This window comes from Spermophilus citellus (assembly GCF_964194105.1).
Source record: "Spermophilus citellus genome assembly, chromosome: 17".
Classification (NCBI taxonomy): Eukaryota; Metazoa; Chordata; class Mammalia; order Rodentia; family Sciuridae; genus Spermophilus; species Spermophilus citellus.
In genome coordinates, this window is record NC_138199.1 from 54,614,739 (window position 1) to 54,685,450 (window position 70,712).

Consider the following 70,712-nt stretch of genomic DNA (forward strand, 5'->3'; position numbering starts at 1 on the left):
ACACACACACACAAAAAAGCACTGGTGTCTTTGTGGAGGATTATAGTAGAATCAAAAGGGAAATAAGGACACAGAGATAGGGTCTGAGTTGCTTGGGCTATCCTCAAACACCAACTGCCCAGCAAAGCAGGTTTTATTCCTATTTTTCTTTTCAAGGGGTGGACTAAATCCAGGGTGGTTGTGTACACCTGCAATCCCAGGGGCTCAAGAGACTGAGGCAGGAGGATCTCAAGTTCAAAGCCAGTCTGAGCAATTTAGGAAGACCCTGTCTCAAAATAAAATTAAAATGGGCTGAGGAATGTGGCTAAGTGGTTGAGGGCCCTTGGATTCAATCCCTGATTGCCATGCCACCCACCGCCCCCCCCCCAAAAAAAAAGTGAACTAAAAATTTAAAACCAAATAGTACTGAATTAGTACAATTTGAAGGAATACAGATAGAAGAATATGGATGACATGAGACAGCAGCATGCTTTCATTGTTACTATATAGTTTATTTAAACCAAACTATAATAATAAAGAGACAGATGGCAGCTACCCAGAATCTCTGGATTATAGATGCAAAGTAACTGGGACAAGTCCTTGGACCCACACTTCAGTAACAGACAGACAAGTCAGCTGCATAAATACAGAGAACATAAGACATAAGACACAAGACATTCACAGCTTTTTGCTTGGCGTTTCCATTTTAAACATATGTAGGTTACAACTTTATATTTTAAATTACTACTCCACACATTTTTGACAATGGCAAAGGATGCAATGGTCCCACACACACCCCTCTCCCCATGTAAGCAGACCTTGATCTGCAATACAGAACATTTCTGTGGGGTGCTAAATAAATCCTTAATCCATAGAAAAAGATTCTTAAAAATCAAATTAATATAATGTTCTTCATGTTATGAGGAGGAGGAAAGGGAAGAAGAAAAACAAGACATCAGGAGATACTTTAAATGTATAATATCTTGAAGTCTCATCCCCTTCCTCCAAGCAGGGGAAAATGTTTAACTGATAGAAAAAAGAAAGTGACATCATGACATCCTACAAGGAGGAAGAATACTATTCTGATGCTTCCATATAATAAATACAGCAGGTAGCAGAGCAAAATGACACAAGTATTGGCTTGGTTTTTTTTTATTTCTATGCTTATAAAAAAAATATTAAGCTTCTTTGTGTGGACTGAAAAGGCATTAACCATGGCTGTTGGTCTTTGGTGCCTGCATACCAGTGGCGGCTTACAATTCAGACCCATCCTATAGCAGGCTCCACTGCCAGCTGTCTGCATGCTATTTCCCAAGGAGTTCTTGTCTTCACTTTACAGTGCTAGGACTCCTGGCTTGGTTACATGCTCATGTGTTCTGGAAGAACGTATGAAATATCGTCCCACGGATGGCGATACAGCCCCTGTTTCAGTCTCTTCTGATCAAGATAGTGTCCTGAAATGGAAAAAATACATCTTTATGTTCATAGAGTCTGGAAGCCTAGTGAGGGGCAGAGGATAAGGGGGGGTAAAAAGTCTTCCTGACACACAAAAAAAGGCAGGCATAAAGAAATGGGGAAGTAAATTTGGATTCCACAGGTAAAACCAGCCACTTGGCAAAAGGGGAACTGTTATTTAATGCCATTTTCCTAGGCTAGCAATCAGAGTCCTTCCCAAGAATAAAGGAACAAGGGTAAAAATAAGGGGAATATTAAAGAAAGAAAGGATTAAGAATGACAATTAAGAAAAGTGTGACATCTCTGTTATAGATATTTACTACACAGGTAAGTGGTGCAGCTTAACTATGGGGGCTTAAAGGGAAAAAATTGCCTAAAACAACAGTAAACTCACCAATGAAGCCCATACTTCTTCCCAGCACAAAGATGCCATTGAGGGCTCCAATGTCAATATATTCATCAGCTTCCTCCCTGCAACACACAATCAACTTGTAGTTTTAAAATGGCTCACATGACTGTCCTCCTCCAGGCACCCAGTAACTACTACTGCCTGGGGATAAGCAGCTCTTTGGTTTGAAAATGAAGAAGTGCTCTGGGTGGTAGGGTTAGAGACAACATTTGTTTTCTTTTTATACCTCTTTATATTTATACTTTCTAAATTCTCTATCGTGAGCATACATTACTCATAATTGTGTATCAGGGGTTCACCTGATGCTCTGACTGTATCCCTTGTGGCTTTGAAACTTACATTTTTTTTTCTTTTTTCCCAACCTGCTTCTCCCTGATCTCCTCCTCCCTTTCTTCTTCCTGATCTTATCTTCTCTGCTCTTCTTTTCCCTAATCTTCTCCTCCCTCATCTTCTCTTCTCTGATCACATTCTTCCTGATCTCTCCTCCCCAATCTCATTTTCTCTGAATCACCTCTTTTAAAAAACCCGTGTTCCTGCTGATGGGCAGAATCACAGCTTTTGGGTCAGGAGTCCCCTGTGTTTCTCCTTTGCTAGCAAAGAAATAAACTGCCTTTTTCCTTTTTCTCAAAACCATGTCCTTGTTATTGGACTGGCATTGGGGACAAGAACCGAGCTGTCGGCAATGGTTGGGAAGAAGGAACAAAAATCAAAGCTGGAGAAGAAAATGGCTGCAGTGCTCACCGAGTAAAGGACCCACAGTTCCTAAGCATGTCTACAAACGCAACTCCGATGAAACCATCTACATTCAGGATAAGATTTGGTTTCTGGGAAGGCAAAAAATTCAAAGCATTTAACATCATTTCTCATTTTTTTCTTTTTAATTTTGCACTTTTACTACTATTACTATGAGTTTTAAAATCACTTACAAACTCTCCATGTGCTGTAGACTGTGTCAGTTCAATTCCTAGTGTACAGTAAAGGAATCTACGCCTAGTACACACTTCTGTTGGTTCAATTTAGTTATGCAACAAAAATAAAAATTTCCAGGGAACCAGATTTCATACAACCAAACTGCTTTCCATTTCCCCTAAGAAACTCACCCAGAAACACAAGTAGCGAATTTTCCCTTTATTACCTTTGAGGTGGTAATCTTCTCCACTTCCAGTGCATAATCGAGCAGCGGGGTGGCAGGGAAGTGTTGTTTGACGTAATCTTTGAGGATCTGCACTCTCATGTCAGGGTTATTTATCTAAAAATGGACCCAAAGTTATAGAGGAATCCACTCCAATACTGCTGTCAAGGGAAATGTTCATAATTGGGTTACAAATGGTCAGAGCCACACATCTTATTCTGGAAATGATTCTAGAACCTCATCCATGTGCACTATTCCACATAGCAGGGATTATGACACTGCCGTGGTGCTGAAGGTTTTTGAAGTCCACTCATGTATCAAAATAAACATCTGTAAGTTCTTCTACATTATATGCCTTGGAGACATTCAAAAAGTTAGCCATGCAGTGTTAAGCAGGTGCTCCAACTGAAGACCAAGGTTCTAGCCACTAGGGCCTAGTCAAGCTAACAAGGTTTTACACTCAGGAAGTACATGCTAAGAGTCAGGTGGCAAAGTATCCCCACAATCTGAGGAAAAACTCTAGACCTTTGATGAATGGAGTTAACCATCTCTTCAAAGACCCACACCTAGCCAGGCATGGTGGCGCATACCTGTAATCCCAGCAGTTCAGGAGGCTAAGGCAGGAGGACTGCAAGTTCAAAACCAGCCTCAACAACTCAAAAAATAAAAAGGGGCTATGGATGTGGCTCAGTGGTCAAATGCCACTGGGTTCAGTCCCTGGTACCAAAATCAAAACAAAACAAAAAAACCCACATCTGTCAGTGGGGAAGTGAAATGATTTAGACACACAGCAAATCCCAATACCAGTGGCATCCTCCTTCAGCAAACCCACAGACTTCAGAAAGGATGGAGTCCAAGGCCTGAGTGCTGCAAAGCAGGTATAGCATGATCTTAGACAGAGGGCCTGAGCTGTAGATTAGAAAGGGGTGACCTGTTCAGAACCTGAGCAAAGATCTGCAGGGCCTGGATGGAATGGTCCTTAGAGCTAACGACCACCCCTGGCAGGTTCTAATATAGTCATCAAGCAACCTCTGGATGTCTAAACTGAGGACTAAAAAGCAATCAGATGCCTAGACCGGGGTGTCCTGGGTCACACACCTGACCCTCTTGTTTAATGTGATTCACACTTCTCACCTAGATAAATGAACTGTCCAACTAAATGAGGTTTCTGGAGTTACAGGGCCAAGGACTTAATAAGAAGCTGCCCCTATTTATAAGGCCCTAAGCAGCTGCCAATTATGTCTTCTTTCTCTTTTTTTGTACATGTGACATGTTACAGGGACATTCAACCCTGATTGAGACAATATTAACTTTTAAATATTTATTGTCTTTCTCCACTTGTCTCTGCCAATTGTGCTTCCCGAAGTAATAATAATTATTTGTACTGAGGATTCATCCCAGAGGCACTCTATCACCGAGCTACTTCCCTAGCTCTTTTTATTTTTTTGAGACCGGATCTTGCAAAGTTGCTGAGGCTGGTCTGAACTGAACTTGTGAGTCTCCTGAGCTGCTGGGATTATAGGCACCATGTCTGGCTTGTGTTGATATTTATGAGTTTCCTACCCCAGTGATATTAGGTGCACCCATCCAAAACATGACGGAAAGCAGAGCAATTTCCAAGTGGAAGTGTTAGAGCCTTCCCACTGATCTGCCATTACCACTTTCCTTCTGAAATGAGACCCAAGAAGGGGTGCTCTGCAGCACAGATGACAGAGAACAGAGCGGCTCCTAACCTGGAGCACATGTAATGTGAACAAAAAATAAACCTTTGTCCTTGTAGGCCACTGAGATGTGTGGAGTTGTTTGCCACTGAGGCAAGAGGCATTATCAAGCATAAGGCCACCAACAGGTTTCTTTAACCACAGCCCCCACCTCTCTCTTTTTTTTTTTTTTTGGTACTGAGGATTGAACCCAGGGGTGCTTCACCACTAAGATTAGCTGCCTTACACTTGGCATCTGCCAACATATCCATAGCTTTTAGCTTTTGCAAGTTAGGAGCATGGGTGTTTTCACTAAACCAATCACCTCCTGTTACCTCCCACCCTATAGTTCCACCCCCTATTAAGTAGATAGATAACTTACAGATTTCACTCGATGGCCAATACCCATAATCAGTTTTCCTTCCTTCTTCATCTTGTTCACAAACTCCATGGGGATAATGCCACTGTCAAAGGCCTTACTGAACATCTTGGCTGCTGCATCCAAGGCACCCCCAAACCGATCCCCCTATAGTAGAAACAAGCACATCCTGCCCTGAGCTTTAAGTTATCTTCAACTTCACAAACCAATCCAGGATGCCTGAACAGCCCCAGTCTAGGGTCTTACACTCAATGGCTCCTTCTAGGACCCTGTTGCAGTCTAGCAGCCAGATGTCAAAGCCCAATGTCCTTCCTATTCACCTCCCAGAATGACAGTACTTACAATGGTGAGCAGCCCCGAAGTTAGGCTGGAGACAAGGTCCTTCCCAGCCCGGGCACAGATGATGGTGTTGTGGGCCCCAGAGACAGCTGGCCCATGATCAGCTGTCACCATCAGACACATTTCAATGAACTGGCAAGAGTACTTGGGCAACCTAGAGGATATATACAGATGCATGGAGAGGAGAGATGGAATAAAGGCCAGTAGCCACAAGGCCACACTCCCATTCTCCCATCTCCCCAGACAAATGGCTCAAATTCGAGAAGGGTAATTCCCTTGCAATCAAGTCTCATGCCAACTCCAAGGCATAACCTCTGGACTTCTCTGTTTTCAAATGCTACTTTTAAGACAGAGTTAGCAATGAGGGTTTAAAATCTATTTCTTCAGCCATTTTTAGCATGTCTCTAAATAAAATACAAAATAGGGCTGGGGATGTGGCTCAGTGGTTGAGTGCCCGAGTTCAATTTCTTTATATCAAAGAAAAAAAAGAAGATGATTAACCCTAGACACACTACTCAAGCTGTCCCAGCCCCACTCTTTTGATAGGGGAAGGTCACTAACTCACCTTCTCTGGAACCAGAGGAGGCCAAGAACCCCACCAATGCCCATCTCTTCCTTGAAGACCTCAGTGATGGGCATGCCTGCATAAATGAGCTCCTGTCCTCGCTCGTCACAGATGCTGGTCATAAATGAGGCAGGTTTGCGGATCAAACCCAGCTCCTGAGCAGAAATAAGGAAGAGGAAGATAGGGCTATGGTGACCACCATAGATTTCAGTAGCTCCACCATCTGTGCTCTCAGAACTGAAGTGTCCCAGGAATGATTTGGCCACTCTGGTGGCCAAGCAACAATTCCCAAAGTTCCCAAGGACTAAGTGCAAAAGCCCTCTGATTAGACCACAGGCAGTATAGAAAACAGGGCACCACACCTGGTACCCACTTGACACTGGCACAAGTTCCAACCTTTACTGAGCATTTGCTGGGCCAGGCGATGCACTAAGCGGTTTACATCCACTGGTTCATTTTAACTTCACAAAGCAGAATCATTCCTTCTATTACAGCAGAGGAAACCAGGCTGAGGCTCAGTAACCAGCCAAGCTCACTTGGCTAAGAAACTGAAGCAGGAACCTCAAAGGAGATCTTTAAAACACTTCAGATATAGCTGCAAACACCCCACCAAGAATGTATTGACACACAGAGCTGTAGAAATGGTGGAATGCCCTCTCAACCTGTTCTTTACTAAGATGAAAGGGACTGAACTCCTGAATTCTCCATTTCCAGAGTTGGGGCATCACAACAGAATTGTCAACCAATTGTATCCAACTTCATTTCTTCACATTTCTTTAATTATCCCCTATGACATTTGATTTATTTATTTAAATTTATTTATTGGTGCTGGAGATTGAACCCAGGGTACTCTACCACTCAGATACATTCCCAGTCCTTTTTATTTTAAGATAGGGTCTGGGTATGTTGCCCAGGCTGGCCTCGACCTCCCCATCCTCTTCCTCTGCCTCCTGAGTCACTAGGATTACCAGAGTGTGTCACCACACCTAGCGAACAATTTAATAAACCTGAAACTATTCAACTGCCTAAAGAAAGGCTTTATCAATTTCCACTCACATCAATAATGGATGAATGCAAGAGTTTTCTCACACCTGTATAAACATAATTTATCAAATAATTTAATCTTTGCAGACCTTTTATGGAAAATTGGTATCAGTTTTATTTTGGTTCCTTTCATAAAGTGAAGTGGTACATTTTTTTTTTTTTCATGTTGAAAAGACATTTCCTACCTATGTTTACCCCCCTCTACCTTTTTAAAAATATATACATATATGGGGCTGGGATTGTGGTTCAGCGGTAGAGTGCTCATCTAGCACGTGCGAGGCCCTGGGTTCGATCCTCAGCACTACATAAAAACAAACAAATAAAATAAAGGTATTGTGTCCAACTACTTCTAAAAAATAAATATTAAAATATATATACACACATATATATTCATACATTTTATCTATTTTTATGTGGTGTTGAGGATCGAACCCAGAACCTCGCATGTGCTTGGCGAGCACTCTACCACTGAGCCACAAGCCCAGCACCCCCAATATATATATATTTTTAGTTGTCAATGGACCATTATTTTATTTATTTATTTTATATATATAGTGCTGAGAATCAAACCCAGTGCCTCACATGGGTTAGGCAAGCACTCTACCACTGAGCCACAACCCCAGCCTGTGCACATAGTAAGCAAGCACTCTATCATGAGCTACATTCCAAGCCCTTTCTATTTTATTTTGGGACAGGGTCTCATTAAGTTTGCCAGGCTGGCCATGAACTTGTGATCCTTCTGCCTTAGCCTCCCAAGTAGTTGGGAATACAGGTATGCTCCAGTGGTCACAGGATCTTTTTTTTTTTCTTTTGGTACTTGAGATTGAACCCAGGGGGAATTAACCACTAGCCACATCCCCAGGTCTTTTTTATTATTTTATTTAGAGATAGGGTCTTGCTAAGTTGCTAAGGCTGGCTTTGAACTTGCAACCTTCCTATCTCAGCTTCCAGGGACACTGGGATTATAGGCGTGTGCCACTATACCTGGTGGTCATTGGGTCTTTTAACATTTACTCCTAAGAGTCCTTGTATATCAAGAATATTGGCCAGGCACAGTGGCACACACCTGTAATCCCATAAGCTTGGGAGGCTAAGGCCTTACCTGACTTAGCAAGACTCTATCTCAAAATAAAAAAAGGGCTGAGGATATGGTTCAGTGGTTGAGTATCCCTGGGTTTAATCCCTGGTACCCCCGCCCCAAAAAAAGAATATTGGCTCTTCATCTATGCCCCATAGACAATTAGGCAGAGTGATCTATCAACTCCATCCCTAAAATCCCTTAACAAATGCAAAACATTTCTAAAGGACATTATTGCCCCAGCACCCTCTGTTTCCTCATCAAGTGACAAATGTGGGAAATACAGGTTATCCAGGTCCTGTGGGACCTGTATTTGTTTTACTCATCTCACAAGCTCCAGCAACAGGCAGTGGGCAGAGTCCAAGATTTAATCACCGAGGTTTCTTCTAAGTGAGAGGTAACATCATTGCTTTTTAACTAGTTGAGAGGGCCTTGAAAGGCCAAATCAATTTAAAACCTACCCCACTGGTCCCCCAAGTTTCCCCTACCCTCACTGCTAGGGATCCCAGGCACCTACCCTGGCCCAGGAGTAGTCCATGGGCACTGTCGGGGGTGGCACCTCTTGGGCAGGAACGATGACTCCTTTGGCCACAAGATCTTCATATACAGACCTACAAGGGAGAAAGAAGCAGGGAGCAACATTCATTCCTGCAGATTTTATAGATTAATAAATCTGGGCTCCTCTAACACCACAGGCCACCTCAGTTGTCAGTGGTTCATGTCACAGGTTGGATTATGAGAATAAGTGAAGAAAAGTGCTGGCCAGGACTGTCCTCACTCCTCCGCCCCATATCTCCTCAGGATGGGGCTTAATAGAAAGCTGGATCTGGGTCCAACAAAGGGCAGGGGGGAGCAGAGTCAAATTTAGGAGGTAGAAGAAGAGACAATGGGATTTCCAACAACTTTTTTGGTGGTACCAGGGACTTAACTCAGGAGCACTAAACCATTGAACTACATATCCCCACTTTTTTTTTTTTTTAAGAGAGAGAGAGAGAATTTTTAATATTAATTAATTTATTTTTTTTTTAGTTCTCGGCGGACACAACATCTTTGTTGGTATGTGGTGCTGAGGATCGAACCCCGGCCGCACACATGCCAGGTGAGCGCGCTACCGCTTGAGCCACATCCCCAGCCCCCACTTTTTAAAATTTATATTTTTTACTTTGAAACAGTAAGTTGCCAAAGATGGCCTTGAACTTATAATCCTCCTGCCTCTATTCTTGAGCCCAACAATTTAGTAATCAGAGGAGATACATTTCCATGCTTATCTCTCATTTATAGCTACCAACTTCTGGTCAAGGCTGTGGGCTCAGAAACTGGACCTGCTGCTCTAAATCAAAACAACAAAAGCCAAGAACAATGATCTTGCACTGTCCACACAGTTGTGCTAAATGCCTGAGAGGGACCAGAAATAATCAGATGCCCCAACATTATAGAAGAGCCTGTTGTCCTCAGGAGGGGCTTGGAAAGGGTGGGAGAGGCCAGAATCTTCCTGAAGATCCACTTACTGGATGATTTCTCCAAGTTCATCAAAGCTTCGGGGCACAAACACGCCTGCCTCCTTCAAAGCCTGGTTCTTGGCGACTGCTGTTTCAGAAGCCTGGTTGGCACAAGCTCCGGCATGGCCAAACTGGACCTGAAGGCAAAGGACAACAGCTTCACTTGGCTTCTTAATCCCCCAAGGGAGAAAAAAAGGGTACCAGGAAACATCAGCGCTGATCACAGCTGGCCTGTGCTAAATGGTTTCTACAAATCACTCCATTTGAGCTTTAAGAATGCTCACTAAGCATGCAGGATGGATGACTCCCATGTTATAGAGGAGGAAATGAGGCACAGCTCAGGAGCTTACTTGAGATCACATGGCTAACATACACTGAAGCCAGGGTACAAAGCCCAGGCCAATTCCAGAATAACCTTCTTCATTCTAAGCCACATCCAGCTTCCTCTGGGGCAGTCAGTGGTCACGGGTATGGGAAACATGGCTTAGTTTTGAGCAATATGTGAGAAGTAAGATTAAAAATTGGCAATCTTGGCCTAGCTGAGCTCATAAACACACTCTCATTGTCTCATTCTACTTTTATAAAACATGTACCAACATTTTTCTTAAAAACCTCGGAAGATATCATGCAAAAATATAAATTTCCAGCCTCTTTAAAAAGTCACATTTTCGGGCTGGGGATGTGGCTCAAGCGGTAGCGCGCTCGCCTGCCATGCGTGCGGCCCAGGTTCGAACCTCAGCACCACATACAAAGATGTTGTGTTCGCCCGCCGAGAACTAAAATAAATAAATATTAAAAAAAAAAAAAAAAAGTCACATTTTCCATCAGTAGCCCTGTATCTCCACATAGTAACAACCACCTGGATCCAATCGGCAACTGCCCCCTTGTGTTAGAGTGAGCACTGAGGTAAGATCAAATCCAGGGGAACACAGAAGAAAGCGAGAGAGAAGAAAGGCCCATCAAAAGTCACATGGTAGGGCTGGGGATGTGGCTCAAGCGGTAGCGCGCTCATCTGGCATGCGTGCGGCCCGGGTTCGATCCTCAGCACCACATACAAACAAAGATGTTGTGTCCGCCGAGAACTAAAAAATAAATATTAAAAAAAATTCTCTCTCTCTCTCTCTCTTTAAAAAAAAAAAAAAAAAGTCACATGGTAACTGTCTTTAATCAAATGATGAGGAAAATAAACTATCCTAAACATCTGGTACAAAACCCTGACTCAGGGTGGGGTACAGTGGGCAATCTTAACATTTAACCTGTACAAAACATCATTTGCTACCAGTCGAGCACTTTCTTTTCCTTTGTTTTTTTTTTTTTTCTTTTTTTGATGGCACTGAGGATTGATCCCAGAGGTCCTCTACCACTGAGCTATATGCCCAATCCTTTTAATTTTTTGAGATAAGGTCTCATTAAGTTGCCTAGACTGATTTGGAACTTTTGATGCCTCAGCCTTCTTGGAATTATAAGGTGGGCACCACTGTATTGGTCCCATCCTACCCCTTCTTGTAATTTGATTCACCTCATTCCTTTCATGCCTGCCCAGTTTTCCTTTATGGGGCTGTAACATGATAACACAGCCCGATGAGCATTTAGGTTCTTTCCATCTTTTGCCATTACCACATGGCAGTGGGCATCCTTAGACTTGGAAATATTTTGCATGCATGCCCACAGGGCAAATGTGCAGAAATGAAATTAATCCTTTGAAGGAGATGTGCATTCTAAAATTGCATACAAACTGTCAGTTGGAGGTAGGCAGGAATCTGATGGGAAAAGGTCAGCTTTCTAGGGAGAAAGAATAGTGTGACCAAGGAAGCTAGTAGGAAACACTTCAAGTTTACAACTTGTCATTGCTGTAGGAAGCCTTGAAGGCCAACTTTCCTCTCTCTATATATACAGCACTAAGGTAAGGCTTTATGCCCACAGGCTATTCCACAACACTGATGAACTAATTGCTGACAAGTTCTTATGTGATGAACCATTTCAAGATACAGAACTTGTCTAAGCTGCATCATAGGGGCTGCTCAAGTGTGGCTCCAGCAGAAAACAAACAGTTCAGCTCAGCAGAGAGCAAAAGCTCAGACAATGTTTGTATTTAACACCTATTATATATATGCTGCCAGGCACTTTCACATGCATTATGTCATTTTAGCACAGCAAGCACAAGCCCCTTTTCCTATCCAGCCTCTCCAACATGGTGTCCCTACCAGGCCCCTCCCCAGCTGAATCTGTGTCCTCTTCCTCCTCAGCCTCTTGCACTGGCCCTAAATGCCATTCACGCATCACCTTCTCATCTAAGCCTCAACTCCTGCAGACAGCAAGTAGAGACTCGAGAGTTCTGTGTGGACCTTAATCTGCTGACAAGAATGTCTCTTCCAAGTGGACATAAGCTCCCGGAGAGCAGGGCTTGTCTGGGCTTTGTAGCACCCAAGCAAGTAAGGCACATCTACTGATGGAGCTAGCTGCTTAATGCAATGACCACACAGCTCCCCTCAAACCCTCCCTCTTGCCCCCACTCTACACCCATTTGTGACCTGGAACAGGGAACCACCATACCTCAGAGGAGAACATGGTGGCACATGTCCCAATGCACCAACAGACCACCGGCTTGGTGAGGCGGCCCTCCTTGATGCCCCGGCAGATCTTATATTCCTCAGTGCCTCCTATCTGCCAAGGAATAGAAAATTAGAAAAGTCCACAAGTTAGTGGAGCTCGTCCTGAATCATTCCAGGACCAGCACTACAATAGGAAAAATTGCTCCAAATCATGCAGGGGACAAAAGTCACTTGTGTCCTAAGATATACAACTTAGCTACAAAAATGGGAGTATGTAAGCCTTGGCCAAATGACAGAAAGTTTAGACTGGGGAGAGTCAGCCTGAAAGAAGGGAGGAATTCCAAAGAGCATGTTTTTTCAGAAACATCACGGAGGAGCCAATAGTGACAACCTCTGGCTGTGTCTCCGGAGTATGACTGACAAGAAACTGTGACCTTTGGTACACACAACCAAAATGCTTGGATTTTTAACTAAAAAATGCTTGACTCTTAAAAAACTTGAGATTATGCATTATTTCTACAATCATAAAAAAATTGGAGGGAGCAACTGGGGGTTATACCTCAGTCAGTGAGCATTTGCGTAGTATATGCAAGGCTCTGGGTTTGATCCCCAGCACAGAATGTTTTTTAAAAGGGGGGTGGGGTGGAGTGGGAAGTAATTTAAAATCCTAACTCACCTCTCCAAGAACCACAATCATTTTGACTCCTGGAGTGTCCTGGTAACGTAACACGTGATCCATGAATGTTGAGCCGGGGTACCTGTTGACAGCAGGGAGGACAGAGAGGATCAGAAGGTGGTCTGGAAAGGTCTAAGCAGATATGTGAAGCACTCCTGTATATACTGGAGACACTGATTTTTTTCAAGGGTGTGGATGTCCAATGAAGTTTAGAGAAGCCCCAGGAATAATGGAGGTGGGTAAAAGTGGCAAGGTAGCAAAGATCACAGACAAGAGAACTAGAGAAAGTAGTGGAGTTATTTAGTTTGCAGAGGAAGAGACGGGGCACAGAATAAGCCTATAAAAAAGGTTCATTCAGCAGTATGAGATGAGAAGCATATGTGTGGTGGTTTTCAACTACATCCACAAATTTGTAGGAAAAAGTAGAACCAGATACCTTTGTTTGGAACATGGGTCAGATTTACATCCTCATGAAAAAAGATGGCAGGGTATTCCATGACACAGAATTCCAAGACTAGGTTATAAGAGTGTCTTGGGGGGCGGGGGCTGAGGTTGTATGTAGCACATGCCTCTCATGCATCAGGCACTGAGTTCTATCTTCAGCGCCACATAAAAATAAATAAATAAAGATACTGTGTCCATCTACAACCAAAAAAATTATTTAAAAAAAAATTTAATGGGGCTGAGGATGTGGCTCAAGCGGTAGCGTGCTCGCCTGGCATGCATGCGGCCCAGGTTCGATCCTCAGCACCACGTACAAACAAATATGTTGTGTCCGCTGAAAACTAAAAAATAAAATTAAAATTCTCTCTCTCTCTCTCTTTAAAAAAAAAAAAAATTTAAGGGCTGGGGATGTGGCTCAAGTGGTAGCGTGCTCATCTGGCATGCGTGCGGCCCGGGTTCGATCCTCAGCACCACATACAAACAACGATGTTGTGTCCGCCGATAAGTAAACAATAAATATTTTTTAAAAAATTCTCTCTCTCTCTCCCTCTATCACTCTCTCTTTAAAAAAAAAAAAATTAAAAAGAGCATCTTGGGGGCTGGAGTTGTGGCTCAGTGGCCAAGCACCTGTCTCACACATGTGAGGCACTGGGTTCAATCCTCGGCACATTAAAAAAAAAAAAAAAGAAAAAGAAAGGTATTGTGTCCATCTACAAAAAAAAAAAAAAAAAAAAAAAAGTGTGTCTGGCACTCTCTCTTAATTTGCTCAAGAGAAATCACTCACTGAGAGGTGAGTGCCAGTCCTTAGATAGCTGCCAGGTCCTCAGGACACTCACGAAGCCCAAAGAATAGCCAATCAGCCAGTTGTGTGAAAGAGCCATCTCTAACCACAGGCAAGCATTCATCCAGCAGCCTGCAGCCCTGCTGACAACTGCAACTTCATGAACTGGCCTACTGAGCTTCTTCTGAATGCTGAACCACAGAAACCTCAAGAATAAGTATTTATCATTGCTTGAAGCCATTTTGCTTGGGAGCAATTTTTTTTTAACATAGCAATAGATAATTAATCTATTTAATTCATGTGAAGCCATGTTCTAGGATGGCAGATTGTTGCTGAAGTTTCTAGCCCCCCTCCTTTTTTTACAGTACTGAGGATTGAACCCACAGCCTCACACATGCGAGGCCAGTGTTTCACCACAGAGCTACAGCCCCTGCAGTTCTATATACTTTTTCTATTTTCTAATGTCAGAAGAGTTTGCAAGAGAAGTAAAGCTAAGTATTAGACTTCTCTGTAGCTCTGTGTGCTTTCCACACCTTCAAGAGCATTATATGTCCAAGGGGACAGTACAACAAGCAGCATTTTCTAGACTTCTATGATGTGAAACTTTTGGTCAGGGAGTACCCAAGGACTAGCATTCCCTTCTGACCACCCCCCTAAAATCTGCAGCAAAAGTCCTTCCTATGGGTATCCTGTCTGACACGAAGAGCCAGGGAGATGGACAAGGTGAAGCACTCTCCCAACAGCTTTTGGTTTTTTCAGCCAGACAGCAGCAGTGATAGGAATAGCAACAAAAATAAACACCAATGGTTAGTATTATGGACTAGTGTCAGGCATTACTCCGCATTACTCTACTGATGATCTATTGATCACCATTCCCACTAACAACAACAATGAGGATACTCCCATTTAATTCAATTAACATTTTCTGAGCACGTACTAAGTATCAGGCCATGTGTTAGCTACTTTAAGTACCTCACTTAGCCCTCTGAGCAACCCCACGAGATGGGAGCATTTATTTGACCCATTTTGATAGGTAAGGATGGTGGCAGTCTAGGGAGATCAAGTGACCTGCCTAGGACACCTGCTGAGAAACAGGAAACTGGGATTTGAACTCCTCAGGTCTTTGATTTCAGAACTGGTTCTCCTAATCCCTGCACTCTGCTGCCTCCCTCTGGCTGCATTTTAGAACCAAAAGAAGGAAAAAAAGGAATTACATCAAAAGCCCTGAAACACCTTTAAAAACCCATTTCCCTATATTTTCTAATTTTGTAATTCAGTCAGCACTGAGGCATGAGTAGAAAAATCTCTTTTTTGGACTTAAGCAACATCCCTCAATGGCCAAGTCTCACTGTGGGAGGCCCCTCCCTGGCCTCCAGCTCATTACCTGTCCCCACCAATGGCCACACCCTCGTAGACGCCATCTGTGGTCCGGGAGATGATGTTGTTGAGCTCGTTGGACATGCCTCCAGAGCGTGAGACATAGGCCACGCTGCCAGGGCGGTACAGTTTGGAGGCCAAGATGTTGTCCAGCATCCCGCCTGTATTCCCAATCTTAAAGCACCCTGGCTTAATGCCCCCAACCTGCAGGGACAGAAAGGGGATCAGGGAGGAAGGTTCCTTTTTGACCACAGGGTGCAGGGGGATCCGTAATCCCCCATATTACCTGCTTAGCCCCCCTGGCCAGACTGGGGAGAAAATGGCCGAAAGAATTAACATCTGCTTATGGAGTTTCCTACTTAGGAAGAATCTCTTTTTTTTTCTTGAGACACTATACAGAAAAAAAGCTTTTCTGGTTAAAAAGAGTCACTGCCCTTACTCCAGAGGGCCATGCACCCAGCAGAGCTGGGCCTCGCCATACACCATCATGTCCTGCCTCTGAGATAAAGATCCCTTGTTTAGTTCAACTCCTAGCTTCAAATTTTAAAGCAACAACTAAGGAAAACCAAATATTCACAAAGCACAATTTTTTCTTATGTGAAGACCTTTAGGTCAAAAGTAAGGCTTCCAAGTGGCCTTTTCTTCTGTTTACAGTTAAAGGAATAATCAAAGACTATGCTATGGTTATAAATAAACACTAACCGTCCCCCGCCTCCCCAAAGTTTTCCATCCGCCCCTTAGAACTATAAAGTTGATGGCCTGTGGAGTTTTACTTTAAAAACTAACTGAATATGAATTAACTCCACAAGTACTCCCCAATCTTCCCAGTCTAGGAGAGGGACAGTTTAAAGGCTTTCCAGAGGGTACACTCACAGTGGCAGGTCCGATAATGGTCACTCCCTTCTGGTCTGCCTTCTTGATCAGCTTCCTCGTGAGGGCCTCAGGGATGCCTTCTGCTATGATGGCGATGGTCCGGATCTAAAGGATAAGAGCAGGGCCTTCCTATGAACTCTTCACCCCAGACAGGCAGCAAGGCAGCATAGTTCAAGGGCTCATCGCATGACAAATCAATGCATCTCCTTCCCACAGGTGTCTTTGCCTACCCTGATTGCTCTAACCCACTCCCCAAAGGAGGCATTGGGTAGACAGTGTCACAAATATTTAGTAAATGAGCAGAAGCAAATGTTTCCAAGACCCTACTACATTCTCTCATCTCAACTCTCAGATCCCTACCATTTCTTGTGCCTACCCAGAAAACAGCTGTCTCTGGCTTTTGCCTGGTACCTGCTCAGTCTTCACCATGTCACTGCAAGGGCAAGGCCTATGAGTGAAAGAAGCTGCTTCCACACACAGCCCAGAGAGTGGGCTGAAGAAGCAACCCAGAAGGGGTTGGATCCGAGAATAATCTCTGGCTCTGGACCAGAGGCCAGAAGACTTCTTGTAAAGGGTCAAGATCTTAGTTTAGCTGGGCATGGTAGCACACATCTGTAATCCCAGCGGCTCAGGAGGCAGAGGCAGAGGATCTTGAGTTCAAAGCCGGCAACTTAGTGAGGCCCTAAGAAATCAGTGAGACCCTGTCTCTAAATAAAATTCAAAAAAGGGCTGGGGATATGGCTCAATGGTTACGAATCCCTGGATTCACTCACCAGTACCAAAAGAATATCATAGTTTAGCCGGATGTGGTGGCACATGCCTATAATCCCAGCAGCTTTTTTTTTTTGGAGACAGTTTGTTGTTAATTTGCAGAGACTGGCCTCCAACTTTCGATCCTTCTGCCTCAGCCTACTGAATCAGGATTATAGGCATGTGCCATCATGCCTGGTGCTGGCTGTTTTTTTCTTTCCCACTTTTTTTATTGGTGCATTTTAGTTTGGCTGTGTTTTGACAAAACTTTATTTACAAGAACAGGTGATGAGCTAAGTTTTGCCTCAGGCAATAGTTTGCCCAAGTCTGTTCTAATCTTAAAAAAGCAGTTCATTTTCTTTTCATGTCATCTGATTATCAAAATAATTTGTTTTCTAATCATAAATTAGAATAAGCCAATCTGGGATCAGATAAAAAAGAATCAATACCCTAATCTATAAAGAGCTTTTACAAACAGTAGACAACCATCCAAAAGAAAAAAAGGGGAAGGAGGGCAAGTCACAGAAAACAAATGACCAAACAGGATTCTCTCAACAGTTTGGCTCTGGGTCCTACATTAATTCTAAAAGAAGAAAAACAGATTCAAAGTCTGTATTTTAAAATTCAAGGTTGCAGAATAAAACATCATGAATTCAGTGATGATTATGTTTAAATATTAAGTTTATTCTTGCTATCAAACCACAAAACAAAATAATGATGATCATTGAGTTTTCCTCCAAAAAAAAAAAAAGAAAAAAAAGAAAAGAAATGACCAATTTTTAAAATACTCCTCTTAGTTAATAATCAAAAACATGCAGCTGGGGGGGCTGGGGTTGTGGCTCAGTGGTAGAGTGCTTGCCTAGCACTGTATCCACCTAAAACTAAAAACATGCAGCTGGGTGCAGTGACATATAACTGTAATCCAGCTACTCAGCAGGCTAAAGCAGGAGAATGGCAAGTTTGAGGCCAGCCTCTATAACATCTTGAAACCCTGCCTTAAAATTAAAAATTAAAAGGAGGGGGATGAGAATGTAGCTCTGGTACTGGTTTCAATCCCTAGCATTGCAAAAATAAAGAAAGGAAGGAAGGAAAGATGGGCTGGGGGTGTAGCTCAGTGGTAAAGTGCCTGTGTAGGTTATCTGAGGGCCTGTGTTCCTGGTGGTGGTGAAGCATAGGCAAATTATGGCGTTAGGAATACAACTCAGTAGTAGAGAACTTGCTTAGCCCTAGCATACACTGGTTTTGATCCCTAGTGCCAAAAAAAAAAAAAAAAAAAACAGAGTGTGTGTGGAAAAAAATGCTAATTAAATAGAATACCTATTAATTTTGACAAATGTTTAATGTTGACAAGAGGAAGGGGACAAGGTGTACTACCAATAGGAGTTGACACCACTATATCTTTCCCAGATGTCAGGATGGATCAGAGGCTTCCAATCTGTACATTCTGATGTAGAAATTTATGTTAGGAGACTAATTAAGGATATATTAAATGTTAACCCAAGATGTTCATCACAAGACTTGGAAAGGCAAAAACAATGCTACCAACATGTTATCTACTGATGTGGAAAGAGTAACTGAAGAATGATTATACACTAGCTAGGTGCAATATTACTCCATTTGTTCAAAATCCAAAAAAGTTGTAGAAAAGGTGTAAATAATGTTAGCAGCCACGTTTCTAGGATGTGATAATTTAAAAGTACTTAAATTTCTTTCTATGATGAATATGTAATACTTTTACATTAAGCCAGTATTTCCGATCCCATTTTTTTCAGCCAGTTTTGGATAGCACAGAGAAGATCTGGTGGAAGATTTAAGGCTGGAACTGGCCCTTTGTAAGTCTACATAAGCAGCCCCTATCTGGCCTAACCTGATTTCTGAAAACACCCAAAACTGGTTTCTCCCAACTCCCAACCCTTTGTCTACGTCCATAACTGTGGACACCATTCCAGAGTCATCCCGCTTCCCTACTCCAAGGCCTCCTCCCTGCATCCCCCAGAGCCCCGCTATCTACCTGTGCATAATTCATGGTCTCCATGGTGCTGTCGTAAGCAGAGCGGAGAGAGGCAAAGTTGATCAGCACATCTACCTCTGGGTGCTTCTTCATGGCATCGGCCATGTTCTTGAAGACAGGGATCAGGATCTCCTTGTGTCCCCAGTAAAACTTCTGCTTGTGGTCCCCACTGTGAGACAGCAAAAGAAGGGTTAGGACACCCTCAACCAGTCAGTACTGGTGAGGGGAAAACTAAGGGGGGAACTTCACCTAGAAAGAGAACAGGCATGGTCTCAAAGATTCTCCATCTAAAGGGGAAAGATCCCCCAGATACTAACTGCCTCAGTCTCTGGGAGGTACAAGCCCTTCCCCCACAAAGGCCAGAAGCTAGTTGACCACCCCAGGCTTGTCTCAAAGGGAGAGAGGAGGCATCCTACTGGTTAACCGTCTCTATGCTGTCTGCCTGGGCATGACTCACGTGAAGGGGTAGACCATGGCGGCCACCGAGGGCTCATCCCGGGAGCACACGTAGTCAAAGTCCAGCATGCCTTGCACGGCCCGGGTCTGCATGCCCCACACGATGGCCTTGGTGTGGCGGCTGAAGAGGGTGGCACTCTTTCCTGGTGGGCAAAGACACAGCGAGTGCACCCAGAATACACTGCCAGGAGACCTCCAAGGGCATGGGCTGACTGCGAGACCCATCTGTGCCCCAAGTCCAGGATGGTGGCCCATCAAAATAGCAAAGAATGTTAGGATGATGGCATTCTGACAGCTTTTAGGGGAGGAGGTGCCTCAATTTTCTGGAAGGAGGCAGCAGAGAGAGCAAAAACAGCTAAGACCTGCCTAGCTGATAAACAGCACCTCAATGAACAGAAAAAAGACTCCCCATGTAGAGAACGGGCCCTATCAGTGAAGCCACCCAGAATTCCTCCAGGCCAAATTTCATAGGAAAAGTGATCAGTGTGCATCCCTGTGGTTTTAATAAATTAATGTCTCGGGGGCTGGGGATGTGGCTCAAGCGGTAGCGCGCTCGCCTGGCATGCGTGCGGCCCGGGTTCGATCCTCAGCACCACATACAAACAAGGATGTTGTGTCTGCCGAAAACTAAAAAAATAAATAAATAAAATTTTTTTTTTAAAAAAAAAGTCTCTATAAAAAATGTTCAGCTCTCCCCATTTTGATAGCCCCAGGACTTAAACAACTCCCCAACAATGCTTATCACGCTGGAATTCTGGACACAAAAATAACTGTGATCAGGGTTTGAATTCTCAAAAATTCTGGGTCAGTGTAGGTCCAATGAAGAAGCGTGCGGCAGCTAGGACAGAAGACAGGGCAGCTATATCTGAGCTCTGACTGGGCTCTGGCACAAGGCAGGAGAGCAAGCTGCAGCACAGGCCCGCTGATCTCCTCTCCTACTCCTCCCAGCCTTCTCCCTTCTCTCAATGTTCTTTAACAATACTCTGGATATAACAGGCTCTCTGGTGAGCAGAAAATGATGAGGGGCAGAAGAGAACAAATGGAGCTGGTGGAAGTAAATCCTCAGGGCTGGCAGGTAGCTCTCCCTTCAACTCCCTACGAGTTAGGAAAGCAGTCCTAGGGGAGGTTCTGAGATCTCCAAGGAGAACAATGCATCTACTGAGTGGCATCCAGTACTAATTAACCTAAAGTACTCGTGCAGGCATGGCTAACCGAGTTCAAGGACTGATTAAATCCCTGTGTAGGCCAGCAGTAAGCTTCTCAGGACAGAAAGCTTTGCAGATTTCTAGGACTGACACCTGGAACTATGGATCAGATGAGACATGGGATCTCAGACAATAGAAGATGCTAACCCCATTCTTACAATTTCTAACCCCAAGCAACTAAAGCCCAGAAAAGCCAAATGAAAGTAGTCCAAGATCATCTAGCATTAGAACCAGAAATATGAAATGACTTAAGAAGCAACTCAATGTGCAAGGAGGAAGACTATGAGACACTGGGGCCTGTGCCATTCCAAGGGGGTGAGCATGTGCCACATACACACATCTGCACCCGTCTGTCTTCAGAGAGACAAAAGCCACATCTCCACAAACCCACACACACCTCCAGCACAAAAGGGCAGAGCTCAAGTGCTTGCCTCCACAAGCCCAGGGAAACAAAGGGGCCATCATGAGCCACCAGCAGCAGGGAGGCCCCAGAATACTGGTGGGAGAGAGAGGGTACGTGTGTCCCCTCAACCCAGGCTCCTCCTCTGGCCCTGCTGAGGGACGGCTCACTCCATTCAGCCTGACCTGTTCTCTTCCCTGACCACCCACCTCTGTCCACTTCTCCCCATAGCTGTTACAGCGAGCAAAGGAACAAAGCCCCCCACTCAGAGGCCTCCTTCCTTTGAGTAGCAAGCTGAGGACTTAAGTCTGTCCCTGTCCCTTGCCTAATTAAGCCTTCCCGTCCCTCAAGCAAGAGGTCCAAGTCACCTCAGAAGACTCTCCTGTCCCACAGCTGCGCATGTCAAAAAGTTATATGGCAGCCCTAAAGCTCAGATCTGATTAATCTAGTCCACGATCAACAGGCAAGGGCATGCACGTGCAGGAAACGTGCACTGTATTAAACTGAGACACCAAAGCCCAGATCCCTTCCAGTGACCTCATCTACAGATACACGGGTTCCTCTCTCTCTCTGCCTATCCTGTTCTTCTATCAAACCTGTTCTGGTATTAGCGCCCTGGAATGAAGTTCACAGTGTGGAAGCTGAGGCAGGCCAAGTGAGAAGACGAGGACATCATGAAATCCAGATGAGCATCAGGGGTGATTCGCGGCTCCCTGCACACGCCAGCAGAGCCAGCAGACACTGACACCTACTGCTCTCTGCCACTCCCCTTACAGCTGAATGGCTCCCTCCTTCCCAGGGGACCCTCCCTCCTGACACCCTTGCACTCTCCAGAGCTGTGGGCATGGCTCTCACTTCACCTCCCTCCCAGGCAAGCAGCCAGAGACAGCCAGCCACAGTGAGGAGAGCTCTGGGTGCAGGCGAGTACTGACCAGAGGTGGAAGGGACAAAGAGCAAAGACTAAGACTTCAGGGCAGGCTACACTGAGGCAGGGACAGAAAATATACCAGACAACACTGTGACCCACCAGGAGAGGAAGAAACAAAGCACACGGAAAAACCATAACCCACTAACAAAGCCACACGCAGAATTGGAACAGGGTGAGGGCATCCTACCTTGCAGGGATCTTGGACTTGGGACTGAATCTGTCAAAGAAAATGACCAAGGCAACTGAGTGACCTGCTGACGGCTGGAGGCTTTGGCAGGACAGTGGGAACAGGGAAGGGCCCCATGGACAAGCCTTTCTGCGTTGATGCCCTGTTTATTTTTGCAATGGACAGGAGAAAAGCCAACAGAATGGGCAAAAACACTGGCCAGCGGAAATGGGAGCAGGAAAGGGCAAAGGACTGAGGGGTGTGGAAGGGGGGTAGGGGGATGAAGGTTAGGTGGGAGTGCTGAACACTAGCCTCCCCCAGTCCTCTGGAGGAACAGCTGGGTGACATAATCCCAACTGGGCTTTCAGGTTGGCCAGGTCTTATCCTCTTAATGCCATTCCTCTTTGTCCCCATGAAGTACAGCATGGTGTTTAGACCAGCATGGGGCTGGATCTGTCATTCTCTGCCAGGAACAAAGTGCTGGCTTGGGGACCACAGGGCAGTGGCTCCTACTCAGGAGCCCTTGGACCTAGTGTCACTATTTCCCAAAACACCTTAGCACAGTCTGTATCAGGCAGAGGCTGCACAGGCCACATAGGCCTAGTGGTACCAGTGATGCTCAGCTAATACTGGTGCCAGGGCCGGCCAGGATCACATTTCAGTGAATCAGGACAAAGATGAATTAGGCAAGGTATGGATGGGCTAGCAGACAAGGTCCTTTCTTACACTGCACTCGCACAGTAGAGAATGTGTGCCTGAGAGTAGGGTGGGCTACTGTTGCAGGAGCTTACTCTGCGGCCTGAGCTTCCAGCTCCTGCCCTGCGCTCAGGAGGAATCTGGGAGAACTTCCCATCTCCTGGTATTTCTCAAACCCTGTCTCCCCCACAGCCTCCTTCATCAGCTGATAACTCCCCAGGAAGAACCAGGGGTAGAAGCAAATAGAGAGTGAGGTGACCCAGCACAGAGTGGGTCCTCAGGAGCACCTACAGGCAAGGCTAAGTCACCTCAGTCTCGTGTCTAGTTCTCACCCTGTGTCCCAAGTCCACTCTCATAGAGAAGCCCAAACTGCGTCACCTCTGCTCTGCTGGCCCAAGCAGGACCAAGCAAGAGAAGAGGAGGGAAGGCACTGAGGCCAGTCCCTGCAATGTGCGAAACCTCGGGGAGTTACCTTGAGGCATGGCAGGCTTGGCCTTCTTTGCAGGTGCCACCTCATCAGCCCTGGACTCAGAAAAAGACGCTGTCCTGCTGGGTGCTGGAGTCTGGGTGGTTCAAGGAGAGAAAAAGATTAGAGTCACAGGTATGGATGGCAGGGGGTGGAGGGAAGCCACTAGTTCTTAATAGTCTCAGAAATCAGTGAAAAAAAATTATGTACAACGTTGTTCTTTAGAAGCTGCTACCAAAAACACTATTCTATTAATTTTATGAGATAGAAATTAATAACATCTCATGTTACAGATATACAAATGGAGAAGAGTCAGGATTTTAACTCAGGTGTGACTTTAAATCCTCAGTCTTTCCATTATTCTGTCTTGTCTGGGACACACACACACACACACACACACACACACACACAAACAAACAAACCTGGCACAGGGATCCAGAAACCAATCTTGTACTGATTTAGTGATATTTCCCCTGTGTCCCTAAATGGCAAAGGAGAGGCACTATATCCTAGATTAGGGGACTGGGGTGGGAAAATAAGATGATTCCTTCTGTTAAGGTAGGAGGAAGGCTGATACCTACCGACGTGCTCCCACTGGCATTGAGAAGGAAATTGGCAGTGTGGGCTGCTGTGGGTGGCTGATTGGGGATGGGTCGGTGGCCTAGGGCCATGCCCACGATGGCTGTCATGTGAGTCTCTGTGCCAAAGACGTGAATGGGGATCCCAGTGGTCTTCCCTGTACAGGAAGGAGAAGAACCCATGATTCAAGTCTTTGAGTAATTGCCCAAGTACATGTGTGGGGAGCCATTCTGACACGTGATTGGGTGACTCCCGTTAAGGGCCTGAGGCGCTCTGGCTGTGTCGGAGCTATCCCGACCCTTTCCTGATGAGAGAGCCCATCCGTGTGGGGGTGTGCATGACCACTGACCCCGGAGACCCAATCACTGACCCTGACCTTGGAGTGCAGCCCCCCCCCAACCTTCATTGGATGGAATTCTCCCCTGAATCTCTTGTCCCCCAAATAAAAGGCTACTCCCCGGCGTGTTCGCTCTCTCTCTTTCCTGCTAGCCCAGAGTAATCCTCGCTGCCCTGCTGGGCGGCTTGAGGCGGGAGCCAGGGAGGCGAGCCGTCTCGGACCTAGCAATATAAAATAAGGTACTGTCTGTGTGTTTTATTTTGATCTCTTCTAACTAACTTAATGCCAGAACCTCATTAATGAAACCACTGCGCAGGCCGCGTGGTAGATACATGGGACTCCACAAAGGCCCCTTTACTGACTGCCCTGTTCAATGTGTGGCACTTTTGGTACAAGAACAATTATCCAGGACAAATCAACCATAAAAATCTCACCACTAAACAAATCTTTCTAAAGATCACCTGCTGCCAAGAAGAAATGGTTTTACTGGCAAGACTCAAATGACCAAATGCACTGTTAGCATGCATTCCTCTAGCTTTGGCTTATACGCTGGCTCCCCAACCCTCCTCACCAGCACTGGCAGGCACCTGCTTCCCTAGCCTGGTCTCTCTGTCTTAAATACCCTGCTTGTTTTTCAGGGCTCTACATGGAATCAAGGGTCTTTATATTGTAGATGGATGTAATACCTTTATTTTACTTATTTACATTTTTATGTGGTACTGAGGATGGAACCCAATGCCTCACATGTTCTAGGCAAGCACTCTACCACTGAGCTACAACCCCCAGCCCCGAGCCAGGGATCTTGGCCTGACTGATCTCACATCACTCAGCTCAACCCAAGTGCCACTTGGCCTCAAAGGCCATCTCCACACCACAGAATCCTAACAGAATCTTCATCCAGTTGCTTACCTGTCTAATGTTCCAACTGTGAGAGCACAACCTAGTAACATTCACTGTGCTGCCCTAGTGCCTGGTGCATAGGAGGCATTCCATGTTAAGTAACTGGAAACCAGCACTTGGGACCCAGTGATTTAGGCATGGGGGAGAGGGCTAGTGTTTGGCACAGATACCAAATTTGGAAAAATGCGGAAATGGAAAGATTTTCTTTCATTAGAGGGCAAGTTCACCAAGCAAGAGCATTTTCTATCTGTCTCACTCTGGAACTTTACACGAAGTCCTGCTCTACAGAAAACTACTTTTAGCAAAAGTATTGGCATTTAAGACCAAAGCTGCTGGTCCCCAACTTCACCTGCTTTAGGTTCAATCAGCTTGACTTAGGGAGACCGTACTTTAGTTCTGACTGATGAGACACGATCCCCGGCTTCTTGAAAGCTCTGAGTAGAGGATTTCATGAAGCCACGAGTGACTCAAAACACAAAAAAGTGAAAGGAAATCAACATGGTACCACACCCCCACTTCCTTTCCTCCCCATCTCAACTGGGGGCAACTCTCTCCTATCCTGCCAGTTGCTCAACCCCTCTCCTCTTTCCTCCACAGCAACCAGTGGTCCTGAGCCTGCTTCCTCTACCCCTCCACCTCTCACTCCCAGCACCATTCCTATGATGGAACATGGCCACAGCCTCTTAGGTGGTCTCCCTGCTTCTACTAATGCTGCTCTTCCATCTACTCCCCACCCATCAAAGAACCCAGTCAAAAACCTAAGTCAAATTGTGCGGTTTCTCTGTTCAACCCTCTCATGGCTACCATGCTGGGGTCACAGCAAGTCCTTCCATGTTTGTTTGTTTGTAATAAGATCTTTATATGATGCTCTGGCTGCCCTTGAACTCATGAACCTCCTGTCTCTGAAGTAGCCAGGATTACATGCTTGTATCACTGTGCCTGGTTCTAGTTCTTTCTTTCTTTTTTCTTTTTCTTTTTTTTTAAGGTGGACACAATGTCTTTATTTTATTTTTATATGGTGCTGAGAATCAAACCCAGTGCCTCACGCATGCTAAGCGAGCGCGCTACCACTTGAGCCACATTCCCAGCCCCTCTATTTCTTAAACAGAGTTGAATGACAATGCTCTTCTGCCAATTCTCAAGTTTAGACAGGGAGCTTGTCAGGGGTGGTTAAGAATGGAAGCAGAAGAAAGGTACACATCAAGAACAGGGATTGGGAGAGCATGAAAGAGCCCAAAGACCAACTCTCTTGCAGCAATCCCAAAATGGCAGGCCACAGACCCTCAGGCTGAGAGGGAAAGAAAAGTCCTCCATCTTACCGACTTCTCCCATCACCCGTAAGCCCTCCTGATAGTTGGGGCCACCTCTTCGGACAAAGATTGTGACCTCGTGCTCCTTCAGAGGACCCTGGTAATCTCGAATTGCTCTCACAATGCCCTGGAAGCCCAAAGGAATGAAAGTTATGTAACTAAAATAAGCAGTCACAAACCAAGTATCTAGAACCATGATAAACAAATGTACCAAGTGTACATGACAAGGGCTGCTTCCCCTGAAGCACGGTAGGCACCAGTAGTCAAGGATCACACACATGGCTAATGATCTGTGTAATCCAGAGGCCAGCACATGACCACTTGTAATGTTGCTGAGGTGGATCTGTGGGGTGCTGAGAGCCAATCTCCTCGAAATCCTGGTTCACTAAACCTCCAAATTCAGCAGGGCTTGATGGTCTCTCTTGTCCTAAGTCATTTTACCACTCATTGCAATTGCGGGTATGTGTGTGTCTGTGTTGGGGTCCTAGGAAAGGTATAGAGTCTTCTTCAATGACAAGGTAGCTTAAATGACTTAGGGAACAGCTCTTTCTATGTATTTCCATCCATTCTGAGAAAATTATAAGCTGAAAAGTGCATCCAGTACTATTTCTCCAGACAGAGAGCAAGTTTATGAGCTGGAGTCTCATCTCTGCCAACAGTGGCATTTTACAGAAAGCTCTATGCTGTTCCTGCTCCACACCTACCAACCCTCACCAAGAGCCAAGAGTGCTGCCTTTACTGCAGGGGGTTAATCCCAAGTTAAAACAAGGGCTACCAAGATGCATCTGTATTCGCTTTGTCCACTGAATCAGGTCTACTTAGGGAGACCCTGTTTTAGGCAGGACTGATGATGAAGCATGGTCTCTCCCTTCTGAAGAGCTCAGGCTAAAACCCAATGCCTCCCACATGCCAGGCAAACGTTCCACCACTGAGCTACCAACCCCAGCCCCCAAGGCTGACATTTGTTCATTATTTTCAAAACATTAAAAAAAAAAAAATGAATGTATTTGATGTTTCTGCATAACCCCACTGAGCAACAGTACAGAATAATAAACAGCCTCCCGAGGTGACTACATTGAAAGGGATAACTCTTGAGACATATTTTTTAAGTTATCAACGGACCTTTATTTATTTATTTGTTTGTTTGTATGCAGTGCTGAGATTTGAACCCAGTGCCTCACAAACGCTAGGCATGTGCTCTACCACTGAACTACAACCCCATCCCTGGCATTAAAGCATGTGGCCATGGCCCTGACCCATGCATAGGGACCCAGGCTGGTGGAACCCTGGTTGGATCAGGGCAGGAGTCCATCCATGCAAGTCATCAAAACACTTTACTCATTCTAACATTTTATAGAAGGCACTAGTGACTGAGAGATAAAAAACCAGAAGGTGCACAAAATCCAGAGTCAAGACAGGATATGAAAAATGAGGACAATCATGCCAGTCCCACAAACTGATCCTGAGAAAGCAAGAAAGTAAAAATTTGCCTTTTCCCTATGCTTCAAATAGAATTATGGTCCACTGAATGTCACCTACTTGCCCATCCCTCCTAGGGCCTTCTGTACCCACAAAGACGTAGGGTTGGTTTTAATCTCCAATACAAAAAGAGAGAGAGACAGAGACAGACACACCAACCCTGGGGCAAGAGTTCCTAAACTAGACTGAGTAACCCATGAGAACCTGCCTCTGGCTCAAACCTTGCTTTCCCCAGAAAATGCTACAGCTGGTTACCTTGAAAGTGGCGGCCACATTGGTGAAGTTTGCAATGCTGCCTCCTATGATGAGGATCTTGCCTGAGTTTGGAATAAAGACAAAAAATGGTTAGAGAGGTAGACTTGATAACTGTCCCAGAAATCCAACTGAAGGAGTTTTCGCTCCTCTGAGCAAAGATCCCCACTTGTGTGAGGCTGTATAAGGGAGCAAGCAAGATGGTCTCTCCTATGCCTAATCAGGCTTCTCCATTATCCTCACTACTGGGTGGTGATGGTCATTCAAACCCACAATCCCTACATCATTCCTAGTTGGCACCCAGAAATCCAGTTTGGCTTCTGGATACCTCGGATGAGATGGAAAAGTTAACATCTCTCTCCCTCTGTCCTTCCCTTTCTCATTTAAAGGAAGGGAAATGAGCATGTATAATCCCAAAACTATAGGCACTTGGTAAAGGCACACTGGAAATCACACAACCCAGGTGATACATAAGGTCACTAAGAACTGAGTTTATGTCAGATGTGATGGCACAAGCCGGTAATCCCAGCAACTCTGGAGGCTGAGGCAGATGGATCACAAATTCAAAGCAAGACTTAGCAACTTAGTAAAACCTTAAACAACTTAGCGAGATCCTGTCTCAAAATAAAATAAAAAGGAGTGGGGATGTGGCTCAATGATTAAGTGCCTCTGGGTTCAATCCCTGGAACAAAAAGAAAGGAAAAAAAAAAAGAGCTGTTCCCACTGGGTCATCCCAGGAGAATGGGTGAACTGTGTACATGTGCACAGCCAGGCCTTACCATCTGGGTGTTTCTCACGGGTCATGAGGGAAAGGATGGTCTTGGCATAGTCATAGGTCTGCTGCTCACTTGGGGCACCCGAGTATTCTCCATAGTTGGCCAGCTCATTGACACCCCCCAGGTCACAGATGGTATCACTGCCAGGGAGACACAGAAGTCAATGCTGGCTTGGGGCAAAGGAAGGTAGCCTAGTGCCTGAGAGAACACATTGTCTCCACCATGAAGCACTGAAGTCAGCCTGTGGAACCAACACCAACCCCCAATCCCCACGCAAGTCTCACTTGAAAGGCCAGCTGTGCTCCAGAAGGAGTCTCCTGGGCAGTGCACTTTGAGCCCTGGCGCACCAGGGTTCTGGGCAGGCAGTGTGGGTCAACAAACAATAAGCAACTGCCCAAGATAAAGAAACTGCCCGTCACAGGAGTCCCCAACAGGCTGCCCAATGGAGAAGACTGTTGCAGTCAGATAAAGGGTACCAACCAGCCAGAAGGGGATGTGGCAGACCACACTTCTAGAAAGAACAGAGATCTACTTTTTTAGAGAAAAAAATTGCTGAGTACTGAAAAGAATGTAGAATATGATATCAATATTTCTACAAAATAAAAAAGTATAAATACTTACTGCAGCATTAAAATGCTGCAAGGACATAGAGTAACGTGTTCAACAAGGTGACTTGGTAGGGAGACAGGCAACTTTCACTTGCTTATTCATTTTCTGTATTGGTTATACTTGTGCATAGGGCACACATCATTAACCCTAATAATTAAAACTTACGGGGCTGGGGTTGTGGCTCAGTGGTAGAGCACTTGCCTAGCACGGGCAAGGCCCCGGGTTTGATCCTCAGCACCACATAAAAATAGATTAATTAACAATATTGTATCTAACTACAACTAAAAAATAAATATTTTTTGAAAAAAGAATTAAAACTTATAAAAACAGGCCAGGCATGGTGGCACATGCCTGTAATCCCAGCAACTCGGGAGACTGAGGCAGGAGGCTTGAAAGTTTGAGGCTAGCCTCAGCAACTTAGCAAGACCCTGCCTCAAGACAAAAAATAAAAAGGGCTGGGGGTTTGGCTTGATGGTAAAGCACCAAAGCACACCTGGGTTCAATTTCCTGTACCAAAAAAGAAAACACATCATTCTGAAGCAAATAAGGTTAGAGGAGACACTGTACAGAGGGGCCTTCACCAGAGCCTCTCAAAGCTCTTGAGATATCACTGCATTTATCTGCCCTGTGAGTTCCTGGCTCACAAAGGTGAGAAACCAGTGATCTACAGGTGACACAGGAGTGGGTACCAGGTACACCAGGCTGACATGTCATCAGTAACCCCCTCCTGTCACCTGTAAACAACAGAGGCGCCACCTCCAGCCACCATGGTCCAGATCCTCCCTTTGGGGTTCAGCAAGGTCAGCTTCAGGCTCGCCCCACTTTTGGCATCCAAGTCTGCAATGTAGGCTTCCTAGGGACCAGAGAGGAAAAGGAAGATCGTTGGGGTGTCCCCTTCACAAGGTCAGAGATTCCAGGACCACTCCCCTTTCCCTGGAGATACATGAAGAGGTCAATCACCTCAATGGGGTAGGGAAAGAAGGGATTGTGAGAGCCACACACACGTGAAACAAACATGTTGGTATCTTCAAATACCAAAACCACCCACAGCCACAGTCACCACCTGGAGACAAACTTCCCAACTCCAGAACTTCACTATGTCACTTCGTTTTTACCACAACCCCTACGTGCATGTACCTGCTTGGTACACGGGCCTCTCCTCCCCTCCCAGCCCTACCTCTCCTTCCAGCCCAGCCTGCGTGGCTTCAGAAGGCCTGACCCTGCTGGGAGGACTCAGAGGATGGGGTGGGAGACAGCAATTAAAATTCTCAGCTAGAGTGGTGCGAGAACTACTTTCCCTTCTGATGGGATCAGGGGGAGCCACTTGGAATTAAAGAGAAGCAGCAAATCAAGTTAAGAGCCCAGGGAGGTTGATTGAGAATGAAGTCTAAAAGGATTTCTGGCTGGGATTCAGAGGCTTGGCGGACTCCCACCCCCACCCCCATCCCACTGGGATTTTAAGAAAATTAAATGGTTCTTGATCTTCCTTTTCCTGCCAAATACACAGCCCAGGATGGGGCCCAATGCTCGTCTGAGATTAGTCACTTGCTCCTTGACCCCATAACCCTCCATCTCCTCTTTAAACTCGCCTCACCTCTGGATATGCCTCACGTCCGAAGGGGGGAGGAAACTCTATATCACCCCATTTCACTTTGCAGATGTAGTCGGCGGTGGCATCCACCTTGGCTGCCAAGTCAAGAACATAGACACCATCCTTGGTCACCACTGCAAGAAAAGGAGAGGGAATCAGATACCAACTCTGGTCCAAACTCTTTCACCAGAGTCTCCCAAACAACCCCTATGGGGTCCCTCAAAGGCCTGGGAACTCCCTAATCACCTGGAGACTCAGCTTTCTCCTATTAAAGGAAAGACAAGTTCTCCAAGACCAGTTCCTAGTCCCTGGCCTTTTGGTATTGGGACAGGGAGGTCTGTACTCATTGCCATGGCAATTTTTAGACATCTTTATAACATGCTATACTCCCTGCTTTAAATATTTAACCTTTTGCCTCCACCCCCATGGCCCTGCCATTAAAAAAAAAAAAAAAAAAAAAAAGTGGCAGGGGTATAGCTCAGCAGTAAAGCATTTGCTTAGCATGCACCAGGTCCTAGATTCCATCCAAAGCACCAAAAAAAATACATAAATAAATTTTAAAATTTAGGAATGAAAACTGAAAATGTGTTCAAAATGCATTATTGTTAGAATACCAGCCCAGGTGTGTAGCTCTGGGATTCCTGGGGTCCTGCTAGGAGGAAGCCTCAATGTAAGGTGGAGTGGGAAGTCATGGGTACACTGAGTCCCCAATCAGCACAATTCACTTACTGCTGCCTTACTGAACATCCATCTTCCTTCCCCCCTAGGGCCATTTAGCTAATTAAGTTAGCACATGGCCATCTGGCCCATTAGAGGGACTGCATCCTCAGCTGGAATCTGATTTAATTTTTCAGCCTCCTGGACTTTGCCCTGGGAGGCCCTGGCCAGAAAGAGCCCATGCCACTCTCCCACACCACCTGTCTCCTTCACAGCCAGAAAGGCCTGCAGCAAGCTCTTCCCACTGTTGGGGTCAATGATTGACCAACTCCCAGAGAGAGAGGTGGAGCCTCCAAGTACACCAAGGGAAAAAGGGCCTGAGGGTCCTACAAGGGCCTAGGAAGCCTAACCCACTGGCAGGAAAAGCAACCCAGCACAGTCAGATCAGAACCAGGACTTCCCCATCAGAGGACAAATTAAGGCCAAATGAAGAAGTTGGAATCGGCTAAAAGAGGAATGTTTTCTGAGAGCTCAAAAACAGTAGTTGGCCCCAAATGAGCTTGAAAATCTCTCCCCATCTGCACACCAGTTGCTTACAGCCCTCTGGAAAGCAGGCGTCTTGCTCTCTGAACACTAAGGCCAGTCTTTTTAGAGGCACTGGGACCCAGTTATAACTGACCCTTGCCCCACCCCACCCAAGCAGTGTCTGTTACCAAGAGGATTGATCTCCAGGTAGGTGAAGTACAGGTCCTCGTAGAAATTGAAGAGGCCAGAGATGAAACTGGCCAGAATTCTAGAGGGGAGAGGGACAGAGGGACAGTCAACCTATCAACAGGCAAACTCAGCAGGCCCTTGCCCCCAATCTCCACAACAATCTCTCACTAACACTGACAGCCCCACTTCCTGACACCTGCCCTACCGACCCCTAGCTCTCCTCTGCAAACCCTGCTCCCTGGATGTCACTCTTCAGCCACTGAGGTGGAAAGGAGCTGTCAGACGTGGAGCTGGGGGAGGAGGCGCCAGACAGACAGGGGCAGGGAGGTGAGGGATGCTGACAGCATAGTGCAGCGTGACTTGGGCAGCACTCCGCCCCCACACGTGGCGCTCTTCCTCAAGACTAGGGCTATGCCTACCACCTGCTCCCAGACAGCCAGACAGGCCCACTCTGCTTCCTCTGGGCCCATCAGTCTCCCCATCCCCACTGCCACCTCCCTACCATCCCAGTGACTCAACTCTTTTTTGTCTTCAGGGGCATGGACCAACAGGTGTTTCTTGATATCCTCAGGATTCAGCCTCTCATCCACACCAACAAGGAGCTTCTGGGCTTTGGCATCCACATCACCCACGTCCACTCCCCCCTCATGATGGAACAAGACATAGTCCCCTTCGCGGGTTGCATAGATGCAGACATAAAACTCCTCCGCCTTGTAAATAAAGACAACATAAAGTGGGTGAGGGGCAGAGTTGAACTCATTTCTAAACCCAGCAGAAAACATTCACCCAGAGAAGACCTGTTTATTCTCCTTTGGGGACAAGGAGGAGAGCAGAGGCTACTACCTCCCTGGCCGAACCAAGGAGACTCCATTTAGGGGAAGCAGACCTGCCTTTATGTCCCTCATTATCTGCCCTAACTCTGGCCTGCTGCAACTAAGCCCCTTCTGAACTTCCTGCTCAGACTCAGGTCTGTAGTACCCTCCCACCCACAGTTCAGCTCCAGTACCCCTGGTCCTGTTGGCTTTTCTCCTTCAGTTTTACCTCTCTTTTCATTACTTTAAGGTAGACAAATACCTTAAGATGGAATGAACCAGTTTGGAGCTGCCTCACATACCTGACTGTGTGGGACAAAGGGTTCAATCAGAAAGTTCTTGAGGAAGCCTCTGGCCTTGCCAACCTATGGAGAAATTGAGGGAGATGAAGCTTAGAGGGACAGCACACCTTGCTCCCCAGGGAAGGAGGGATCAAGTCCAAGCACTGTAACCATGACACCCAGAAAGGAGATTTTTTTCCAGAAGCCAGGGTAAGGGGTCACAGGTTCCCAAGTTCAAGAAGCCCTTGAGATATCTCTTTAACCCCCTTGTCCCAGCCCAGCTGCACCTGGACACACACTGACCTTGCAAGTTTGCTTTCTACCTCCGTCAGTTCAATGTTGCCCCATCCCAAAAGGCAGAAATCAGGCCTCATCTCCTGCCCTACCACGCCACAAATTAAATAGCTCAGACAAATCAAGGCCATCCCAGAGCTCAAGCAGAGAGATAGGCCCGTGTGAAGGACGGGGATGAGTATTCTGCTTTGTATGCCTTGTAGGCACAGTGACACAGCCTGAGGACACGAGGCCCAGCAGGGAAGAGAAGAGCCAGAGCTTGATGGGGAAAACTTCTCCACAGATTTTACTGAGGGCAACAGGCCTGCAGAGCTAATCAGTCTAAGTGAGTCCCTGGCGGCAGTCAAGGCGAGACAGTGTTCATCCCAGTATGTCCTGAACTCCCCACCCGGACTGTGCGTCATTGCTGAGTCAGGGACCAGACAGTGATCCAGAGGTAATGAGCCGCTCCTGCCGGGTGAGATGCTGCTGCCAGCTCAGATGTCCCCAATAGCCCCCTCCCAACAGCCAGCTGAGGAGAAGGGAGCTTGACATGCTCCGTGAGGACACTGTTTAACCATAAGCCCCATCATCTTCTCCCCAGACACCTGGGAACTCAAAGATTGGATGTTTTTGTCACCAGGCCGTGTGCAACTTCAAGGATCCCTCTTTATCCATGAGTGTCAGAAATTGAAGTTTAACATTAAGAGCTACTTTGAGGAAGCCCAATAAAGAAAGCATCTCCATTGCTACCTTGCTTCCTATTTCCAAGGAAGAAAAGCTCATCCCTGGTCCACACTTACCCCGGATGATTATCAAGCCCTTCAGAATTGTGTGCAAAGCCAGGTGCACCAGCATTCCCAGGCTAAGCCAAGCCTCAGTCCCATACCCTCCCTTAGTTGTCCAATCCCTTGAAGAGTAGGAAGAAACATACTTAGTACTAAGCACCCCTTCACCTTCTTAAACCATATTTCACTCTAGCTCTCTCTTCTACACTTGTTGAAATTAATCACTGAGCTGAGAGAAGAATTAAATTTGCTCTTTCAGCATTATTAACTGTCTCATCAAAGAGTTTTGGCCCAGTACATCTCTCTGCCTAAATGATTCTGCATCTCCCATTTCATCTTATCATCTATCCTTTTTGGAAAGCATGTCATCACAAGCAGTTCCCATAACCCCTTTGAAACTGGAAAAAAAGCAGTTCCCAGAATGGGCCTCAAAAGTCTTATTTTGTGATCATTGTTAAAGAAACATACCAATTCCAACAGCTCTCCAATTCTATCTTCGAAGTACATCTTGTCTGAATCAGTAACAAAAGGAGTTTAGATTCCCCTATAGGGAAGTTAGAAACAAGCACCAAGATCGTCCCTGCTGCCCAAGCAGCGCCACAAACCCCCACCTCCCCTGGCTGCCTCGACTGGCTGTAGAAGTAAGCCATAGTGGCTGATCTGGATGTGATCATGTTGCTTCTATTACCACAGAACTTCCACCCTGACCCTACACCTGGACTCACCGTGGCCTCATGTCCCAGTCGTGGCTTTAGCCAAGACTTCACTCCATCCAGAGTGAGGTTAACCCCAACTAGGCCAAGCTTTCCACGTCGTTTGATCAGCTGGTCTGGCTTGACTACCAAGCTCTGGAAAGAGAGGAGTGGCATTTAGCATAGGAAGGAGAGGATAACATAAGAAGTTAACAGTTTTAGAGACCCAAAGCACAGGACAATCTGGGTGACTTCTAATTCATCACACTCTAAAAGTTTACTTTTTCGTCTATCAGGGTTAGCTTCCCTCACCTACCCCAGCCTAAACACACACTCTTTTCTCTCTCTCTCTCAAGTACTGGGGATTGAACCTAGGGGCACTTAACCAAGGAGCCACATGCCCAGCCCTTTTTGCATTTTATTTACAGACAGGGTCTCACTATGTTGCTTAGGGCCTTACTAAGCTGCTGAAGCTGGCTTTAAACTCAAGATCCTCCTGCCTCAGCCTCCTGAGCCACTGAGATTATAGACATGCACTAACACACTGGGCTAATCTTTTTTGATGACCAGGAGTCTAGAACCATCCATACCTAGGATTGAGCCTAGCAGAGTATGTGCTCAGTAAATACCTGCTGAATGAATGATTCCCTGCCCTCCCCATGGATATATGAGCTTCTTGATTCAACTGCAAACTCCTCAGAACATGGACTTGGCAGAGTCCTGGTGTGACAAGGTCCTTACCTTTGAGGTAATCTGGTCAAACCCACCCCTGTCTATTATAAAGTCAAACAGGCAGCACCTAGCTCAGGTGCTAGGAAACTTGCTACCCCTGAGCTGCTTCACAGAGGAAGGAAACACCCACCATGGGTCCTAGTCTTGCTCTCTAGGGCCTGCCAAAGAAGTCTAAGAGCTTTCCAAAGACAGGATCCAAAGACAGAAGCTTGTATTCAAGACTGAACCCCAGGGTCCTGTAGGCTATTCTTCTCAAAGTACAAGGTCACACTTCCTAATTACCCTGACACATTACTAATATGCTCCACTTGGAGGAAAGAATAACATGACTACTTTTTATCAAGCATCTACCAAATGCCAGGCAGCACACTAAATGCTTTCTGGACGCTGCTGCTAATCCTTATATCCCAGAGTGTTATCCCTATTTGACAGAGGGAGAACCTGAAATTCAGAGATGTGAAATGGACTGCCTCAGGACAAAATATAATAAATCTCACGAAGAGCTGGGATTTAAACATCAGTTTGTCTAGTTCCAAGCCCATGCCAGGGTACCTCAATATACAGGGCTCTGAGCAAAATCAAGACTCTGCTCAGCCCCCCTACAGGGGCTGATGCAGGCAATCAGCAATCTATGACCCCTTTGGGACATCTCCCACAAATCAATCACTTTCTCCTCCCAGACTGGGGGCCTGGAAGAAGGGTTCAGTGTGGAAACAGGGCTCACCTCGCTGAGCAGCCAGGAGTGGTCCTGCAGCAGGCGGGCCCAGTCTGTATCAGGGGTGACCCTGGCATACTTGAACCGGTTCTGGATGGCTGAGGTGGTGCAGATGTACTTGTAAAGGAGTTCCTTGCCTGTCTGCTCGGAAATTGCCTTGGCAGACATGGCTGCAGAGGGACCTGCTTTACCTGTTAGGGTGAGAAGAGCAGGTTAGTGGAGATAAGAAAGTAGAGGTACCATCTACTCCAGCAGAACAAACCCACTTTCAATTGTCCCACCAATAAAACTAAACCTTGGCTTTTCTTAAGAAGGAGGAAAAGGGCTGCCCGAACAGGAGGGAGGGAGAGCTCAAATGGTGACTTCTCCAGCAGAGGACCTGAAAATGATGGGTGATGGAAAATGGTGAAGCGAAGAAATGAAAATCCGCAATGCCCCTGCCCTCAACCTTGCTCTACTGCCTCTAGGCCAAACCAGCTCAGCCACAGCCACATTCATCCTGGAGCAAAGGGCATCTCAAGGGGAGGCCAGGAATAGCAGGGGTTTAATGCAAATCTAAGAGCTGGTCCCACCCAAGGTGGAAGGCAGTGCTGAAACTCACCCTCTGGGTATCTGGACTAAGGAACACAGCTGGAATTGTGTGAGGCTGACCTAGCTCTCCCTACAGTTCTCATCTCCCCCACCCCCAACTCACCCGTACACATCACCAGGCCCCCAGGCCAGCAAGTTTACTTAACTTCAAGTAGAATCATACTCCCAGGGCCCTGGTTGGGGAGGTGGGAATGGGAGCAGAAAGCCTAGGAAACTGAACTCCCACCCCACCCCTGAGTGCAGAGCACACACAGGGCGGGGAACTGTGACCTTCAGTACATCCCACCCACCCCACTGAGTCATCCAGTGGCTACTTTAGAGCAAAACCCACTAAGCAAAACAGAGGCCTCTCTGGGGACCACCCTGTACTAGTCACTTCCAACTGAGCCAGAGCAGGAAAGAGGCAGAAACCATCCATGGATCCTCAATGTGTAAAGACACTCATCTTAGGGACTAAGGGTATAAATCAGTGGTAGAGTGGCAAGCGCCTTGGACTCCGTCCCCAACACTGAAGGGAAGAAGGAGAGAAGGAGGGGAACAAGGAGGAACTCACCTTACTGGAGCCTCAGTGTACACTGAGAGCATAACCTCATTTCTTAGATGAGGAATAAAAGCGCAGATGGGTTAAGAGAATTTTCCCAAGAAGCCCAACTAATAAACCTAACTCAAACCCAAATGCTTCTATAGCTAGGTGCCCAGAAAAATCCAGTGGCCTAAGAGGAAAGAGCACTTCTCCAAAGACAAGACCTGTGTATTTGTTCCATGGCTTCAGAGGGTCTGTGATAAAAAGTCCGTGACTGCCCCCCCCCAACATCCTACCAGACACACCCATTTTCCTTTGGATAACTCAAAGAGTTATTTGGGGCGAGAAGGAGATGGGAAAGGGAATCAATCAAATCATACACTCCAAGAGCTTGGCCAGATCAGGACAAGTCACTCCTGACTCCCACAACAGCCCAGAATGGAAGTAGTTGAATTAGCTAGGGGAGAAGAAAGTCAAGAACAAATAAAGGATGGCGGAGTTAAGGAGCTGGCAAGTTTACCCATCCAGGAAGGTTGGTCTCCCATCCTAGGTCAGGGAAGACCAGAACTCCAGGGCAACCCCCAAATGGCCAAGAGATCGATGGGGCTTTAGATTCTAACCCTAGCTTGGCTATCTCCCTCTGCTACCAGCTAGCCTCCAGCTGAGCACAACACGAGTATTCAGTTTGGTGTCAGGCCCAAAGTCTGGTAGCTGGGAAGGAGCTCAGAGACCTTCCCGATTCTGATCTTGCCCCTGCAATGGCTTGTGATTCCTTCTCAGTGAGGTTCTGAAGGAGACACCCCAACCAGCCCCACTGTCCCATGTTTTCCACCCCCACCCACTTCAGCTCCATTTCCCAACCTTCTTGACTCAGACCAGAAAAACTGGTCCTGAAATCAAATGGGTACACCCCCTTCCTCTCCCAAACAGAGTGTAGTCCAAGGCAAATCAAGCAGAAAGAGTAGTGGGCAGCAGGAGACCACCTTCAGCAGTGCAGACACCTGCAGGAGTGATCACAAACTCCAAAGAAAGCCCCAGCCAAGCCTCTCCAGAAGAGTGAAGTACAACAGCCACCAAGTCTGGCACTCCCAGAGCAGACACAAAAACCAACTGTGGAAAAGACAAGGGAAAGAAAAGCAACCTTTGGCAGCTGGGGATGGGGTGGGGGGAGGATCACAATTTTCTAGATGCCCAGATCAAATCTCAGATTCAAGAGCCCACCTCCACATGGTCTTTGGAAAGTGGGAAAGACACAGTAGGAGGATACAAGATAGAAAAGATTTGCCAGTTGACCAAAACAAGATTTGCAGCAAGAGCACTCTGGCTCAGATGGGAAGACTGAGACAAAGAATTTATAGAATAACAGGAAGGAGTCTGGTCTCTGCATATTCACTAATGTTGGGTGAGGGGCAACTGGCTCACAAACCCAGAGAGAGGACTTGGAGAGAAATCAAACCATCATTTGCTCAGTGGTGTTACTACCACTGAACTATATATCCTTATCCCTTTTTTTGAGACAGGGTCTTGCTAAATTGCTCAGACTGGCCTTCAACTTGTAGTCCTGCCTGCCTTAGCCTACCCCGTCCCTGGGATTAAAGGCATGCACCACCACACCCAGCTGGGCAGTGGCTCTTAAGCTTTGAGGTCTCATGCTCTTTGATAATCTGAAGAAAGTCCAAAAAAGGATGCACAAACCCAACTGTACATATTATTTTAAGGTGCTCACCTGTGACTATGGCATGATGGCCTCCAGACCAACCACCAGTTAAGAACTTTTGCTCCTAGTGACAATGGGACAAAGTGTATACCAATTTGAGTATGGGGAACCCCCCCCCAAAAAAAATCTAAGGCTGCTTCTCCCAGTAGCTGAATGTGCTGTCAAACTTGGGATAGATGGTTTCAGGGCAGACCTTATACCCCAGGAACTATCCTAGTAAGAGGTAAATGTATAAACTATTTGGGAGAAAACAAACAAGCAAACAAACTGAAAACTCACACATATACATTGTAAGAGAGGGACCTTATAAGCTGAATGGGGTATTTTATGCAGACACAGTGACTCACAGCAGCTATGAGCAGAGGCGAGCAGAGGCTACCCGCAGCGAAGGCTGAATGAAAGGAGCCTGTTCCCCAGGAAGGTATCTCTGGGACACAACCAGCAGAGAAAAAAAAAAAAATCACTGGGGATGCTACACAGGATCTCTCTTTGGGAAAGGCATAAAGTTTTTGTTTGTTTGCTTGTTTGTTTTTGAGAGGACAGGCAATTTCTGGAGTAAAGGAAAGGGGCAGAATTCTTTTTGAGTATTCCCTGTTGTAGCAAGTATCAAATGGGGATGGAGACCAGTTTCACCACCCATCAAGATGTTCAAGAAGCTAAGAGGTGAAAATTACCCCTCTGGGCAGCTGGAATCTACCAGCTCTTCCTCACCCAACATTTCAGAAATCCTAGGAGCTGAGCAGTGTGAGACACAGCAAAGTTAAAAGAGTAGAGACAAGAGGTGAAATGAATTGGCAGACCAAACTGTACTATGCACTCCTCCTTTCCACCCCTTCCAAAATCCTCTTCCCAGGCAGACCCCTATCGACCCCCTAATGGCAGAACTCCTTGGTACTGCCAAGGCTGGAGATGTCAGCAGGCGCTGGGGCTGGCCCTCTGCCAGGCTGGACAGGAGGGAGGCGGCAGCATCCTCCGCCCGCCACCCCCAAGACCTTGCCTCTAGTCCAGACTCCGGGACAGATCAGGGGTGGGGAGAAGCAATGACACCCCCACCCCCGCCATCTGTCGTTTAGGGGCTGGGCCCGACTGCAGCTCCAAGAGCAAGGCGTGCTCTTCCAGCACTTCCTCGCGGCGCGGCAAGGCCTCGGGCGCCCTGGATCACCCCGGCCCGCGTGGCCGGGCCCGCTTCCTCCACTTCGGCGTGGAGCGTAATCAATTCTCCACAGAACTGAGAGAACAGGCCTGAGTCTGGCTTGCGAGGGGTCTGAGCGGGGCGAGTCCCCACCGCTTTTTCTACTTCCCGCTCCGGCATCCGGTGAGGGATACGGATGGGGGCAAAAGTTGGCCCGAAAAAGCCGGAGGAGGCTCCATAGCTGCCGCCGGGTGGAGCAGAGGGGTGCCAGGACGCGGCAAAGGCGTGGAGGGAAGGGAAAAGAAGCAAGGTCGGCGGCAAGACCTGTGCAAACTCCCAGGAACTGGAATCGAGGGGGGAGGGCCGACACGAGGTCACCAGCCGGGGTCCCGAACGAAGGCTAACCTAAAGCTAAGCCCCCCAAAACTTCCAAGCAGGTGCAGGAAGGGCTCGAGAGCACCAAGCCAGTGTCGGAAGAGACGGTTCCGGGTTGGGGGAGGGAAGCAGGAAGCTCCCGGGGGAGTGGTGGTCTCGCCCGCAAAAACCGCCGCTGCACTCACCTCTCCGCGAAAGTCTGAGCGCGTCGCTCCCTCCACAGGCCCAGGCTCACCCCACTACCCCGAGCGGTCCAGCCGCCGGTAGCCGCCCGGGATCCGGCTTTTGTCCCGGCCCAGACGGGCTTCTCCCCGCCCCCATCGGCTCACGGCGGGAACGGCCCCACGATTGGCCACACGCGTTCCCTAGCCTGAGCGCCAGGGCTCCTCCCAATTCGCTGCCGTGGTGGCCCCGCCCCTGGGGCAGGATCCAGAGACTTCTGGGACTTGTAGTCCTACAAACTTCTCCGCCCCAGGCGGCCGCCGGGCACCGCCTCCCAGGAGCTGGCGGGACCCGGGCGGAGACCGAGGCGGGGCCTCGGGTGGGGAGATGGGCCGGACTACGAGCGGAGCCGAACGTCCGCGGCTGGGGGCCGTGGCCTGATGGTTTCAGGGGATGGCCCGACAGCCGCTGGGGTTGGGTAGTTGAGGGCGGGAGTTGTTGGCTCAAATAGCCGTAGCCCTTCTTTCGGGAGGTGGAGTCCCCTCTCTGCGAGAAAGTGTCATCCTCATCCCAGCCGCCTATAATGGACCACACCGAACCCAGGGTCTTACAAGCAGCCACGGCAGGCTGCGTTCCCCTCGCACGTGGCGCCTCGCTCCAGCTTGGATCCACTTCATTGAGCGGGTGGGGAGAGGCATGGAGCCAGGCTAACAGATCCGACCGCCCTAGGTGTGAACAAGTAGGTCTCAATGAAAGGTGAAAGTGACGGAAGTCACAATGCCTTCCGTCGCTTTCACCAGCTCTCTTAGCGCGGATCTGGGCCGAGCTGAGGATTTAACGGGAGATTCTGACACAGGGCTGGGGCCATCTCTGCCTGTCTCTGGTTCCCACCCAACCCCACACTTAAACACTGGAAGTAATAAACTGCCATCTCCCTTCTCCGTTACCTATGAGAGAGACAGACCATGTTTTCTGAAGCAGAAACTGGAACACCCAGTCTGACCGGTGCTGGGGAACTTGCAGGGCAGAAAATCTGAAATTAGACAGTCCTGGAAATCAGGACATATTCGCTGCTCCAAAATTCTGGAGCTTCTTTTCCTGCACCTGTAGGTGTTCAGGGCTGCCCACTGACCCTAACAACTGTCTATCTCCAGGAAGAATGCCAAAATCATCCCCTGACCAGCTCAGGTGATGAGGTCGGCCCAGTTAGTGTGCAAGCCCCTGCCAAGCACTCCAGGTCTTATGCACTCTGCGACAATGTTGCCACACTCTTATTGACAAATCTTCCCTAAGTCCCCCTTCTCCCCAATTCCTTTAAATTCAGGAGTGGAGTGGCTGAACTTAGTACCTATGCCTGAACTGAGGGTTACCTGATAATGTCCTTTGTTGATTCCTTCTCTGGCATTCCTCCTCACTTGCTCTACTCTCTTGCTCCTAAAATGGGGGAGAGGTCCTGAGGGGTCTTCTAGCTCTACCAGGATTGAGCTCCACCCTTACAAAGAACCTCCCCAAACAGTGCAAACAGTGTTTTGTTTTTGATGGTGTTGGGGACTGAACTCAGGGCCTTATGCCTGCTAGGCAAGTGCTCTACCACTGAACTATATCTTCAGATCCAAATAGGGTAAATCTCTATCAAGGACCACCTCTCGGGCTGGGGATGTGGCTCAAGCGGTAGCGCGCTAGCCTGGCATGCGTGGGGCCCGGTTCGATCCTCAGCACCACATACCAACAAAGATGTTGTGTCCGCCGAGAACTAAAAAATAAATATTAAAAAAAAAAAGGACCACCTCTCCTTTCGTGAGTGTGTGTGTGTGTGTGTGTGTGTGTGTGTGTGTGTATCCTATGAAGGTAGTCCAGTTCTAGCCTTGGGGAACAGCAACTGGTCTTTGTGGACAAAACTAGAAGATAGCAGTTAGGAGTAATCATCTGTGATTCAATTATCCCTCTGGTTGGAAGGATACACTGCTGAGGGCTTGTGCTGTATGCCTGTAAGCCCAGCTAGGAGGATGGCGAGTTTGAGGCCAGCCTGGGCAACCCAGCAAGACCTTGTCTCAAAAACTAAAAAGGCCTGGGGATGTGGCTCAGTGGTAGAGCACCCCTGGTACCATCAAAAGCACTAATAGGGAAACAGACATCCAGGTGCAAAATAAACTATAACACTATAATGAACTCTTCATATGTCGATTAGGAAATGTCAACAAAAAAAATGTTAAATGCACTTGCCCTGTACTCCAACAATTCCATTTCTAACAATTTATTCGTCAGTTATGTTTGCATATGTTCCTGAAGACAGGGATATCCATGTTGTCTATACTGGTGTATCTCTATCACTTTGAATACAGCCCAGCATGTAGTAAGTGCTCAAAAAATATTTACTTATTGAATAAGGCCTTTATCTTGGTGTTGCCAGGCCCAAGCTTGACTAGTCCTGGGCAGGGGCAATAAAAAAGTAACTGTTTAGAGAATAAGGATGTAGAGTTGCTGGCCTGAGGGATCATGAGCCAGCCACTGAGGTTTTCCAGTTCTCTCAGTGGTCCTACTCCAGGCCTCTACTCTTAACTCCTACCCACTCAGGGAAGATTTTCATTGCCCTATAAGTCCCAGAGAGGTTCCTCTGGCCTATTGCAGGGTAGCCAGCACCTCACCAGGAAATTCTTGCCTGCTCGGAGGGATAAGCCTCCTGTGAAATTAAAGTCTAGAATAATTAGTGAAGAACAAAAGACAAAGAGTCAGAAAGGATAGTTTTAAAGATGGAGCCCTGATAGGTCCAGACTACATAGGAGCTGGAGCTAGACAACTAGAAAATGGCTCCTGTGGTTTATTTAAGGAGGGACACCAAAGGCAGGGATAAGGTTACAGGGGTGGGGTCTTGCTTCATGATGTCATGCATTCAGCAGGTTGATTGGCATCTTGGCAGGTCACACCCATCTCAGAGGGGCTGTGCTGCTACAGCAGGTCACCCCCTCTCTGGTGCTGTCTGACCAGACAGAGCAGAATAGGGCTCACAATGTGTCTGGGCAAATGTCCACTGAAGTTCTCAGACACCAGATTATCCTATTCCCTAAGCTGTAATGCCCACCGTAGTCCACACACAGCCCACGGGCGGCTCTCAACACTGACCTGGATTAATCAAGCTGGGTCCCATCTTCTTATTATCCTATATGTAACTTAAAAGCTGTAAATGTTTTCCTTTTCCCATTTGAATTACTCCCTCCTCTTCTGGACTGAACTGGAGGACAGGTCTTGCTTGCTGCATGTAGAGAGTTACAGGCATCATCTCCACCCCTGGGGCTTGGGGCACTGCATCTCAGTTCCAGAAGCCTTAGACTGATTCGTGTCTCCCTTCTAGATTTTAATCCATTGTAGCTACTATTTATTGAGAAGCTACTGTGTGAAAGGCATGGGTGGTAGTACTCCATCCTCTCAGCAACTGTTTGAGCTAAGTGTTGTTATCATGGCCCTCCTTATGATCCCCTGACTCCATGTCCCTATCCCTGACCCCTACCACCTACTACAGGTGAGAAGGACAGAAAGAAGATCCTATTCAGTAGGTCTCCCCCATTGGACTGTGTATAACTCAAGGCCCAGGAGTGCGCCTGGCTCATTTTAGTATCCCCAGTTCCTAGCATGGAGTTAGGCACATATTAGGCACTCACTGTATGCAAGACTAAATAAATGCTGGAATCAATATGTAAATGAAAAAAAGAAAGTGTAGGGAGACAGAAGAGAGGAGGAAGGAGATGCAGCCCAGAGGAGGGTCTTCTGAGTGTGTCCAGTTCTAAACCCACCTCTGTCCTTAGGACAGCTGGAGTCAGGAGCTTCCACGGAGGCATATCATGATCTACCCTGTGAAGAACCAAGGACGCATGAACTCCCTCACTTTGGCCCTGTACTGTTCAGCCTCTTATTTGTGTCCCAAAGAGGCTTCCCCTGGAGGGGCAAACAGAGCCCTTCCCTCTAGTATGACAGTGGCTGCCCACCCTCTCAGAAGTCGGAAGGATGGTCAGCCCAGCTCCCTGGTCATCCCTCAGTGCTCAGGGAATAAAGATTCTCCAGGTCTACCACCAGCTCCAGGACGGCCCCACCCTGACCCCCACTCCACTCTCAGGCTCTCTCAAATCCACCACAGGCTCCTTCCTATCAGATATATTCTTGTGAAATTCCCTGCTCTTTCAGGAAGAGTCTATGCAGCTCCTTCCATACACACAATTCATTTACCCTTGACTTTTACATAAGACACATTTAACCTTATCTCTGAATGAGTTTATTATTTTTGCTTCTTGTCACTTTTTGCCATATTCAGTATTTGGAAACTCTCTCAGGAGCAGCAGGAGCTGAGGTCACAGTGCCAGGCCCCCGTCAGGGCCAAAGTCTCTACCCCACCAATCTTAAGAGCTTAGGGCTGTCTCTCACCCTAGGATATTGGGAGGCCTCATCCTAAGCATGGGGTTCATTCACCTCTCTCCCCCATAACTCAGGCACTCTCTCAAGGATGTTCAGTCCCAAGTGCTGCTCATTCAGGGCACCCTGGTCACAGATTCACAGAATATTAGAACCAAAAGAGACTTCAGAAATCCAACCCCCTTTTTTATAAAGGAAACAGGGAAAATTGAGGCCCCAAGAAGTGACCTTACTGCAGATGGGATGGCAGATTTATACAATCCCTTTGAAAACCATTTGGTGCTACCTAGTAAAACTGAAGAGTCAATAAGAGCCTGCAGTTCCACTCCCAGGTCTGTACCTTGGAGAATCTCATGCAATAGGTGCCAGGAAACATATGGGAGACTGTCGTAACAGCATTGTTTGATATGACCCCCAACTGGAAGAAGCCCAGATAACCTTCAATAGCTGGGAGGATGAATAGGTGGTAGCAGGTTAAAATGAATGAACTGCTGGATATGGTGGTGCACACTTGTAATCCCAATGACTCAGGGAGTTGAAGCAGGAGAATCACAAGTTGAAGGCCAGCCTGGGCAACTTAGAGAGAACTTATCCCAAAAGTAAATAAATAAACAAAAAGATAAATATTTAAGGTTATTTTCAATTCTCAGAATAAAAGGCTAATTTATCTAACATATAAAGAGCTCCAACAAATCACTAAAAAATCACTTAAACCGGGTACAATGGCACATGCCTGTAATCCCAGAAATTTGGGAGGCTGAGGCAGGAGGATCACTAGTTCAAGGCCAGCCTCAGCAACTTAGCAAGACTCTCAACAACTTAGCTAGGTCCTGTTTCAAAAATTTTAATAAAAGGACTGAACCCAGTGGTAAAGTAACCCTGGGTTCAATCCCCAATACCAAAAAATATAAATAAATAAATGAAATTAATGAACTGCAGGTATATGTATTACATGAATGAATGTCAAAAGCATAATATCGGGGCTGGGGATATAGCTCAGTTGGTAGAGTGCTTGCCTTTCATGCACAAGGCCTGGAGTTCAATCCCCAGCACACCGCACGCGCGCGAGCACACACACACACACACACACACACACGCACAAACACACAAAAGCATAATGTCGAGCAAAAGACAGTGAAAGACAAAATATAGTAGAGAGTCAAAAGAAGTAAAACTAGATTGCATTATTTGGAATGAAAAAGTACAAAGACAATAAAAGAAATGAGGATCACAAAAGACCAGACCAATACATATTTACTGAATATTATCAATGTGCAGGCATTACTCTACAACACATAACCTTAAAAGTCTCTAATTAGACAAATAACTCAGATAAGAATGACCAAGTAGGGCTCTCGGGATGTGGCTCAAGTGATAGCGTGCTCTCCTGGCATGTGTGAGGCACTGGGTTCCATCCTCAGCACCACATAAAATAAAATATTGTGTCCACTTAAAAAAAAAAGGGGGGCTGGGGATGTGGCTCAAGCGGTAGCGCACTGGCCTGGCATGCGTGCGGCCCAGGTTCGATCCTCAGCACCACATACCAACAAAGATGTTGTGTCCACCGAGAACTAAAAAATAAATATTAAAAAAATTCTCTCTCTCTCTCTCTCTCTCTCTCTCTCTCCTCTCTCACTCTCTCTTTAAAAAAAAAAAAAAAAAGGATGACTAAGAAGCCTGGCATATCTATAATCCCAGCAGCTTGGGAGGCTGAGGCAGGAGGATCATGAGTTTGAGGCCAGCCTCAGCAACTTAGAGGCCCTAATCAACTCAGCGAGATCGTGTCTCTTAAATAAAATATTTTAAAAAGTGCTGGGGATGTGGTTCAGTGGTTAAAAGCCATGGGCTCAATCCTCTGTACAAAAAAAAAAAAAAAAAAAAAAAAAAATTAACCAAAAGATTTGAACAGTTACTTGACCAAAGAAGATGGAGGATGCCTATCTGCACATGAAAAGATATTCAACATCATCACCCATTAGAAAATACAAATGAGGGCTGGGGATGTGGCTCAAGCGGTAGCGCATTCGCCTAGCATGCGTTCGGCCCGGGTTCGATCCTCAGCACCACATACAAAGATGTTGTGTCTGCCGATAACTAAAAAATAAAATATTAAAATTCTCTCTCTCTCTCTCTCTCTCTCTCTCTCTCACTCTATCTTAAAAAAAAAAAAAAAGAAAAGAAAAATACAAATGAGGGGCTGGGGTTGTGGCTCAGTGGTAGAGCACTCACCTAACACGTGGAAGGCCCTGGGTTCGATCCTCAGCACCACATAAAAATAAATGAAATAAAGGTATTGTGTCCATCTACAACTAAAAATAAATATCCTCAAAAAATACATTTAAAAAAAAAGAAAAATACAAATGAAAACCCAAAGGTGCTCCCCCTTGTGCAACTTATATTTTATCAAGGAAAACAAGCCAAAAAAAATCATAAAACAAATAAAGAAGTTATATAGTGTATCAGAAAATGGCACTATGAAAAGAGGGCAGGGAAAGAACAGAATAGAAGAAGGAAATCAGGAATTTTCGAATCAGAGGTTGGGGTAGAAGTCTGCAGTATTAATTAGGGCAGTCAGAGTACCTATTCCCTCAGAGGAGAGATTTGAGTCTACACTAGAGGGAGGCGGAGAGAGCAGGTGAGTGGCTGTGGGGAGTATTCCAGATGGCAGAACCTGCTAGAACAAAGGCCCTAAGGAAGTAGCAGTTTCCTGTTTAGGGAGCAGTTATGAGGCCAGGTAGCTGGAACACAGAGATAAGGGCCAGAAGAACCTTCATTCCTGGTGAAATAGGAAATCACTGCAGGGCCTCAGACAGAGGAAAGGCACCATCTGACCTGCATTTTAAAAGGAATCTTCTGTTGAGAAGGGCAGGGAGGCAAGACCAGACCAAGGGGCCAGTAGTCCATGAGACAGGAAATGGGGGCTCAGATCCTGGGAGTGACTGTGAAGGTGTGAAGGTGGCAGTGAGCTGGGGAGGGGGCAGACAACCTCCTGTTTCTTGAATTACCTGCCTGATGATTACATGGGTGCTCATTGTATGATGATTAAACTGCACATGTATATTTCATACGTATTTCTGTACCCATGTTCTATTTCACAATAAAAGAAGGAAAGAAGTAATTTGAGAAGCTGAATAGTAAAGGGTTGGACGCGCTGGAATCCAGTTCCTGCTAAAGCAATCCAAGCTTACTTATATCCGGTTGCTATGTCTGGGGCAAATCCTATCACCTCTCAGCCTCAGTGTTTATCTGTGAAACCAGGAAAATACCGCCTGAGTCCTTCACTCACCAGAGTATGGTGAAGATCACAAAGTGCTTTGTAAAGTGCCAAAAAGCACACATTATTATTTTGCTTTGCTTTGCTTTGCTTTTTAGACAGGGTCTCACAAAATTTCTGAGGCTGGCCTCAAATTCTCCATTCTCTCAGGTCAGCCTCCTGAGTAGCTGGGATTACAGATGAGTGTCACCACACTCAGCTAAAGAGCACACATTATTATTGCTATATTATTGTGCTTTCTTTTTAAATAGCTATATTGAGGTATAATTAACATTATATGTTACACATGTCAAGTGTCTTGTTTGATGAGTTTCAACACATATAAATACCCATTAAACCATTACTACAGTCAAGATACATATCCTTCACCCTCAAAAGTTTCCTTGTTACTCCTTTATGATCTACTGCTGCTGTCTTCCCTACTGCCATATTCCCAGGAAGCCACAGTATTGCATTCAGGCCATATAATTTGCATTTTGTAAAATTTTGTATCATTGGAATCACACAGTCTTTTGTTTGTTTGTTAGTTACTGGGGATTGAACCCAGGGGCAGTTTATGATTGAGCCACATCCCCAGCCCTTTTTATTTGTTTATTTATTTTCAGAGACAGAGCCTCACTAAATTGTTGAAGCTGGCCTTGAACTTGTGATGTTCCCACCTCAGCCTCCCCAGTTGCTGGGATTACAGGTGCACCTGGCTCAGTCTTTTTTTTAATCTAGATTCTTTCACTTAGCATAATTATTTTGTGGCTCATCTATATTACATGTGCATCAATAGATCATTCCTTTTTATTGCTGGGTAGTATTCCATTATATGGATAAACTATAATTTGTTTTCCCATTCACCTGTTGATGGATATGTTTCCAGTTTGAAGCTATTACAAATAAAGCTACATTGAATGTTCAAGTCTTTAATTTCTTTTAGGTAACTTCCTAGAAGTGGAATGCGTGGGTTATATGTAAGTACACGTTTTAACTTTTTATGGAGCTATCAAAGTATTTCCCAAAGTGATTATACCATTTTACATTTCCACCGCATTATGTGAGAGTTCCAGTTACTTGACAGCTTTGCCAACACCTCCTGAGGTCCATCTTTTTAATTTCTTAGAGATCAATAAACATACAGAGTCACATTCCAGTGTGACAAATATTCCCTCTTCAACCAGGAGAGAATTGTACCATATCTGGGCTCCAGGAGAGTCTTCAGAGATCCTACTCTGGGTGACTTCACAAATGACATTTTTATTAGATAAATGAGAAGGGGCCAGTTGTACCCTGGTTCTAGATTGGGACTTGGGGTGGGCCCAGAGCTCTGCTGCCCCCTCTTCATTATCCCTTCATCCCATATAGAAAACTCTTGTCAACTTTTTTTGCCAGTCTACTCGTGGATGTCCAGGTATTTGGAGACATCTAGTCTTCAAAGTCTAGACACACGAACTTGATCTTAGATGGATCTATTTCCTTATAGTGGGGAGGCATACACTCCTGGTGGCAGACACTGGTCATTCTATTGTACTTCTTGGACATCTTCTCCACCTCCAGCTATGCTACCAGCTCTTGGACCCTGAGGGGATCCATCTCAACCCAGTATGGTGGAGAGGATCTCCTTCTGGCCTTCTAATCCACAGACCATGGTAGGTCACAATTCCTATATTGTCCACAACTTTGGGCAAATCTAATCTTTTATATTTTAATCATTCTAGTGGGCATTCTCCATATCTTCTTAAGTCAAGTAACTGTTCTAAACCCTGGGTCATTTCTCAGTTTGGGTTGTCTTATCAAGTTGTAAATTCACGGGCTGGGGATGTGGCTTAAGTGGTAGCGTGCTTGCCTGGCATGCGTGCGGCCGGGGTTCGATCCTCAGCACCACATACAAAACAAAGATGTGTGTCCGCCGATAACTAAAGAATAAATATTTAAAAAAAAATAAAAGTCGTAAATTCACTTTGATGTGTGGAAGATTCAAATTCTGGATATGGATACCTATTTTGCAAATATTCTATTCTATTTCAGTGTTTCAGTCTGTGTTTGTTTGTTTGTTTTTTTTCTTTTAATATTTATTTTTAGTTGTAGTTGGACACAATATCTTTATTTTATTTATTTATGTGGTGCTGAGGATCGCCTCCCACGTGCTAGGCGAGTGCTCTACCGCTGAGCCACAGTCCCAGCCCCTGTTTGTTTTTTCAGTGCTAAGAATTGAACCCTGGGCCTCTTTCAAGCTAGGCAAGAGTTCTACTACTGAGCTAAATCCCTAGCCCTTGTGTGACAGCTTTTGATTTTATACTTAATAATGTCTTGTGAAGAGCAGAGGATTTTAACTTGAAGTCAAAATTATTTTTCCTTTTTTTTTTGCATTTTCTTCTTACGTACCTTTTTTTTTTTTTTTTTTTTTTTTTGAGACAGGGTTTTATTAGGTTGCTGAAGCTGGCCTTGAATTTAGGATCCTTCTGCCTCAGCCTCCTGAGTAGCTGGGATTACAGGTGTAAACCACCGGGCCCAATTCTGAGTCCACTTTTTTGGGTGGTGGTGAGGGATGGGTAGGGAACTCAGGGTAGACCTGAGTCAAAGTCCACTACAAACAGGTGCTTAATAAATAGGTTAAACTGAATGTTGAACCCAAGGTTATTTTCCATCGTAGTCTCATGCAAATCTTCACATCACCGAGGGTTCTACTATTTTCATGTTCTTTTCGCAGGTAGAACACGCAAGGCGTTCAAGTACCTCGCTCAGGGTCACGCGAGGCTGCCTAAGCACTGGGCCTCCAAGTCCAAAACGCTCCCTGATGGCGGTACGGGGGCAGGTATGCTTTACCCTTACTTGGAATTGTACCTCCAACTCTATTTTTCTCTTGACTGCCTTGCACAGGAGGCTTTCCACGTGGTAAGTCAGGAGAGGACCAACTCACCGCGCGACAACGATCACTCTAGAGCCCCGCCAGGCTCCAGCCGCTGTCCACGCGTTCAGCAGCTGCAGACCCTGTGCACCACCCAGGCGCATGCGCATGCGCACGCTGTGTGTGTTGGGGGTGGGTGCCAGGGACCAAGACTCTGCAAGAGCCAGGGGCGGGACCGGAAGTCAGTCTCTGTCTCTCGGTTGCTAGGAGACGAGTCTTCTACAAGCCAGACAGAAGTTCTGCAGCTTCTTTTCCTCCCTTTCTCCGCTTCAGCTTCCCCAAAGCCTGTCACCATGTTGGAACCTGAAACTGAGACTTTGCGAAGTACCTTTCCCTCTTACATGGCAGAGGGCGAGCGGCTCTACCTGCGCGGGGAATTCTCTAAAGCCGCCCAGAGCTTTAGCAACGTGAGTAGCGTTGAGGTCCTCAAATTGCCTGGAGGACCCTGTAGGGTCTAATACTAACTCCTGATTGATGCACCAATATCCTAGATAAGCCCGGTGCTTGGTCATTTTCTACCAATTTCCATTTGCGTTCTTCATTCTCTGCATTAACAGTGACCTCTCCCTTTACTTTTACTTAAATGTTTTGCGATTAACTGACCTTTCATAGAGCAGTCTCGAATTCCCATCCTTGGCCGAAGATGGGTTGGGAGAGAGGCATGTAGAAATTGCGAAGTGTCTGGCACACGGATGCTTATAAAAAGGAGGCTGTCAGTAAAATAATCAGCATTGTTATAGTAACCTTGGTCTAAATTGCACCACCACATCCTAAGGGGGTTGGATGCTGTTTCAGAATACCAGACTCGCTGCCCAGCATAACATATGCCAATAAGGAGGTGCATGCAGGGGCTATTATTACTCCATTTTATACATGAGAAAACTGATACAAAAGTTAAGCAACATGCTTAAGCTTACTGAACTAGCAAGCGGTAGAGGAAGAGAGTAAGCATCCAAATCTAGACACTCAGACTCCAAACTGAGACCCTATCCATGGTACAGTGCATTGGCACAAGTCAACTGTCAGGTTTTTGTTTTGTTTTTTCCTACCCAGAGGCTCTTAACCACTGAGCCACATCCCCAGCCCTTTTTATTTTTTATTTTGAGACAGGTTCTCACTAAGTTGCTTAGGGTCTTGCTAAACTTCTGAGCCTGGCTTTAAACTTGCAATCCTCCTGCCTTAACCTCCAATGCCATTGGGATTACGTCCTGCACTACTGTCCCTGGCTCTGTGAGATGTCTTAAAACTGTTAGCCCCCCCCAACCCCACCCCTCAGTGTTGGGCATGGAATCCATGGCCTCAAGCATGCTAGGCAAGCACTCTACCACTGAACTACACCTTCAGCCCACGGTCTGCCTCTTATTCCAAATGATGTGGTAGGATAGTCCATTAACCCATTCTAAGACTTCTGCTAAAGTCAAGCTTCTTAATTGCTATCTAAAGTCTTTTGTCCCTTTTAACCACCAACCACACCCTAAAACCAGAAATGATGGGTGAACAATTGAGTTTGGGAACCCTACCCCCACCCATTTTCCTCTTGCTGGACCATGTCCCATCCTGGAGCAGCCTGGGCAGAAAGAAAAGATGGCCCCAAGGGATGGTAGCCTTGCACGAGAAGAGGTTTCATTCCAGGAAAGACAGTATTTACTTCCTCTTCTTAGAAAAGTAGAAAGGTCTTAGAAAGGGGTGGATACAATCTGAAGTCCCAAGAAGGACAGTATAGAACAGACTATAGTAATGATCTCAAACGGAAGACAGGACCTAAGAAATAGTGTAAGTGCCCACCCTTAATTTAGGAGACTCCAATCACAATTTCAGTTTTCCTGACATTAATCCCCTGAAACAGTGATGATTCTCAATTAGTTACATTGAAAGAAAAGGCTCGAGCGAGGTGTGGTGGTATGTACATATAATCTCAGCTACTCAGGAGTCTGAGGCATGAGGATCATGGGTTTGAGGCCAGCCTGGGCAACTTAGGGAGATCCTGTCTCAAAATAAAGAAATAAAGCCAGGTATGGTAGTAGATGCCTGTTAGCCCAGAGACTCAGAAGGCTGAGGTGGATTATTGGAAGTTCAAGGCCAACCTCAGCAATTTAAGGATGCTCAAAGCAATTCAGTGAGACCCTGTCTCAAAAAATAAATAAATAAAAATAAAAGGTCTGGAGACGGTTTAAAACTGTTAGCCCCCCACCCCCACCCCTCAGTGTTAGGCATTGAATCCATGGCCTCAGGCATGCTAGGCAAGCATGACTGGATTCAATCCCTAGTACCTAAATTAAGTTTTAAAAAGGTTGGGTGTGTAGCTCAATGGTAGAGCACTTACTAGCATGTACAAATCCCTAGATTCCATCCCCAGTACCACTAGGGAGAAAAAAAAAAAGAAGAAAAAGCTTGTATTCCAGGATGATGGTGATACATGCCTGAAATCCCAGCGGTTCAGGAGGCTGAGACAGGAGGATCACAAGTTTGAGGCCAGCCTCAGCAATTTATTGAGGCCCTAAGCAACATAGTGAGACCCTGTCTTAAAAATTAAAAAATAAAAAGAACTGGGGCCAGGCATGGTGGCACACTCCTGTAATCCCAGCAGCTCGGGAGGCTGAGGCAGGAGGATCCTAATTCAAAGCCAGCCTCAGCAATGGCAAGGTGCTAAGCAACTCAGTGAGACCCTGTCTCTAATAAAATACAAAAAAGTGCTGGGGAGGCTGGGGTCGTGGCTCAGAGGTAGATCGCTCGCCTGGCAAGTGCGAGGCACTGAGTTGGATCCTCAGCACCAGATAAAAAGAAAAATAAAGGTAATGTGTTTAACTGCAACTAATAAATAAATAAATAAAGGGCTGGGGATATGGCTCTATGGTTGAGTGCCCCTGAGTTCAATCCCTGGTCGCCCCTCAAAAAAAAAAAAAGAGAACTGGGGATGTGGTTGAGTGATAATGTGCCCCTGCATTCAATCCCAGAGACAAAAAAAAAAAAAAAAAAAAAAGGAAAAGATAAGTCTAGTGGAATGGATAACCCAAGTTGTAAATTGTCCTAAAATCTATTTTGTTTATCTTAGTCTTTGAAATTTATGTTGAGGTTTGTGATTGAATTTGGCATGCACAAAATATCCTGTGGCTTTATCGCCTGAGGGGAGCATAAGCATTGGCAGAAAGTACCTCCACAGGTACTTCCCATATCTCAACTAATCCAGAATAGCTGTGATTCAGCTTTGCTCAAGATAAGCCACATGCAGGTCAATGGGTTCAAGGTGACTGAGCAAAGATCAGTGCTTTTGGTCTGCTAAGGCAAGAGGCCTGCTTGCTGACCTGAAGAGTCCCCTTGAAACTCTGCAAGAGGTCAGGGCTACACTTTCTAGGTCAAGTTGCTACCTTGCTCTTCCCGGTGCCTGCCAACCTGACTGATTCCCTTCTCAGGCTCTTCACCTTCAGAATGGAGACAAGAACTGCCTGGTTGCCCGCTCAAAGTGCTACCTGAAGATGGGAGACTTGGAGAAATCCCTGAAGGATGCTGAGGCTTCGCTCCACAGCGACCCAACTTTCTGCAAGGTGACCAGCTAGGTGGGACAACTCTGTCTTGCTTTTACCACTCACTGCCATTGCCTGCCACAGCCTCTGGTTACCAGTAGTGGAGGAATCCGCCAGACTGCTTGGTGTCTGATGCCATGTTTCTCTTCACAGGTCACCTGCTCGCCCTCTCTATTCCAACCTTGACCCTCAACCCAGGACACTTCTGTTCTGCCATATCTGAGTCCTGTAAGGCCTTGTCTGTCCACCTTGATTCGAGTCTCTCTCCTTCCAGGGAATTTTACAAAAGGCGGAGACCCTGTACATCATGGGAGATTTTGAGTTTGCCTTGGTGTTCTATCATCGAGGTTACAAATTGCGGCCTGATCGGGAATTCAAAGTTGGAATTCAGAAAGCCCAGGAAGCCATCAACAACTCAGTGGGAAGTGAGTGAGCACAGGGCCTATGACCTTATCCAGGAAGGATCCCAGAATCCCAAGGTTCAGAGGAAGGGCTGAGGTTTGGTGGATGAGCAACCAGCGGCAGGCTCACTGGGAGTCTCAGACTTGGATTCAGCTATTGCTCATGCTGTCAGGGATTAGAAACTTGTCGATTGGGCCAGGCACAGTAAACTGTCTCCTGGGCTATAATCTCAGTGGCTCAGGAGGCTGAGGCAGGAGGATTCTGAGTTCCAAGCCAGTCTCAGCAACTTAGCAAGGCCCTAAGCAACTTAGCAAGTCCCTGTCTTTAAATAAAATATTAAAAAGAGCTGGGGAGGGGCTGAGGTTGTAGCTCAGTGGTTGAGCGCTTGCCTCGCATGTGTGAGGCACTGGGTTCGATCCTCAGCACCACATAAAGTAAGTAAATAAATAAAATAAAGATATTGTGTCCATCTACAACTAAAAACAATAATAAAAAAGAGCTGGGGATGTGAGTCAGTGGTTAAGCACTCCTAGGTTAAATCCCATATTGAAAAAAAGAAAACAAAAGAAACTGTCTACTGGGAGAACCAACTCCTGATCCTCTGTACGGAGTACTACAGTGTCTTTGTTTTCTTCAAAGCCACATTAGAAGGACTGTTTTGAAGTAGGCCTGTCTTTAGCCTGGAGTCACAGGGTCAAAGGAAGTCCTGAGTCCAACCTTCCCTAGGCCCTGGCTTCCTCCCTCACCACATATATACAAAGGATGGGTTTTTACTCAGTAGCTCAGTAGCAAGAGGACAATGGAGGTGAGTGAGAGCTTGCTGCTGTGGGCAGCAGAGTGTGGAAATGACACAGGGCAGTTTACCATGTGCCCAGGCCTCCCTTTATTTGGAAATCTGACTGCCATGGCCTGGGGCTGGCAAGGGCTGGCTAGCTCCTAGGAAACTCTTGTACCAAACATCCTGCACCGGTCGCCTGCTAGGCTGACTCAGGGCCTGCTCTGCCACAGCCTCCACTATCCTTCTGCCAAATGCAGCCATTTCTAAATGAAATGTGTGATAGGTCATGCCTGACAGACTTGGCCAACCTGAGCTCCGGCTTCTGTCCTTGCAGGTCCTTCTTCCATTAAGCTGGAGAACAAAGGGGATGTGTTCTTCTTAAGCAAGCAGGCTGAGGTAAAGTTCCTGCTTCTGAGGTCATGTATGCCTGTGTCTAGTGGCCCTCTTGCCTGGGAGTGATTAACTCCTGCCCATCATGGGCAGTCATGGGATTCTGCCCCAACTCTAGAGGGGGTCCTGTGTGTCTAGCTGTTGCCTGACCAGGCACGTCCCATGGTTCTCAGCCCACAGAGAGGTCCTAGAGGAGGAATGCTGAGAGCCACAGCCGAGTCGGAATGGCCCCTGGCATTTTGCCAATAGTATTGGTTGAGAGGCGAGCCATTAAGATGATGCTGGATTGATTTAATTGTATATTAGACCTTTACTGTCCGCCTCCGCCCGCTACTTTGGAGTTCTGGGGGGGGGGGGATTCCTGGAGAGTTCGCATTGGTTGGGGAAGTGCCGGAGGAGGGATTTCCCGTTGGTGGTTCCTGGAGGAGCCGCGTGGGTGGCGTTCAGGAGAGTTCCCGGGAGCGTGTGTGGAGTGTGCTGGTGGAGTTCAGAAATAAAGTTTGTTCCTGCTTCAGTGGCTCATGATTTGTGCCCAGCCAGACTGCGGCAGAGGAATATGGAATCATAGGCTCTGGGCCGTGGCTGGGACTCTGTGCTCCTTGCTGAGGCTCTGTTGGGTATGGCTCCATTTTTCCAGAGTATGAAAGCCCAGCAGAAGCCTCATCCAATTAAGCAACTCCCACACCACACCAAGAGAGAATCCAAGCGGAAGGGCTCATTCAAGAGTGAGAAGACTATCCGCCAACTGCTGGGGGAGCTCTACGTGGACAAGGAATATCTGGAGAAGCTCCTACTGGATGAAGGTTTCAGACCCTTTCTTGGCAATGGGGACTTGAGGCAAAGGAAATCTGGGGTGGATACTTAATGTTTGAACCAGAAGCAGAGACTATCATAAATATTAACTGACATGTACCCGTAGATGGGTTTTAGTAGTATTCTCATTTTACAGATAAGGAAACTGAGGTCACACATGGATGGGCAATGACTCATGTTTGGATTCAGGAGATCCAATTTCAGAGACAGTGTTCGTAAGCACAGTGGTACCTTGGAAAGTAACAATGGAGATTTGGAATCCTTTACTATTGTATTAGCTTTCTGTTGCTGTGACAAAATACCTGAGATAATCATTTTATAACGAGAAAAGGTTTATTCTGGCTCATGGTTTCAGAAAGTTAAGTTCATGGTTGGGTCCATTATTTGGGGGCCTGTGGTAAAGCAGAACATCGGGGTAAGGAATGCATGGTGGAACAAAGCTGCACCCCTGATGGCAGCTGGGAAGCTAACAGAGAGGAAAGGGACACAGCCCCAGTGTTCTAACTTCCTTTCACTAGGCCCTACCTCTTAAAGCTTCCACCAACTCCTAGTAGCACCCTCAGCCGAGGACTAAGCCTTCAACACATAAGCCTTTGAGAGACTCTCCAGATCCACCATAGTCCCTGAAGGGCCATCCCCTAAGTCTTCAGTCTGTACAATGGGCTGGGCAAAGGGTTCTGGTGGAGAGGTACTCAAATCCAAGCACCTTAGTACTCGTATTCTGAAACATCACCTAGTCCAATCCCTCCTTTCATAGATGAGGAAATAGAATTTACCAAATGGGGAGGAACTTGTCTAAGGTGACAAGCACATTACTGGTAGAATCAACACCAGAACCCACTCAATGCTCTCTCTCCCACACTGTGCTGCCAGGACACAGGACACAGGACAGAGCCTTGAGATGCATGTGCACAGAAACTTGGGGGTGGGAGTGTCGGCATTAGCTGATAAGCCTGAGCAGGGTCACCCTTGAAGCAAATGCCTTTTCTCTGGAGCTGGCTTCCCAAGGTCATCCGCAGGGATTCCCTGCAGGGTTCCCTGTAGAGCTTTGCTGCACAGATGGCCTCGCTGCTGGCACATCTCCTAGGTAATGGACCTGAAGGCCTCCTGTGCTTCAGAGAACCTGCTGTGGAGGAAAGAGGTGGCCTGAGCACTACCCCAAGTGGCCTTGCAGCTTTGCAACCAGCTGTAACCTCTGTCCAAACAGTGGGCGTGACTTAGGCAAACCCCTCCACCTCCACACATGGCACCTGGGGAATCACTTGGCACCGGCAACCTGGGCCAGGTTGTGCATTTAGACACTCCCCCCCCTTTTTCCACATTTTTTTAATATATATATTTTTAGTGGTAGATGGACACAATATCTTTATTTATTTTTATGTGGTACTGAGGATCGAACTCAGTGCCTCACATGTATGAGGCAGGTGCCCTACTACTGAGCCACAACCCCAGCCCTCCACATTTTTTTTATTGGCACATTATAGCTATACATAATGATGGGATTTTTGTTACATATTCATATATGCACACAGTGTAACAATAGAACTTGGCCAATATCACTCCCCAGCACTTGCCCCCTCTCTCCACACTTCCCACCCCCTTGTCCCTTTCCTATATTGATCTCCCTTTGATTTTCATGAGATCCGCCCCCACACACCTTTCTTATGACCTTTGACCTTGTGTGTTTGGATTGTTTTGCCAAACTCTGAGGAGGGAGCATCCATAGTAAATGGATGGTCTCAAGTTTCATCCATTTTCCTGCAAATGACATAGTTTTATTTTCTTTATGGGTGAATAAAACTCCATTGTGTTTATATACCACATTTTCTTTATCCATTTACCTGTTGATGGAGGCTGGTTCCATAATTTGGCTATTGTGGGTTGTGTTTCTATATCCATGGGCTTGTATGTGTCACTACAGTATGAGGACTTTAAATTATTAGGATAAATACCAAGGAGTGGTATAGCAGGTTATCTGGTGGTTCCATACCCTATCTTTTGAGGAACTAATTTCCATAGTAGTTGTACTAATTCACAGTCCCATCAACACTGTAAAAGAGTTCCTTTTTCTTTACATTCTCTCCGGCACTTATTATTATTATTATTATTACTTTTAAATATTTATTTTTTAGTTGTACACAATACCTTTATTTTGTTTATTTATTTTTATGTGGTGCTGAGGATCTAACCCAGGGCCTCACACATGCTAGGCGAGCGCTCTACTGCTGAGCCACAACCCCAGCCCCTATTATTATTATTATTATTATTATTATTATTATTAATAACCAGGAATTAAACCCAAGTGTGGCTTAACCACTGAGCCACATCCCCAGCCCTTATTATTTTTTATTTTGAGATAGGGTCTTTTTTTTTTCTTTTTACCTTGACCACATTCTGCAGTATCAGTTGCATTGGTTATATTTTGAGATAGGGTCTTGATAAGTTGTTTAGGGCTTCGATAAATTGCTGAGGACCTTGCTAAGTGGCTTTGAATTTGCAATAGTCTTGCCTCAGCCTCCTGAGCCCCTGGGAGTACAGGCCTGTGCCGAAGTGCCAGGCTTTTTTGTTGGTATTCTTGATGGCTGCCATTCTAACGGGGGTGAGATGACATCTCAATGTCTTTGTGATTTGCATTTCCCTAATAGCTAATACGTTGAATTTTCTTTTCATATTTTTGTTGGCCATTCGTATTTCTTCTTTTGAGAAGTGTCTGTTTAATTCATTTGCCCATTTATTAATTGGGTTATTTGGGGGTTTTGCTGTTAAGTTTTTTGAGTTCTTTCTGTATTCTAGATATTAAGCCTCTGTCAGAAAAATAGCTTACGAGTCAGGCACAGTGGCACACGTCTATAATTCCAGCGAGCAGCTCAGGAGGCTGAGGCAGAGAGGATTTTGAGTTCAAAGCTAGCCTCAGCAACTTAAGGAGCCCCTAAGCAACCATTCTATATTCCTAATTGTTTCCTTTGCTGTGCAGAGATCCCATTTATTAACTCTAGGCATTATTTCCTGAACTTCAGGAATCCTAGACACTTTCTTCTCTGAGGATACATCTTGAAAGTGGGGATCCCTGAAAATTGGGGCTTCTTAGAGTGTTTCCCACCTGCCCCTTCTACTATCTCCTTGCATATTGCCATGAAGGTCTATGCCAAGGGAATGCCCGAAAGGGGGGACCCTGGCCTCATCCTGGCCTGGCTAGATCCACTCTGTCACCATGTGCTCTCCCTTTGCTCACTGTTCCTGCAGCTTCAGGCAGAGCTCCTCACGGAGGGCCCCTCAGCAGGGCCCCAAGCCTCGTTGAGGCCATCCCCTTGAACACTTGTCCTCTCTGGTGTCGCCTTGCACCCCTTCCCCACAGACCTCATCAAAGGCACCATCAAGGGCGGCTTGACTGTGGAAGACCTCATCATGACGGGCATCAACTACCTGGACACCCGCAGCAACTTCTGGAGGCAGCAGAAGCCCATCTATGCCAGAGAGCGGGACCGCAAGCTAATGCAAGAGAAGTGGCTGCGTGACCGCAAACGTCACCCGTCACAGACGGCCCGTTACATCCTCAAGAGCCTGGAGGACATCGACCTGTGTGGGTAGTATTCTCAGAGGGGCAGGGCAGGCGCCCCTGCTCTCTTGCCAAGTGAGGCGGGAACAGCTTGATAGCCTGAGCCCCCGACTCCGCTGAGCTGTGGATGGACACTGGGGGGAGTGGACACAGGGGAGTCACCCCATGAGCCTGAGGAGACTGCCCTTGCCTCCATGTCACCTGCTTCTCTTCCCAGTGCTGACCAGTGGCAGTGCCGAAGGGAGTCTCCAAAAAGCTGAGAAAGTGCTGAAGAAGGTTCTGGAGTGGAACAAAGAAGAGGTGCCCAACAAGGACGAACTGCTCGGGAACTTGTACAGCTGCATTGGGAACGCCCAGATCGAGCTGGGGCAGATGGGAGCAGCCCTGCAGAGCCACAGAAAGGACCTGGAGATCGCCAAGGAGTAGTGAGTACCTTCCAGGTGGCCTACCGAGGAGTGGGGTCTTTGTTCCAGCCTTTGCCAGGGTTGCTGGTGGCTTTGCTTCTGTTTTCTGCCCTCCATGCCTAAGGTGGATTCCCACAGAGGTAGGTGCCACCTGCCCAGGACCAAGGGTAAGGGGACAAACCTAGACTGTTTGCCTTTGCTCATCAAGAGGAGTATGATGGTTCAAAATTCCAAAAAGCTAGGGCCAGGCTTGGTGGCTCCAGCCTATACTCTCAGTGGCAAGAGGCCAAGGCAGGAAAAGTACAAGTCTGAGGCCAGTGTGGGCGACTCAGCGAAGCCCTGTCGCAGAATAAAGAATAAATAGGTCTGGGGATGTCACTCAATGATAGAATGCTCCTAGGTTCCATCCCATACCACAAAAAGAAAGAAAGAAATAATCCCCAAAGTTCATGGTCTCTCTTTGCCGTGGTTGGCTCCCAGGCTCTCTCCAAACGCACTCCTGCAGGGCCCTCCTAGAACAGCCCTCCAGGGGGCTCAAGTCTCCCTGAAGGTTCGGCCTCCAGCCTTCCCCTCTTTCCCTGGCCCCAGATGGGGTCCATTCTCATGTCTCCCTCCTCTCCTTTCTTTTTCCTGCAGTACTAGAGAGGAACCAGGACCTTGAGAGATGTCCTGTACTGGCCATTCCAGAAGTGTGAAGAAGGGACCCCAGGGTTGGAGACAGATGTGTCTTTGATTCCTGGCTCTGCTACATAAAGCTGTATGGATCTTAAGTAATCTCCTCAGTTTCCTCATCTTTCAGGAAGGCATGATGATGCCAACTGACAGGGATCGTGAGGATTAAATAAGATGTGTGTAGATGGTTCCTTGGATCCAACCAGCTACCATTCACTAGTGACTCAGATCTTTACTTCTTGCCACACTTGGCCAAGCCAACACCTGCCTGTCCACTGACTCCAAGGCATTTCCCTTTGGATGTCCCAGATGAATATGGCCAAATAAGAGCCCATTTTCTTTTTCCCAAACTTCTTGTTCTGAGGTTCCCTAACCCAAGAGCCTCTCACTCCCCCAGGGAAGAAGCCCAGGAGGCTTCCCTGTTCCTCCCTCCCTCACTGTTCACACCTGGCCCTCTTAGACTTTGGACCTTGGAAGGGGCTACATAATAGGCACCTAGCAAGTGTGTGGAAGTGACTAAGTAAACAGAGGTGTTCCTTAACACTGCTCTTTCTTCTAACATCCAGGAACCGGCCTCACCCAGAAGCACTGATCTTATAAGTGCGTTCTCTGTCCCCCATTCTAATCGGCCCCTTCCTGATGAGCCCCTTATTGTCCAGCCCAGCTCTCATTTGGTTCCCTGAAGCTTGTAGGTTTGGTTGCTTGCCTTCTCATAGCTGTGAGTTCTCATTACATTTAATATCAGGGATAAATTCCTATATGACAGCGTGTTTGTGCATCATCCCATGACACAGTGCTTGCTCGGGGAGGGGAGACCAAGCAGAGATGCTGAGGGGCCAAGGAGAGGGGCAGGCAGGAGCACTGTGGGTGGGGAACCTCAGAGAAGACGGGTGGGTTATCAGGGTGGGCAGGGGAAGGAGGAGGGCGCCCTAGGCAGAGAGAATGGGTGGTTTGGGGAACCGCAGATAGCGTGGCTGGGCTGAGAGCCAGGACTCATGGAGAGCCAATGCCATACTGAGCTGGCCAGCCTGCAGCTGCTGAGGCCCAGGAGGGAGGCGGTTTTACACAAGCACTACCACGTTGGCTTGTTTGGGAACTGGGTGGTACTGAGGGTAAAGCTTGAAAGTCCCCCCCAGCCTTCTGCTCACTTCCCTTGGGTCTCCTTAGAAAGTGTCCTTCTGGTCCCTTTTCTTGTGCTTACCTACATGCTAATGTGTATATACACATGCACAGGATTTTCCAAGCAAAAGCAATTATTTCTTTTTTTTTTCTTTTTTCTTTAAAGAGAGAGTGAGAGAGGAGAGAGAGAGAGAGAGAGAGAGAGAATTTTTAATATTTATTTTCTAGTTCTCGGCGGACACAACATCTTTGTTGGTATGTGGTGCTGAGGATCGAACCCGGGCCGCACGCATGCGAGGCAAGCGCGCTACCGCTTGAGCCACATCCCCAGCCCCCCCCCTTGGTTAATTTTTAAGAGGTTTCTGAGATAACTTATAGAGGCTCAGAGCTCCTGGGGAGGCTTTTGGTATAGCTTGCGTCCTTAATATAATGTTTTTCAATTTTTCCTGTTCTACATTTTCCTGTTGCTCTGCTTGAGCTATTACTACGTGGAAAATGGCAGATTTCACATTACCCTCCCCCCTCCTTTTTAGTTTCTGGTGGATATCTTGTCTGTGTCACAGTGTGATATCACCAAATTGAAAAGATTCTTGACTGTTTCAAATGGGGAGAGTGACAGAAGCTGAGTTGGGTTTCCTGCACCAGAGAATGGACTCTGTCAAAGCAAAGAATAGTTGCAGATACACAAACTAGGACTTTGAAGCTGTGATTAACATTTTGGCAACATGCATCCCTTTGCCAAATAACTTCTTTTCTTCTTGAATGTGATTGTTGATCTCCTTCTCAAAGTAGGCTCTTGTTGCTACTGTTCTTCACACAGCTCCCAAGCAGAAGTTGGCAGAGTTTCAGTTGATTGACTGTCTCTTGAGCCTGGATTAGAGTGGATGGGGCTTTCCATGTCAAAATGAGGTTCATTGGCAGATCCTGAGAGCTGTTCTGCAAGGAAAGAGAGGCAGCAGTCTTTATTGAATGTTCTTGCAATCATTTATTTTTTTTCTAAATTCAAATCTGGTTCTTTTTTTTTTTTTTAAAGAGAGAGTGAGAGAGGAGAGAGAGTGAGAGAGAGAGAATTTTTTTTAATATTTACTTTTTAGTTCTCGGCGGACACAACATCCTTGTTAGTATGTGGTGCTGAGGATCGAACCCGGGCCGCACGCATGCCAGGCGAGCGCGCTACTGCTTGAGCCACATCTCCAGCCCAGCAATTATTTCTGTGTTAAAAAAAAAAAAAAAAAAAAAAGAATGAGAGCCAGGCACAGTGGTTCACATCTGTAATCCCATCAGCTCAGAGACTGAGGCAGGAGGATCGTGAGTTCAAAGCCAGCCTCAGCAACTTAGCCCTAAGCAACTCAGCAAAACCCTGTCTCTAAAATATAAAAAGGGGCTGGGGATGTGGCTCAGTGGTAAAGTGTCCCCGTGTTCATTTCCCAGTACCAAAAGAGAGTCCACTTTTTTTTTTCTGATAACTTAAAACAGCACACATCTATTCTCTTTCAGTTATGTGGATTAAATCAATTTCACGGGGTCAAAATCACAGTGCTGGGCTGGGGATATAGCACAGTTGCTAGAGTGCTTGCCTTGCATGCACAAGGCCTTGGATTTGATCCCCAGCACTAAAAAAAAAAAAAAAAAAAAAAAAAAAAATCCCAGTGCTATGTTCCCTGCAGAGGTGGAGGGGAGGATGCATTTTGCATCCTGTTCCCTTGCTGCACTCTCAGAGCACAGCAAATGCTTCAAGCTGCATTATTATTATTTTTTTAGATGTTAATGGACCTTTGTTTTATTCATTTATTTTTACTTGATGCTGAGAATCGAACCCAGTGCCTCACACTGGGTTCTCTACCACTGAGCCCCAGCCTCAGCCCCGAGCTGCACTGTTTTTTAACACAGTGGGACGACATACAAAGTGTATGCTCCAGTAATCTGACTTTTTAATTAAGTGTATCACGGACTTTTTTTCATCACTAAAAATTGCCATTGTTAGAGCGTGGATGACATTTAGATTGTTTCCAAAATAATCATCACTTTAATGAATGATCTTGTCACACTATTTTCTTGAAGTAAATTTCTAGAAGGGAAATTGCTGGATCAGAGGGGATCTTTGAAAGTTATTGATTGATGACCCTCCAGGAAGGTGCTGATAAAGGCCATCAGAGTCTCCACCTGGAACCCTGAGTCCCCGAGGCCAGGGCCCTGCTTTTGCCTTTTTTTTTCTATTTTGTGGTGCCTGTCACAGCTCATCTCTCGCCAACAGCTTGTTTTGCTTCTTCCCCACAGTGACCTTCCTGATGCAAAATCAAGAGCCCTTGACAACATTGGCAGGGTTTTTGCCAGAGTTGGGAAATTCCAGCAAGCCATTGACACGTGAGTGATCAGTCCCCACACCAGGGCTGGGACTTCCTGCCCTCACGTGGGGATTCTAGCCTGGGGCCAGAATGTCAGGCAAGGAGACTTCAGAAGAGGGATGGGGGTTGGCTCCTGGCTCTGCTAGGTGACGATTGATTGGCAAGCCAATCTTTTTGTCAGGGGGGGATCAAAGCCACAGCTTTGCATGTGCAAAGCAGGTACTCTACCATTTAAAGCTCTGAGCCTCCTCAGTTAAATTCATAGAATTTATGGAATAGAATCAGCATTTTCTCACAGTTTCCTAGTGATCAGAATCACCTGGAGTACTTGTTAGGTCTAAGAGTACTGGGCACCAGGTGCGGTGGTGCACACCTGTAATTCAAGTGGCCCAGGAAGCTGAGGCAGGAGGATCACAAATTTAAGGCCAGCCTTAGTGATTTAGTGAGGCCCTAAGCAACCTAGTGAGACTCTGTCTCAAAAAATTAAAAAGGGCTGAGTATTTAGCTCAGTAGTGACACATCCCTGGGTTCAATTCCCACATCCTTGGCTTGGCTTCTTTGCTGAAAATTCTCATTCTACAAGTCAGAATTGAGGCTCAGATATTTTTATTTTTATTTTTGTACTGGGGCTTGAACCCAGGGGTACTTTACCACTGAGCCACATCCTCAGCCTTTTTTATTTTTTATTTTGAGACAGAGTCTCCCTAAGTTGCTGAGTCTGGCCTTGAACTTGCAATCCTCCTGCCTCAACCTCCTGAGTCACGGTATTACAGGTGTCTGGCACCATGCGTGGCTTCAGAAATTCTTTTTTAACCACACTCCAGGTGATTCTTACCTTTGGGCAGTTCAGAAACATGGACAAAGCAACCCTTGAGACTTCCTCTGAGGCTGTTGTGTGACTGTGTGGTCCTGTGGACTCACTGAGGGCAGTATCTGAACTCCCCAGGTGGCCTGACTGCCAAACTCTGATGTCCAGCCCTGGGGCTAGTTAGCTTCTGGGGCAGGGGCTAGCAGTTAGTCCTAGGGAGACTTGGGGGAGGCCCAGACCTGGGAGAACCTGCTTCCTGGGCTCACCCACCCTTCCTGGAGAGAAATAGGCCTTCAGGCCCCTGTTGCTTGATCCAAAGACTTGTTTACCAGTTACCTTCTTTCCACATGATTCAGTTTCCTGATAGCCTTTGGTGTCTGTGACTGAAAGAGGAGGATCAGTGTTTACCCACCCATTGGTATCTTGTTGTAATAAACTGTTTTATAATAAACGGTGCTTATTGTTAAATATTAATTTGGAAAATAGAGAAAAGTAGAAGAAAATTTTAGACCCACCACCCAAAGCCCACTACTTGGTATTTTTGTTTTTCATGCTGGTCTTTTTTCTGTGCCGATTTTTCTCTCATAGGTACATTATTACACATTATTTTGATGTTATTTCAAGTGCTATCTTCATTTATTCATTTATTTATTGGTACTGGGTTTGAACAGAGGGTGCTTTACCACTAAGCTGCATCTCTAGCTATTTTTATTTATTTATTTATTTTTGTTTTGAGCATGGTCTTGCCAAGTTGCTGAGGCTGGATTTGAATTTGTGATCCTCCTGAGTTGCTGGGATTACATGTGTGGGCCTAGCTCACATGCTACTTTTTTTTTTTTTTTTTTAAAGAGAGAGTGAGAGAGGAGAGAGAGAGAGAATTTTTAATATTTATTTTTTAGTTCTCGGCAGACACAACATCTTTGTTGGTATGTGGTGCTGAGGATCGAACCCGGGCCGCACGCATGCCAGGCGAGTGCGCTACCACTTGAGCCACATCCCCAGCCCATCACATGCTACTTTTAAACATTATTTTCCGGGGTTGTGCCAAATTTGATCCCATTGATTTTTTTTAAGAAAATATTTTTTAGTGTTGATGGACCTTTATCTTATTAATTTATTTATATGTGGTGCTGAGAATTGAACCCAGTGCCTCACACATGGGAGGCAAACACCCTACCACTGAGCCACAACCCCAGCCCCTCCCATCCGATTGATATTACCAAAATAGTTTAGTAGTTTTGAAATATGTTAATGCTAATTAACTGAACACCTGGGCTGAAGGTTAAGAATGAGTCTTATTCTGTCACCTAGCAGGAAGCCTTGGTCTCCTGTGGCTGATAGCAGAATTTTAAGGAAAGAAGCTGACCCTGGTTTTTCATGTCCATGTCATCAGGTGGGAAGAGAAGATTCCTCTGGCTAAAACTACCCTGGAGAAGACCTGGTTGTTCCATGAGATTGGCCGCTGTTACTTGGAGCTGGACCAGGGCTGGCAGGCTCAGAATTATGGTGAGAAGTCTCAGCAATGTGCCGAGGAAGAAGGGGACATTGAGTGGCAGCTGAACGCCAGCGTTTTGGTGGCACAGGCACAAGGTAACAGGCTCAGAGATGAACAGCCTTCAGGTCCAGCTGCCACCCTCAGGCTGGCTTGGTTTAAGCAAAGTTTGATTAGGGATACCTCAAGAGCAAGGAGCTGCATACCAACATAGCATCATGCCATCCTCAAATTATTAGTCAGTTTTACATTACTACAACAAATTACCTAAGACAGGCTACTTTATAAAGAAAAGAGGTATTTTTAGCTTATAATTTTGAAGATTTGAGGTCCTGACACTGGCGTTGGCTGGGCTCTGGTGAGGGCTTCTTCTTCTTCTTCTTCGTCTTTTTTTTTTTATAGTTGTAGATAGACACAATACCTTTATTTTATTTATTTATTTATTTTTATGTGGTGCTGAGGATGGAATCCAGTGCCTCACATATGCTAGGCAAGTGCTCTCCACTGAGCTACAGCCCCAGCCCCTGGTGAGGGCTTCTCACTTGACTGTATCATTTCATGGCATATTGCAGCGACAGAAGCACATACTGGACAAGCAATCGTGTTGCCAAACAGGAAGTCACAGGACTGGGGGACGCCATCCTCAAGGGTTTATAACAACTTTCTCAAGAAAACTACCAAATAGTTAGTTGCCTGAGAACTGCCTTAATCCCTCTGGGGTAGGGTTCCCAGTGACCTTACCCTAAGCCTCACCTCTTTAAGCTCCCACATCACCACACTGGGACTGGGCTCCTAACATATTAATTTTTTTTTTGTGGGGGACATTTAAACCATATCCAAACCATGATAATAGTGTCCATGTATTAAGCCACTGACTCTTGCTTGCTAGGTATCTTTTACTCAAGCTTTTTTTTTTTTTTTTTAGTTGTAGTTGGACACAATACCATTTATTTGTTTGTTTGTTTATTTATTTAGTTATTCTTATGTGGTGCTGAGGATCGAACCCAGCTCCTCGCACATGCTAGGTGAGCGCTCTACCACTGAGCCACAACCCCAGCCCCTCAAGCTTTTTTTTTTTTCAGGGATTGAACCCAGGGGTGCTTAACATCCCCAGGCCTTTTTTATATTTTTATGTTGAGACAGGGTTCCACTAAGTTGCCCAGGCTGGCCTCACACTTACAATCCTCCTACCTCAGCCTCCTGAGTAGCTGGGATTACAGGAATGTACCACTGTCTCTGAATGAATACTGATTCTCCATCTCTAATGTGTATTTGAAAAAAATATATATTTGACCTCACTTACTGTGACTCTGCATATTTTCAGAATTACATTTGTATCTCCTTTTAAAATTTGACTTATGGGGCTGGGGATGTGGCTCAAGCGGTAGTGCGCTCGTCTGGCATGCGTGCGGCCCGGGTTCGATCCTCAGCACCACATACCAACAAAGATGTTGTGTCCGCCAAGAACTGAAAAATAAAAAATTCTCTCTCTCTCTCTCTCTCTCTCTCTCCTCCCCCCCCCCTCTCTCTCTTCTCTCTTTAAAAAAATAGAATAAAATAAAATTTGACTTATGGACACAGGTCCTCCTTCCTCCCTGAATCCCAAAGCAGTACTTGGGAAGGGGTGAATCTTGGATGTGCACAGTTATAAAGAAAGCAGCGATGTTTGTCTATAATCCCCACTACTCAGGAGGCCGAGGCAGGAGGATTGCAAGTTCAAAACCAGCCTCAGCAACTTAGTGAGACCTTGTTTCAAATTAAAAAAATAAAGAAACAAAAGGCTGGGATCAGGGGATGTAACTCAATAGTAAATGACCTTGTGTTCCATTCCCATTAATGGGGAGGGGAAGCATCTGTGTGAAGAACTGGACCCTGTCTGGTTAGTGCTTTTCCTTCTTCCCTGAACTGAAGTTCTTTTTCTTGGGGGGTGAGGTGGGGAATACCTGGGATTGAACTCAGGGGCACTGAGCCACATCCCCAGCTCTTTTTTGTATTTTAGAGACAGGGTCTCACTAAGTTGCTTAGGGCCTCATTAAGTTGCTGAGGCTGGCTTTGAACTTTCGATCCTCCTGCCTCAGCTTCCAGAGCCACTGGGACTACAGGTGTGTGCCATCACGCCCAGCTCCCAGCCCTTTTCATTTCTAATTTTGTGATAAGGTCTCCTAAGTTGCTGAGGCTGGCCTGGACCTTGTGATCTTCCTGCCTTGTCTGTCCTGGTAGCCGGGATACAGTCATGGGCCACTGCACCCATTGGTTTGGGCAGAGTGTGAAAACCTTGACCATTTTAAAAGTATAGATTTCCTCTTCTAGACAAATCTATTTTTTTTTTAATTTTTTAAATATTTATTTTTTACTTCTCGGCGGACACAACATCCTTGTTGGTATGTGGTGCTGAGGATCGAACCTGGGCCTCACGCATGCCAGGCGAGCGCGCTACCGCTTGAGCCACATCCCCAGCCCTAGACAAATCTAAAGATGGAATGGGAT

General features: G+C 46.3%; 2 protein-coding genes across 7 annotated transcripts in view; one reads left to right on the forward strand and one right to left on the reverse strand.

Moving 5' to 3' along the window:
* Positions 1 to 470: 470 nt before the first annotated feature.
* ACLY (ATP citrate lyase) lies at positions 471 to 41,531 on the reverse strand. 2 transcript variants are annotated; one of them, XM_081270877.1, is made up of 29 exons: positions 41,381 to 41,531; positions 36,867 to 37,048; positions 35,444 to 35,566; positions 33,679 to 33,741; positions 33,084 to 33,274; positions 32,564 to 32,643; positions 31,197 to 31,327; positions 30,337 to 30,455; positions 28,997 to 29,133; positions 28,221 to 28,282; positions 26,496 to 26,613; positions 23,942 to 24,096; positions 23,367 to 23,457; positions 22,220 to 22,249; positions 19,501 to 19,642; positions 19,044 to 19,212; positions 16,283 to 16,387; positions 15,417 to 15,613; positions 12,808 to 12,889; positions 12,133 to 12,243; positions 9,589 to 9,716; positions 8,598 to 8,691; positions 5,959 to 6,113; positions 5,397 to 5,547; positions 5,058 to 5,201; positions 2,979 to 3,092; positions 2,585 to 2,667; positions 1,829 to 1,905; positions 471 to 1,433 (listed from the first exon to the last, which is right to left on the reverse strand). In XM_081270877.1, the coding sequence occupies exons 2-29, from the start codon at positions 37,023 to 37,025 to the stop codon at positions 1,339 to 1,341; spliced, it is 3,306 nt and encodes a 1,101-aa protein (XP_081127003.1). In that variant the 5' UTR covers positions 37,026 to 37,048; positions 41,381 to 41,531; the 3' UTR covers positions 471 to 1,338. The 2 variants fall into 2 exon arrangements, with proteins under 2 accessions (XP_081127003.1, XP_081127004.1); XM_081270878.1 differs by lacking the exon at positions 22,220 to 22,249.
* Positions 41,532 to 52,147: 10,616 nt separating this feature from the next.
* ODAD4 (outer dynein arm docking complex subunit 4) overlaps positions 52,148 to 70,712 on the forward strand; it is a 25,107-nt gene continuing 6,542 nt past the window's right edge. The window contains exons 1-9 of one of the 5 annotated variants that reach the window (XM_081272673.1): positions 52,148 to 52,332; positions 55,336 to 55,467; positions 55,721 to 55,871; positions 56,961 to 57,022; positions 57,654 to 57,819; positions 61,185 to 61,409; positions 61,603 to 61,810; positions 65,858 to 65,944; positions 68,127 to 68,323. In XM_081272673.1, the coding sequence (XP_081128799.1) occupies positions 52,219 to 52,332; positions 55,336 to 55,467; positions 55,721 to 55,871; positions 56,961 to 57,022; positions 57,654 to 57,819; positions 61,185 to 61,409; positions 61,603 to 61,810; positions 65,858 to 65,944; positions 68,127 to 68,323 (1,342 nt within the window). In that variant the 5' untranslated portion in view covers positions 52,148 to 52,218. Of the gene's footprint in view, positions 52,333 to 55,335; positions 55,480 to 55,599; positions 55,872 to 56,960; positions 57,023 to 57,653; positions 57,820 to 61,184; positions 61,410 to 61,602; positions 61,811 to 65,857; positions 65,945 to 68,126; positions 68,324 to 70,712 lie in introns of those variants that run through there. The other 4 variants (XM_081272675.1, XM_081272676.1, XM_081272677.1 and 1 more) reach the window with 4 other exon arrangements.

What these genes read in the sequence shown, in the direction of transcription:
- ACLY (XM_081270877.1), bottom strand. Translation starts at nt 37,025, where the DNA reads ATGTCTGCCAAGGCAATTTCCGAGCAGACAGGCAAGGAACTCCTTTAC. An exon ending in ACTCCTGGCTGCTCAGCGAG is followed by an intron (nt 35,567 to 36,866) that starts GTGAGCCCTGTT and finishes CTCTCTTTCCAG; the next exon opens with AGCTTGGTAGTCAAGCCAGA. An exon ending in ATGCCAGTGGGAGCACGTCG is followed by an intron (nt 23,458 to 23,941) that starts GTAGGTATCAGC and finishes TGAACCACCCAG; the next exon opens with ACTCCAGCACCCAGCAGGAC.